The following is a 62,457-nucleotide window of genomic DNA, read 5'->3' on the forward strand; positions in this document are numbered from 1 at the left end:
TGATTAATTAAATATATTAGCATATCAAGTAGTTCGTTCAATTACCATTTTTAACAGACTGACATCCCTAATAAATAAAAAACTATAACAAAACAAAACAAAAAAATCCTAAACACAAGTTAAACTTTATAGATAGCATCATGGCATGCTGTTAACCACAGAAAATTATTTTCACTATGAAAAAACTAATTAGTTGAATGTTTTGCATTAGACTTCCATGGTACTGTAAGTGCAGACATGTTTAATTTCTGTACACTTTTTTATTTTTGGGTGAACTATCCCTTTAAAACTAAACTGATAAAGAAACAAAGTTTTTTTTAATAAATCCAGATATTTTATGATGTGACCTAGATAGTGTCTCCAAACCTAGAGTCTGGCCAGGAAAAGATCCATCTTGTTAAAGCAGTGTCAGTGAGCGGTCTCCCTTTTGTGTAACAGAGCTGTGTAGTTTCTGCTAGAAATCCCCCCCCAGTCCCCATGGGTGCACCTGATCTGCTTTCAGCCCACCTCAGAATAACTACCTGCCCACGTACCGCACTTCACCTGCTTGAGCTTTTGTTCTGGGATCCTGAAAAGAAACATGTGCATGTTAGTGTGTGAGGGCTGCAGGCACTGTTTTATACATTGCATATACTACAGTAATGGTGCCCTGTGATTCTTAATGATCACCAAGCCCATGGGGCGTGCGGCGTGCGGCACTCAAAACACAGTGTCTGTAATTATGTTACCTTACTTTCATGATGCGACTTTGAAACTGTTGTCTTTTTCTAAGGAATGCACTTTTTGTTTTGTTTTTAAGTAATGATTTGTTTTTACAGCAGCACCTAATATTTAATGTTATCAGAAGTTAACCACATGCAAAAGTAAATTAAATACTAGGGGTGTTTTAACGTGTAAATTTAAAAAAGTAAAGCAATTAATCAACAAATTCAACATGCCATATTGGCAAACTCAAATGCAAAGTTAATTGTTGTGGACTATGGGCCAGTGATAGGCTTGTATTTGATGATATGGAAATGACAAAGCACATGTCTATTAAATTAATCAGGACTTATTTTCATCAAAGAAATATGTGATTCATTCAGTTAATTAATATGGATAAAGCAATTCATGCAATTACTATTTTTAGTTGATTGACTGCCTTTTAATCTTTAAAACACACAACCAAACAAGATCCAAAACAAAACAAAAACCAAAAGCTAAACAGACAACACATAACCTGAACAAAAAACTATATAAACAAAAACCAACCACAAACAAAAGAAAACTAAACAAATATTTTCTCTATTTATCAGATGTCCCAAAATTGAATGTTTATCAAGACCAAATGTTTATCGAAGGTTTCAGAAAAGTGTAAGACTGGAGTTTTTTTTAAAAGCCAGCTTTCAAGAATAGCTTAAGGGGACATTTTCATGGAATATTTGAGTCTACAGTAATAGTTGCATAACTGTCAAAAATGTTATAAAACCCTGAAGGGTACTCTTTCTTCATTAATTGTTCAAAAGAAAATCAATGTATGCTTTGCTAGTGCAAATGATGCTAGTACATCACATCTGACAGCGTCTCACACACAATTTATTCTAGACAAGCTGAGCGATAAGAAGACAATTTCTTTCTATTTCAACCAGTAGATTTTATACAGCAAACACAGCCTGACAGGGAACAAAATCTAATAACTGTTAATGTTCACTCCATTAAAGCTTTAATTTTGTAATTTGCTTTATAATCAAATCAGTTCAAACATAATTTCATTCATAACCATTTACTGTCCCACACATAATATAATGAAGCAGCAGCTTTAGAAATGGAGGTTTATATGACACTGCCCTCTATTGACAACTTTAATATCTGTGAAAAGCAACTCAAACAAGTGAGGTGGATGAAGTGTTCTAAAATAGCCACAAAGTGCCATAAAGCAGAATCAAGCACCATTTAAGATTCTGTGCCTGCAAAACAGACTTGGCAAGTTGCACCAAGTAATACATATAGTGTTCTTCGAGTCATCCACACAAATGTTTAAAACATTTCTTCTCTTAAAAAGGATTTATAATATTTGTGGGGTAGCATACAACCCCCGAAAGCGGCAGATACTCAGGAAGTGGTGATTACTGCTTTTGGAAAAGGTCATGAGGCATTGGTTTATTTACTCCCTACTAATTCAGAGTCTGGGGGATGGAGTTTTAAATTCTCTCAAATGATTACGGGAGAAAGATTTAAACTTGGTATTGGAGGAGGGAGTGTGGGCTAGGATTCTAAAAACATCAAGTCTACATCTAGAGATGCAAGGGAGCATCTGATGCAATATAAGATTTTACATCGATTCTATTGGACCCCCTCTAGATTGTATAGGCTTGGTCTTAAAGACACACCCACCTGCTAGCAATGCCAGTCAGAAGATGGGGACACAACCCATGTATTTTCCCATCACACACAAAGCTCTGGACCCTCAACCAGCGTGATGATTGGCAGACAGCTAATCCTAAGGGGGTGGAAGTCAACTGATGTGCCCTCATTTCAAGAGAGGTGCACCAAGTTGGGTAAAGTGGCAGCTTTTGAGGAGATGACTTCCAGATTGATGGGTAATCTGGCAATTTTTGGCAGGAAATGGGGCAGTTATTCGTTTCATTTGGAAGTGTCCTAGCAAGGGGCAGCGGAGGGAGAAACATTTTTATTGGCGTGTCCTTTTTTTCTATTTGTTGAATTTTGTCTTCTTTATGTACTTATGTATTTCTACTTGTGTGTCTGTTTAAATGTGGGTTTGACATTTTTTGTATTTGTGCACTGGGATTGGGAGGGGAAGGGAAGGGGGGTTATAGATTGACTCCAAAATAAATCTGTGGTTAATAAATGTTGATAACAACAAATTATAAAAAATAAAATGTTAAAATCATGAAATGAAGCTTGATTAGATTTCCTTTCAATCTATTAATCATTTTAGAAGTAGTTTTAATCTATTAAAAGCACAAATATTTTAAAATCTTAATTTCAGTTTATAATAGGTTTAAAAAAAAAAAAAGCAAACAAAATTGGAAACTGATTTAGTGCACTGAAAGCAAGAATAGTGAGAAAGTGCTTTAGTCATGATCATGCATTATTCTTTATTGGAGCACAAAGAAACAAATGAACAAAGCACTTTACATTGTGACAAATTGTTTTATGCACTTTTCAACACTAGAGTACTGAGCTAGATGTTTTGAGAGAAAATTAAATATTGATGATATTTAAAGTAAGATTTGTACTTTCAGGATTTGTTCTGGGTAATATGTACGATTGAAGATCGACATAAAAATATTCAAGTTGGACATTATGGTTGAACGATTAAGCCATTATTATACCATAAATCATATCTGACAAGCAAACTATTGTTTGGTGACAGTTGACGGAGTTGAAAATAAGTATCTGGTAAAATGAAAAACAGCTAAACAGACCAAATAAAAAAAATATATAATATCTAACAAGTTAATTATTGCATGATGAATCAAAAGTCACTTTTGAGCACACATTTGGACATCCAATCCTGAAAAAATCCGATACACCGACAGATGAAGGTCAACTGATGATCATTCCTGATATTTCTCATGCGAACCATGACTTTGTCTTTTAGACATTGTTCTCCAATCTTGCAAAATATAACAAAGGGAAGAAAAAATAATAAAGATTTGTCAAAGAATTGGGCCAGACACATAAAAGACAGAGACAACTTGCTTCTCACCGGATTCTGAAGGAGAAATCTGAAATTGTGTTGCAGCAGTCTTAGCGCCTTACGAGGTTCGGCGGCAGCATCTTGATCCGAGATCTCTACAGAAAGAAACGTCTTGAGAAGCTCTTGAGCAATGAACTCCTTACACCTGCACATCTGAAAGAAAACAGGCCCAATTCTGCTTACAGAAGATTTCATAACAGTCTCAAAGTCTATTAGGATGTTCTAAACTCACCTCTCTGCTTTCAACATGCACATTCGGTATGTATATTGCGTTCACGTCCTAAACATGAGACACAAAAAACCAGTACAGCAAACTAAGACAGGTGACCATCACCAACAGCAAGACAAAATACTGATATTCATTGAAAGACCACTTCATGGACTTTTTTTTTTTTTTTATAGCACTGCAATGTTTATGCTCACAATGCCAAACTGTGTATTTCTAACTCAAAGAGCTTGTTACTTACAAATCTGAAGAGATAAGTGTAACCCAGAAGGTCTCTAAGGTGGTATAATGCTTCACGTATGGTGTCATCCCCTCTACATGTGTGCTGCAATGCTATATAGAGGAACACAATAAATGTATGCAATCTGAACAAGTTCTTATGCATTCATTCAAGTTACACCATTCACGTTTGAAAACGTTGGCAAAATAAGCACAACATTGCCTTTGAGTATGTCATGCTTTCGTTGTTTTTTAACAGTACTCACAGGTTTAAACTTCAACTGAACTATTTTTAGGTTTATATTTATGTAAATTATCTGTGCTCGCCTGGAATCGAATACAACACCTGTTAAAAAGACTGCTTCTTATGTCACGTCGTATTTGATCCGTTTTCAGCTACTCTATTTACAAAACTGCAACCTTGTTCAGATTTGTTTGTCCGAGTCTGCAGAACATCTCAGAAACAGCACCATCCAGTGGACACATGTGATATTAAAACGACAATTGACAATCAATTTTGAGAAAACAAACGTGTCATGAAACGAGCCTGTGAATATTAACAAAGAAACAGTAACATTTGCGCTCATATACCAAATGTATAATGCTTAGAAAACGATCTCATATAGTTTCAGGCAAAATATCAGACCGACATTTAACCGAGTTTTTGACTACTTACAGACCAGAAACAGCATGAGAGGGAAAGTTGAGCAGATCTGAGCGATTGTGGGTGGATGTTTGCAGTCTGAGCCTTTTAAACTCCCGATGAGTGAATATACTTGATGTCTCAATGGGGCAACAAATAACAATAACAAAAGGTGTGATGTTGCTTTTGGTGGATGCACATGATTGAAATGTGACGACTTGAAACGTTTCCTGAAGAAAACATTCACCTCATGTCATGCTCAGCATTTGTAGCTGGTTTAATAAGTTGAAAGTTTTGAACTAGTGACAACAATCGAAGTTTCTTGACATCAACCAGAGACTATTTATAATGAGAGACGGGCCACTTCTATTTAAATTGGTACGCCCAGCCAAGGAGCTCTGAGCACCTAATGGATGCAGACAGCAAGTCCCGCCTTACAGTTAAAACAGCCAATCACATTTTAGATAATGTCATTGCCTGTCAATCAACTCACTTGAGCGCATGCGCATTAGCTATACAAGCCAGGAAGTTTAAGCGTAAATTGAAGAAAAGTATCACAATTTATGAAACCGGTATTGTAAAATTGTATTGGTGATATGAAATATGTGTCTTTGTTTGTAATCCTGACCAGATGTTTTTGAGATTTTGATCTTTATCTATTTAAGCAGTTAGGAGCTGCACTGGCATGACTGGAAATAGCCTCTCGACAGCGTCGCAAAGATTTCCGACAGTGGACTGTCTTGCTAGAGAGTCTAGCAATGTTAAAACTTAACATTAAAGGTGCTGAAATTGACTTTAACTGTTCTAGAACTTCACATATATCAAAAAGCTGCGGTAGCCAAATAGCTTTCGAACCAAACCAGTTTTTTGTTTCCCAGAGACTAACGCAGTCAAATAGACCTATTTCATTCAATTAATATTTCATATTTGTACCGATTTTATTGATGTCTTTCGGGAAATATGTAAATTTTCTGCTTGTCATTTCATTAAAAAAAAATCACTCACAAAGGAATATTCTGGGTTAAATACAAGTTAATTTCAATCAACAGCATGTGTGGCAAAATATTGATTACCACAAAAATGAATTTCAACATTTCCCTCCTTTTCTTAAAAACAAAAGAAAGAAAAAAATCTGTTAAGTTGAGGCACTTACAATGGAATTGAATGGGGGTCAATAGTTGGATGGTACAATACTTACTGTTTCAAAAGTATAGCCACAAGACAAACAATGTGCATGTTAACATGACTTTAGTGTGACAAAATCACTTACTAACCTTTTTTCTGCAGAGTTATATCCAATTTTACAATGTCTATTTAATGCTGTAAACCATAAATGACTGATAAACAATTAAAACAACTTTACAGTTCAAAACATACATGCATTGTAACAGAATAATGAATATAAGTGCTTTTATAAAATTATAAGGGTCACATTTCTGCCTTTAAACCCACCCAAAATTTGCTCCTTTCACTTCCATTGTGCCTCTCTAACCTCGCTTTTTTAAAGAAAACAGAGGGATGAGTTGAAAAATGTATTTTGTGGTAATCAACATTATGCCACAAATGCTGTCGAATGAGCTTAAAGGTGCATTCAGTCATTTTTTTCCTATTAAATTAGTTTTACTCCTAAAGAAATTAATTGTCATTTTGAAACATATGTATATAATCATGATCTCTCACATGAGATGAAGACCCTAGTCATATCAGTATGGGGCAGGGTGCACTCATGGGGGCTGCCATTTTAGAATCACATGACCAGCTGCATCCTACTCACTTAATCTCAGTAACCATCTTGTTATTGGACACTTTCACTTTTGGTTAAAATGTATCATGGTTGATTGTGAATAGTGAATTTCTGCAATGATATCTGTAATTGAAAACTATTTAATTTTTGTTATGCAGCATCCACAACACTAGGCGTCACTGTAAGTCCAAGATGACATGAGCAAAAAGTTACTGAGTGTGCCTTTAACTTGTATTGAACCCAGAATATTCCTTTAAAGGAGATACCAGGGCATAAATGAGAGGCAGTGCCCTTTTGATTCTCTACAATAGTTTGCCATTCATATTCATTTTAAATGAATAATTAATGTCTTCTTGTATATAATACTTGCATGTTCCTTGGTTGACCCTTGTTTAATTTTTTTGTTAAATATACATATACATTTTTTGTAAAAAAATTCTGTTAAGTACATATCACTTTTGATATATAATGTACATTTGTACATATTGAATATTATATTGAGTAAATTGCGTAATCTCCATACATTATGAGTAAATGGGTAATGTCACAATGCACATTTTTAATTGTTTGTTTTTATGCTTATTTTTTGAATAATGTTAAGTTTCATTTTGATTTGGGTATGCTCCTGTAATACTGTACCACCCCTTCAAAATGATGTATCAAGATAGTTAAGTCACCTCTTCCACTGGCATTTACCTTTTCATTGCACTTTATTTATGAAATATAATTTCTGTATTTCTTTATCTCTGCACTTCTGTCATAATCATCTGGTTTGTGTAAACCCATGATCAAAGGACGTCGATGTGACGTCTGTGGTCATGAAGCCATTTGAGATACTGGTGTTGGCCCACCTGAAGAACATCACTGAACCATTTCTGGATCCCCTTCAATTTGCTTATGGAGCAAACAGGTCTGTGGATTATGCAGTCAATATGGGATTGCATCATATCCTGCAACAGACCAGGGACAAATGCAAGGATCCTTTTTGTGGATTTCAGTTCGGCTTTCAGCACCATCATCCCAGCTATTCTCTGCTAAATTAAACCAACTCTCTGTTCCCACCTCTATCTGTCAGTGGAACACCAGCTTTCTGACAGATAGGTAGTTGTTAGTGAGACTCTGGAAATTCACCTCCAGCACATGTACAATCAGCTCTGGTGCCCCCAGAGATGTGTGCGCTCCCCAATACTCTTCTCCCTGTACACAAATGACTGCACTGCCAAGGACCCCTCTGTCAAGCTCCTGAAGTTTGCAGATGACACTACTGTCATCAGCCTCATCCAGGTTGACGATGAGTCTGCATACAGAAGGGAGGTTGAACAGCTGCTGTCTGGTGCAGTCAAAACAACCTGGAGCTTAACCCACTCAAAACAGTGGAGATGGTAGTGGACTTCAGGAGGAACACCTCAACATTGACCCCGCTCACCATTCTGAACCATAGCCATTCAGGATACTGGGCTCTACCATCTCACAGGACCTGAAGTGGGACACGCACATTGATTCCATTGTGAAAAAGGCCCAGCAGAGGTTGTACTTCCTATACACTTCCAGAGTGAGGAAAAGGGCTGGAAAAATCACTCTGGACCCCACTCACCCAGACCACCACCATTTTGAAATGTTGCCTTCGGGCCAGCACTACAGACCACTGAGCACCAGAAACTGTCAGACACAGGAACAGTTTTTTTTCCCCTCAGGCTATCCGTCTCATGAGCAGTTAAAACTATTCTATATTTACATGCAATTCACAGCCTGGTCAATTATATTATTTAACATACCCTACCTCTTCTGCATTACATTCCCTTGTACTGTATATAACTGATTTGTATTTGTATAGTGTGTGTATACTTTTGTCTTATTGTGTATTTCTATATATACATATATTTATTAGCTTTTTATTTGTATTATATTATTTATTATTATTAACTCTGTCTTGTTGTTGTATTCTTTGCGCACTGGAAGCTTCTGTTACCAAGAAAAAATACGTTGTATGTGGAAGCATCCTTGCCAATAAAGCTCATTCTGATTCTTCTGATTCTTAAATCAGAACGCAGCATTTTATTTCATTGCATTGTGGGATATGTAGTTTCTATTTGTACGTGACGTTGACGTGTATGCGGAAGTACGTACCGTCGCTGCGGTCATCGCGGGAAACACACGTCTGAAGTGCACGAGCAGTCAAATGAAACTCGAACCGCTGTTTCCACGCGTAATTCACTGCATTATTTAGCCTGTGTGAGTTTTATCCTAATTTTCACTACTTTATATTTGTGTAAATTGTACTTGCTTAGCTCTGTTGCACTTAGAGCAATACAAATAAGACATACAAGTTTGCATGTATATGTAATAATTATAATAATTCAGAAAATGTGCCTTTTTCTTGGTACTTTCAGTAAAGGTACTGAAATATAATGGCTTTGTTGTCATTATAGTGTGAGAGTATTCATATTTATGCCACTTTCATGATTATAGCTTTCTCAATAGGGGTTCATTAGTATAGAAACAGATACGTGAATGCTATTTTTCGTGTGTTCTGTTTATTTTATACGTGAAGTTGTGGGCAGTGTTGTTATTTACTATGATATATTGTTATACACCATTATACTTTTATGTAATTTCCCAAGGTAGCACGTCACAACAGTGGTCCAAAATGTCAAAGATTGAGAAGATGAGTATCCTTGGAGTGAGAAGTTTTGGAGTTGAGGACAAAGACAAACAAGTAATATCGTTCTTCAGTCCTCTGACAGTTCTGGTGGGACCTAATGGAGCTGGAAAAACGGTTCGTAAAGTGCTTGTGTGGGTCCAATTTGAATGCAGTTTGAACAGAGGGGTGTGTGTGCAATCAATGGCTAAGTTTGATATAAGTTACAGCACTTGAGAAGAAATAGTTCACCCCCCAAAAAATGAAAATTCTCTCTTAATTTACTCAATCTCATGCCAACCCGCATGTGTAAGACTTTCTTTTTACAACTTTGTAGTTCAAAAAACCACAAAGGCAGCGTAAAAGTAACCCATATGACTCGAGCAGGTAAATCCTTTAAAAAAATTAAGACTAAAGAAGCTATATGATTGGTGTGGGTGAGAAACAGATACAATTTTAAGTTTGAGTTTACTGTAAATTCTCCTCCCTGCCCAGTAGGTGGCAGTATCCACGAAGAATGCACATTTTCAAACACAAAAGAAGAATGTAAAAGTGAAAGTGGAGATTTATAGTAAAAATTATTTAAATATTGATCTGTTTCTCATACAAACCTATAATATCACTCCAGAAGACATGAATTAAACCACTGGAGTCTTATGAATTACTTTTATGCTGCCTTTATATGCTTTTGGAGTTTCAAAAAGATGGCACCCATTCACTTGCTTTTCATGGACCTACAGTGCTGAAATATTCTTCTAAAAATCTTTGTTTGTGTTCTGCAGAAGAAAGAAAGTCATACACATCTGGGATGGCATTGGGTGAACTATCCCTTAAAAGAGGTCATTTGCTCACCCATGGCTTGAAAGTAACATCTAAATTTAAAGGCATAGTTCACTCAAAACTGAATTTATTTTGTCATTTACAAACACACTCTTGTTGATTCATACCCATATGGCTTTCTTTCTTCAGTGGAACAGAAAAGGAGATGGTAGACAAAATCAGTGTTAGAATTTAGCTTTTATGTAAATGGAGAAAAAATTGCCCACTGAATTTGGTTTTCAGGGGCATTTTTTTATTTGTATTTATTTCCTTTGTTTGTAAGGGCATGCTTTTCTAAACACATAAAGATATAATAATAAACAATGTCATCCTTTTATTCAAACACTTCAATTGGATAATTTAATTAATGTTCAAGACATCTGAAATCCCTTAATTTTTGTTTTATTGATTTCTCAGACCATCATTGAGTGTCTCAAGTACGTCACTTCAGGAGACTTTCCTCCAGGAAGTAAAGGAAACACATTTGTCCACGATCCCAAAGTAAGTCATTGTTAAAGCGGGAGCAGTAAAAGTAAACAAACAGAAACTGTTGTAGAAATGTTCTCTGTGATATTTTTATTTTTTTTTTTGTTTGTTTTTTGCATGTAATGTTTGCAGTCTGTCATGAATTACATGCCTGCTTCATATTGACCATGCAGTTTTTGTTTTTCATAGTGTTAATGATTTTGTTGTTCTGGTGTAGGATGCCCATGAGACAGATGTGCGAGCACAGATCAGACTGCAGTTTAGGGATGTCAACGGCGAAGCCGTGGCTGTCCAGAGATCAATGCAAAGTACACAAAAGGGCAAGAAAACTGAGTTCAAAACTCTTGAGGGTGTCATTACCAGAATCAAGTAGGTTTTTATATCATTTAACTACTGATTAACTTTTATGGATGTCATTATTGACATTCTAATTTTTTCAGTTGTGTTTAGTGATTTATACAAAATGTTCTTAAAAATGTTAAACTTTGCCACACTTACTGTACAAGTTCTTCTCAGGTTTTCAGTTAGGTCATTAACATAACTCAAAGATGTGGAATGAAAATATATTTTACATGCAAAACTGTAAGCTATTTTATGGCTTCTAAGGTCTTCAGTGCATCCATAGTATGAAAGCAGGGTCCAACATTTTCTTTCTTCAACACCAACCAGTGGCTATTGGATAACATTTAAAGGCTATTAATATTTCTTATATCCATAAAAATTTATTTTGCATGGGTTTATTAAAAGATTAAATGTTTTTTATTTAATATAAATGTAATTATTAGTAATTAATGTATTTATTGTAAATATAAGTTAACATAGTCAATGTATAAAATATAAGTTAAGTTAAAAATAAAATAGATTAATTAATAAAATATTATTATTATTTTACAATTTGTCCCCTATCATATGGGGGGAAATTACTAAACAAATTTAAATTGATAATAATAATACTATTATATTTTATTAATATATTTATTTAATATTTTGCCTAATTTATTTTATTCATATATTATTATTTTTTGCTACTTTTTTCTTGTATACAAAGCAGGTCATTGTGCCAATTAGACCATACTAGCCTGCCTCTCTCGTGAAAGTCACAGAGCTTTTCTTTAGTAGACATTTGTATTTCTTTTATGGGGCCCAAACCTGCATAAATAATAAATAAATAAATGTAATAATAAAAAAAAATAAAGGAATAAATGTCTTGTTAAAACAAATATAATTCGTTTTTAATTAAAGTTATTCCTGAATTTATTATTGTATGACTTTATTCCTTTATTATTTTCTATATTTATTTTAAACTTTTAATTTATTCATTTATTTTGCTTTTTTTTTTATTTATGTGTTAATTTATTTTTTATATTTATTTATTCCCACATATATTTATTTCCATATTTATATATTCCCATATATATTTATTTATTTAAATAAATTCATTTATTTATTTATACATGTATTTATTTTTACATGGAAATGAGGGAGGCGGTCCTTGCGGAGCTCCAGTGCATCATTGGTTGAGAGCTCAGTAGTACTTATCGGAAGCAGATGGACGTCCCACCTTAGCCTTGCACAGATTTTGAATATGCAGGGAACGATTTGCAGAGAGTTTAACAATCCAGGATGTGCTTCGACATTCATACCAGCATACAGCTCTCCTAAAACATCAATAAGCACCTCTGCTCTAAACGAAACAGTCATTTGATGCGTGGTTATCGATACTCTCTAGATATATGTGAAGAGTCCGCTATCCTTTTTTTTCTTTTCTTTTTTTTTATTGCAGAACTTATACATACATAAACAATCAGGGAAATGAAGCATGGTTGTATCGTTTACAATGAACAATCATAACAACAGAATTCAATAGTATGGATTTGCGGACATAAGGTTAAATCATATCATTTATGAAACTTGCTCATTTGGTGGATTTGTTGAAGAAACAGCTCCCCATTTATTTTGTGATTGTTGTATAAACAATACATCTTGGATTGACTTAAGCTCTTATGTTTTTAGCCCCACAAATAGCTTTAGTTTACACGCAATTTGGCTATGATATAACATTACATCAAAACAAGTCAAGAGTAATCGAGCACACGCTTCAATCTACAATAAGCCAATGGTAGGCAGGACCCGCCCACATAATTATCATACAAGAGACAGAATTGTAAGAATAAATACAAAATAAATAAATGTGGGAATATTTAAATATAGAAATAAATACATGAGAAAAAATAAATATAAAAATAATTGAATGCATAAATAAATAATAATAAAACAAAAACAAATGAAAGAATAAAAACGTTTTAAAGAATAAAAAGAGAAAATAATAAATAAAGGAAAACAAGTCATACGAAAATAAATTCAGGAATAACTTTCATTAAAAACTAATTATATTTGTTTTATCAAGACATTTATTATTTTATTTATTTTCTTATTATTACATTTATTTATTTATGTATTATTTTTGCATGTTTTGTCCTCCATACCCTTTAAGTTGATTTGCTCTCGTAAGTGATTGTCATTTTTACATTGTGATTTAAATCATGTTGCAATTCAAGAATTTGGCCAGTAATTCAGTTTTATTACTTTGCCAATGGCAGTTTTCACTCTCATTCGGCACTTGGCAAGTGTAAATTCTGGAACCTGTTTGAAGGGCATGATTTGTGCGTGTGTTTTTTAAATTTATTTATATACTGTAAATTAATATTTTTTTTATCTGTGTTGACTTCAGGCATGGTGAGAAAGTGAGCCTGAGCTCTAAATGTGCTGAAATAGACCGTGAAATGATCTCATCACTGGGCGTTTCCAAAGCTGTTCTCAACCATGTCATCTTCTGCCACCAAGAGGAGTCCAATTGGCCTCTGAGTGAAGGAAAAGCCCTTAAGCAGAAGTTTGATGAGATTTTCTCAGCCACAAGGTATTCTTATCTGGACAAATTATTTTCTTTTCTACCAGTGAGGTGTAATTAATTAATTAATAAAATCACTTCCAAACTGTCAGAGTTTCAAAAGAAATTATTGTTTGTTAGATTAAAATGGAATAACAATGTCTTCGCTATGATTAAACACAATTTTTATTGGGCAGTTTATGTCATTTAAATGTAATAATAACATGTAAAGTTCAGTCGTTCTGCTTACACCATGCTCAAAAAACTTTGATTACAGCTGATTAGCTGAAGATAACCAAATATATTTTGCTTAAAGGTACATCAAAGTGTTGGAAACCCTGCGTCAGTTGAGGCTGAAGCAGGCAAATACGGTGAAAACCTGCCAGATGGAGCTCAAGTACCTAAAACAAAACAAAGATAAGGCTCAGGAGATCAGAGAGCTTCTGTCCACTAAAGAGGCTCAGTTAGCTTCCTCCAAAGAGAGTGTCCAGCGCATTGAAAGCCAGATTGACCCACTGGAGGTGAGAAGCTTGTTTTAACAAACTGTACAAGAGCATGTCTTCTTTTTTGGCAGTTGATTGTTTCATGATGAATATAAAAGTAATTTAATACAGATGGTGTTCATACGGAACTAATTGATTGTTGCAGTCATTGTACATGTTTACTTGCCTCCATGTTTTCAGAATCGTCTAAATGACATAGATGATAGCATGAGGAAAGTGGTGAAGTTGGATAATGACATCAGAGCTCTGGACAGCAGGAAGAAACAGATGGAAGATGATAACCTGGAACTTGAAGAAAAGATGGAGCAGGTAGCCAAAATGTATAAAAAAGGGATGACAACAAAGTCATCAGTTATGTTACTTTCACTGTTTTCAGTATTAAGCCATAAATGTCAGATAACAATCCTCTGAAAGCAGGAAAGTGTTTTGCAATAAAAACATGTACAGTACAGGATGTTCATTGAGGCATGTTTTGGTATTTTATCTGATGGAATGAGGGATTAATATTGTCTTTGAAAGTCTGGGGTTTCATGAACTTTGTCTTACCATTGAAACTCATTTAATTCACTTTATTTACCCAAATGTTTTTGTAGCCCACTGGACATCCAAAAAACAGTTGATGTATTAATTTTTAACAAAGGATTCAAATGGAAATGCATATTAACTTAACATGTGACAGCCATGGTGCAGTGTTAGAGTGCATGCTCCTGACACATTTGAGCTGCAGGGCCCGCAGATTTCCTTTCTCGATACTTTCCTATCTAATAAAACAGGCAGACCTAGTTTATACTGTAAAATTTCATCTGGTATGGAGGAATATAGTGCTGGATGTCATCAGCATAACAATGGAAGCTATTGTTCTTGAAACAGGGAGAACAACAAAGGACCTATGACGGAGCCTTGCAGCACACCTTATTTTGCTACAGTTAGGTTAGACAGCTGTTTAAATAAATGTATAAATACAATAGCGTGAATATTTGCAAATCAGAGGATTATGTATTTGTGATCTGCTCCATCATTTTGAGTCACATTGACCCAGAATCACATTAGTAGAATGCACTAACATAAAAAGGAAGGTCTCTGCTTTGTAATGATATAATTTGTTTATATGAAGATATTTATATTCACCAACACTGGAGCTTTAAAAAACATTTAAATGAGTTGTATCCATTCCACATCTGTTTTTGCATCCCTGACAGTTTATAATTTAAATTTTAGCAATATGCTCTTCTCTACAGTTCTTTTTTTTTTCATTCTAGGATATATTTCCTGTTATGTGAAATTTGTTGATATCATTGACGCCTTCCTGTGATTGAAACCCTGATGTGTTGATTTCATTAGAGTTGATCAATCAATGCATTGTCTCCCTTCTGGTGCTCTTTTATGTTTTCTTGCAATAATTAGTAAAGACAAGATGAACTGATCAGAGGAGAGACGCCACATGCCTTCCGACTGAATTGACACCAGCTAATGTGATTTGACACACTGCATTAAAAGAGCATAAAAACAACATTTATATTTAATTAAAAACAATAGAAAACCAAAAATGTAAAAAAAAAAATAAAAACGAATTGACATTTTACGTATTTCTGGGCTATTGCGAATTCCAACTCATTTTAAAATTATGGTTTCTTTTTTCAGTGGAACACAAAAGGAGATGTTAGGCAGAATGTTAGACTTACGATTGACTTTATATGGAAAAAAGATGCAGTGAAAGTGAATGGTGACTGAGGCTAAGATGCGGCCTTCACTCCTTTTATCTGCTGTGTTCTTCAGGTGTTTCAGGGCTCAGATGATCAGCTGCAGGAAATGTATCAGAACCACCAGCAGACAGTGAAGGAGAAGGAGCGGAGGCTCACAGAGTGCCAGCGTGAGATGGACCGGGCCGGACGAGAGTGTCAGAGAACGAACCGAATCAAATCCGACCTGCTCGTTGAGCAAGGTAGATAAACCTCCCTCGCTGTCCATGTATGATTCAGTACTGATGCACATGTGTTTCCTATAAACCTCAAACAGAATTAAATGACACTGATGGATCAAGTGCTCTTATTTTGTTTGTCATATTCAAAAGGGTCTCTGACTTTTAACATTTTTGTGGTTTGTATATTCATACTTTGGGGGAGGCATGACAAATGTTATATCATGGTATTGGTGTATGGCCCAGCCATATTCATACCTTCAACATTTGCTCAGGGGATGTTGCTTAGTTTTGAAAATTGCCAAAACATAGAACAGAATAGCATTTTTGATCAAATTGCATCAAATATTTATTCCTCACAGAATTGCTCTTTATCATTTTATTGTTTGTTTGAAGGCCGTCTGCAGTTGGAGGCAGACAGACACACTCAGAACATTAAAAAGAGAGACACTCAGGTGAAGCATTTGGCATCTTTACTGGAGTTGGAGGGCTATGATCGGACCCCTCTCAGTGAGAGACAGCTACAAAGCTTCTACAGACAAGTCAAAGAGAGACAGGACCAGGACACAGATGCCCTCAACCAAACCATGGTAGATAAAAACTTTTGTTCATTCACAGTGATGCAGTGCTCACCTCCAAGCACATCAACAGCAACTTTGACTTTCAATGTTTTGATGATGTCATGTGTTGAGGTACAAAAGTATGGAATGATATTCATCTTATTATTATTAATGAATGCACACACAATTATGCATGTACTAGATACATTTTGTGAATGTATTTTACTAACCACAAACAAATGCCATTTGATTTGAATCTGTGGAATTCAGGATTGAATGATTGTGCAGCGATTTGTACAAATACAGACATATTTGCAAATAAACATGTTCAGTTCTACATTAATAAATCAAAAATTGCTCATGCAAAAATGAATCCGTGCATTTGTGGATCAGAAGACACGCGTGCATTTATTGACATCTTGTTCGGTTCATTTGTATTTTGAGACTTCCTTTTCGCAGTTTACAGCATTCCACCCACACATACACACATATATATACACACACACACACACACACACACACACACACACACACACACACACACACACACACACAACTAACGAACAAGCCAGTGCTCTTCATTAACGTGAACATGATTCGTAAATGGGTGTCACTATACAATGAAACAAATGCTTTTCAACCGGTGTCTGTAGAATTAAGAATTACATAAATGTGCAGCAATGTGTACACAAAGTCATGTTTGTGAGTATAAATGTTCTGCTTTGTATTAAAGTGTGACAATTTCCGCGTGCAAAAAGGAATCCGTGCATTTCTGGATCAGGCGACACGCGTGCGTTTATTGATTCCTTGTTCGATTCATTTGGATTTTGAGACTTGTTTTCCGCACTTTCAGCAGTGAGGACCCACACGCAACTGAAAGGCAAGGCAGGCAGCTACCACTAGATGGCAGTCGCAGAGAATTACCGAGTTGGCCTGCCCTGGTTTGAGAACAGGTGATAATGGACATTGTTCGCATTCTCCCAAAGAACCTTTAAAACATGGATAATACCATTTTAAACCAACAAGCTGGTTGGGTAAGTAACACTAATCTTTTTTTCTTTTTTTTCTTTTATTGCATACTGAAAAGAAGAAAAAAAAGTAACTTCCTATAGACTAGCAAGTTAAAAACAATGTACATTTGATATATTTGACATATTAATTACATTTTATAAATATTCATTTGATGAGATATTAACAAAAAAATGTTGGCTCTTCATTATGTATGTTAGATTATGGTTTAGAGTGCGAGCTGATCAGGGAGGAGAGAATGTTGGCGTGGCTCGTCTGATGTTTTCTGTACGTGGAGAAACTGCAAGAAAAACAAAACTAAGGACACTTGTGACAAATGTCAAAAGGTAGTGTGTGGGATCTACACATGGAAGGTAGAGAGTACATGTGTTGAGTAATCGATCCACAAGCGTCAGTGAATGATGTGCGGGGTTTGCCCCCAAAACAGCCAGATGCCTTGTTCAAGTGAGCCCACTTTTAGGAGAATTCGTTCATAATGATTTTACAGCATAATATTTTCATTATAGTTTTACAGCATGATATTTTTGCTCACAGTAAAACAAATATTGCTTTCTAAATCAGTTCGTCTTCCCACAGTTTAGCGAATGTTCATATTCTTTATTAACTGTTTTGGCCATTTTGGGTTTGGCCTATATGTGTTTCATACATGTCTAAGGTTTTTTAGTTTAGGTAGTTTTGTTTTTCTTGCAGTTTCTCCACGTACAGAAAACATCAGACGAGCCACGCCAACATTCTCTCCTCCCTGATCAGCTCGCACTCTAAACCATAATGTAACATACATAATGAAGAGCCAACATTTTTTTGTTACTATCTCATCAAATGAATATTTATAAAATGTAATTAATATGTCAAATATATCAAATGTACATTGTTTTTAACTTGCTAGTCTATAGGAAGTTACTTTTTTTTCTTCTTTTCAGTATGCAATAAAAGAAAAAAAAGAAAAAATGATTAGTGTTACTTACCCAACCAGCTTGTTGGTTTAAAATGGTATTATCAGCTGTTCTCAAACCAGGGCAGGCCAACTCGGTAATTCTCTGCGACTGCCATCTAGTGGTAGCTGCCTGCCTTGCCTTTCAGTTGCGTGTGGATCCTCACTGCTGAAAGTGCGGAAAACAAGTCTCAAAATCCAAATGAATCGAACAAGGAATCAATAAATGCACGCGTGTCGCCTGATCCAGAAATGCACGGATTCCTTTTTGCACGCGGAAATTGTCACACTTTAATACAAAGCAGAACATTTATACTCACAAACATGACTTTGTGTACACATTGCTGCACATTTATGTAATTCTTAATTCTACAGACACCGGTTGAAAAGCATTTGTTTCATTGTATAGTGACACCCATTTACGAATCATGTTCACCTTAATGAAGAGCACTGGCTTGTTCGTTAGTTGTGTGTGTGTGTGTGTGTGTGTGTATATGTGTGTATGTGTGGGTGGAATGCTGTAAACTGCGAAAAGGAAGTCTCAAAATACAAATGAACCGAACAAGATGTCAATAAATGCACGCGTGTCTTCTGATCCACAAATGCACGGATTCATTTTTGCATGAGCAATTTTTGATTTATTAATGTAGAACTGAACATGTTTATTTGCAAATATGTCTGTATTTGTACAAATCGCTGCACAATCATTCAATCCTGAATTCCACAGATTCAAATCAAATGGCATTTGTTTGTGGTTAGTAAAATACATTCACAAAATGTATCTAGTACATGCATAATTGTGTGTGCATTCATTAATAATAATGAGATGAATATCATTCCATACAAAAGATATAATGCTAATCATTGCACTTTTCAAAACTTGAGGCTTATTCTTGCCAAGAGCGATGCAACATAATACCTGAAAAGTGTTTTTTGCATCAAAACTTTTCACACAACGTGTGTGTGTGTGTGTGTGTGTGTGTGTGTGTGTGTGTGTGTGTGTGTGTGTGTGTGTGTGTGTGTGTGTATATATATATATATATATATATTATTATTATAAAAAAAAGATTTATTAGGAGAAAAGTGTGTATTCAAAAACATGTGAAATTCACTCTGGTTATTCACATGCTTTTTTGCTGTTTATAATTTTTATTGATTATAATATGATGAAAGGCCATGATAGGAATCAAAACACAAATAAAAACATCAAACACAAGAAAACAAAAGATCAAACACATACATCTGCAGGAAGTTGATATGTCCATCTTACGTAAAATCGCTGTTAAATATCCATTGTGGTGACAACCAAATACAGCAGGCTGAACCATTAACCAATATTATACATGACAGGGCCCCCTCTTTTAAGGAATTATAATATCATAATTATTTAGCTTGTATATCAGTTCTTCTTGCAAAGTTATATTGTCAGTTCACCCAGCCATTCTTCAAAAAGTATCATTTTAACAGATTTCCAATGTCTAAATATTATTCTACAACCTGTACACAATTGAATTGTGTGCTTATTCACATCCACTGTCACATGAATATTGTATTATGTTTTGGTATAATTATAATAGTGGTCATAAATGTTGTATAAGCATAAGGTGCTTATTGCGATAAAATTTGAAGAAAATTAACAGATATTCTGTATATTAATTTCATTATTTACATGAATACATTTATGACATGCAATTGGAACCTGTTTGAAACATGCTATTTTTAATCATTTATAAAAATCAGTATAGGTGTTGTTATTACACTAAAAAAAATTGTTGTGTAAATAGACATCTATTGTTTTGAGAACACTGTAAGAACTTTCATTACTAACATTAACTTATTATTAACACATTAGTGGTCACACTTTAAAATAAGGTTTTAAGTTGTTTAGTTAACAATGTTGAACAAACTTGAACTAACAATAAACAATACTTTTACAGTATTTGTTAATCTTAATATTAATTTCAAAATATACTAACACATTTTTTAAATCAAAAGTTGTGTTTTTTAACATTTAAATAATGCACCATGAATTAACAATTACTTTTGTATTTTTATTAATTAACATTAATAAATACTGCAAAAAAATTTTTAAATACTGTTCATGATACCTAATGTTAACAAATGGATCCTTTCTATAAAGTGTTACCACATTAGAAAATTTACATCTCAAATAGCTGTGACAGTGACACTTTGATTGACACTTTGGCACTCTCATAAAGGGTTTCTTTACTGATTTAATCTGTATATTTTTCTGCTTTCAGCATGATATGCAAGAGAAGGAGGTGCAGAAGCAGCAATGCATCGATGATCTCCGCGATAAGAAGACTGGACTTGAGAGAACCATTGAGCTTAAGAGGGACATTCAGACCAAGAAACAGCAGGAACTGAAGAACATAAAGTCTGACCTGCAGAGACTGGAGGGCTCGTCAGACAGACTTCAGGAGCTGGAGACTGAGCTTCAGAAAGCGGTTAGACCCGCAGACCCCTGTTACCTATCACACTCATGTATTAAACCACGCTCTGAGCTTCAGATGTCAAATCATATTGATATTGATCAGCAAGACGTTTAATATGCAGCACAAACAGCCTGACATTTCGAGCCAAAGAAACATGCATGGTATTGCACACCCATTCCAATTTCCTCTATATTCACCGTCAAGGCCATAACCCCCCGCCCCCAAATAATTTTGGCTGACAACATACTTATTTTCAATAAGTGTGTGTGTGTGTGTGTGTGTGTGTGTGTGTGTGTGTGTGTGTGTGTGTGTGTGTGTGTGTGTGTGTGTGTGTGTGTGTGTTCCTGTATCTGGGTGTGAACTGTTGAACTATAACCTATAGGTAGTTGTGGCTTCTTGTGCAACCTCTGAAATGGTGGAGGTCCATTTGTAGTGTATGCATCCTCTGAAATGGTGGAGGTCCATTTGTAGTGTATGCATCCTCTGAAATGGTGGAGGTCCATTTGTAGTGTATACATCCTCTGAAATGGTGGAGGTCCATTTGTAGTGTATGCATCCTCTGAAATGGACTTGGGTTCTCACCACTAACTGTAATTGATAGAAAAATATTTCCATTATAAGTTCAGTTGACTCAACTGTTAGTTGATACAACACCTGTATTGCAACGCAGACATACAATACATAAAATAATAAAGAATACATTTAGCGTTTTTCCAGTCCCTAAATCCATCCCTCTGGAATGTGGTGTTTGACCCTTTCTGACTGTTGAACAGTACACACACACAACAGTATGCTGCATCCTCAGATGGAGAGTACCGTAGCCAGGGGTATTTATTTTCCCACTCCACACTATACCTCAACAGCCTTTTCCCAAATTGCCTTTGGGGATATATATATACTGGTCCCTGTTCCATTTGTTTTGAAGGATGCTCTGCCTCTCCTCATCAGAGTAGTGGCTTCTGCATTTATATATTGCAGGGTCATTGGCTGCAAAGCTTGAACCTTCTGACACAGTGAGTGTCACATCTTGACTGTCTTGGGAGGGCCCTTCACCTATTATTTCCATCTTTTCTCCTTCTAACTCTTTCTCCTCCTCAACTGCCTGACTTCTCTCTCCTGTCTCCTCTGTTGAATTTAACATAATAATAATAATACAACAAGTCTAAATAACTGACCAATAAGTTATTGGTCAGTTATTTAGACTTGTTTTATTATTATTATTATTATTATTATAATACTGGTAATAACTGACCATAATATCATTCAACAATAGGTTATGTTTGGGCCATGCTTATTAAAATTATCAAAAATGATTAATTATCCATATAATATTTAGCTTAATTGTCAGTGCAGATTAACTAGCTGCAACTCTACTGGATTTCAGCATTTCAGTAGGATATAGGTTTGAATCTTATTGGTAGCCCTATTGCATCTCATATTGTAGGCTATTTGGTTCATAACCATTAACATTCTCACCTTCCCTCCTTCTCTTTGTCTGCTTATCTTCTGCTGGCTTTCCAAATGATAATTTAGTTTGTTGCAGCCTTTTCATTTTTGGTCATTTGAATGAAAATCCCAGGCAGAAATTAACATGGCGTCAAGTTTATTTTGAACAATGGATTTGTGGGTATTGAAGTTTATGTGAGCTGTGCGAGACACTGCATTGCGTTCTTTAATTGGTTTAGGAAACACTCCACTACAGCCGACTACTTTCGTTTTGACATGACAGCGGTATCTGCAAGTACGTGTCACGTGACAGTCCGTTGATGCAAGGATAATTGTCTCGTCGGCTATTTTCACTTCACAATGAAACGACACTTCAAGAAAAAAATACAGAGGATATGAACTCTGTGTCCTCAATGGTAGTTACGGCCACGTTCACCGTGTAGATATACAACACACCAATACCTATGTAACAGAGGCTGTTTAAAAACTACTTTAGGGGGCTTGGGTAGCTCAGCAAGTAAAGACACTGACTACTACACCTGGAGTCGCAAGTTTGAATCCAGGGTCTGCTGAGTGACTCCAGTCAGGCTTCCTAAGCAACCAATTGGCCCGGTTGCTAGGGTGGGTAGAGTCACGTTGGGTTAACCTCCTCGAAGTCACTATAATGTGTTTCTCTCTTTCGGTGGGGTGCATGGTGAGTTGTATGTGGATCCACGGAGAATAGCGTTAGCCGCCACACACGCTATGTCTCCATGGTAACTCGCTCAACGGGCCACGTTATAAGATGCATGGATTGACGGTCTCGGACGTGGAGGCAACTTAGATTCTTCATCCGCCACCCGGATTGAGGCGAGCCACTACGCCACCACAAGGACTTGGAGCGCATTTGGAATTGGGCATTCTAAATTGGGGTGAAAAGGGGGGGGGGTGAAAAAACTGCTTTGATCTGCTTTAAGTCAGTCACATGAGCTACATTTTCCTGCATGCTTATATATAATACAGTGCAAAAGTTTTACACTTGTGAAAAATTTTCCAACCTCACGAATATGGTATAACAAATACTTTTTGAAAACCAACTTATGTGACACTAGTTGCCCTCTATTTGAAAGGCCTATAAATCAGGCAAATCAGGTTTTGCTTTAAATCTACTGATTTAAACTGGTTTATACAGGATAAGGGTTAGGTTTAGGGCTAAGGTTAGAGTTAGAGTTTAGCAAATGCATGTATAATATATTGAAACCTGTGTGTGTGCGCTGACAGGAGCGTGAGCTTGATAATGCCATGCAAGCGTGTACAGTGGACAGTCTGAAGGCAGAGGTGATTGAACTACAGAGTGAGAAAACAGAACTGGATCAAGCCCAGCGTAAACTGGACCAGGAGATGGCAGTGCTGAACACACACACCACAGCACGCACGCAGATGGACATGCTCAAGAAGGACAAGGTGAGATTACATGATGCCAGCACTTGCATATCCGTGAGCACCATCCATTGTGATACTGATAGACTTAATGCTGAAATAGTTCAACTCTGCTCTGTATTCCAGATGGATAAAGAGGAGCAAGTGAGGAAGATCAAGTCGAGACATAATGAAGAGCTGGTGGCATTGTTAGGACACTTTCCTAACAAGCGAGAGCTTGAAGACTGGATCTACACCAAATCCAGAGAGATTAACTCCACCAGAGAGCGCCTCAGCAAACTCAAGTGAGTCACATGCTTTACAGATTCATTCTTCAATCTTTGATAGTCTAGACCAGCGATTCATGTAGTACATTTACATATAAAGACAGTAGACAAAGATTTTTGCAACAGTGCTCTTTACTCACATTTTCCCACAACAATATATGTCTTGTCCAATCAAATCACAGAAGCCACAATCAAACTGAATGATGGGACCACTTAAAACAAAAATAATCTACAGTACGTGATGAGTAACATGCACACATCACTAACCCTGACATTACAGAAAACACCGGCCTTTATACAAACACCTACATACTTAATACATATTCAGTTTCATATCTGGCTTCCTGAAGATTGGGTCATCTTCAGGGCAGGGGAACATGCAGTTTAATATTGAGCTGGTGATGTTTAGTCTAGACAGACTGGTTAGGAAGGTCTGGTAGGAGTGTCTAGACAAATTACAACGAAAGTTCATAATAAAGAATTGCACCCCACAATTCTGTTATCATTCATCACACACACATACACATCCATATAGTATTTAATGGTAATGTTGATGTGTTAAAACCTTAAAAGATTTTTGTATCCTGGGGGATACAAATATTTAAGTGGCTGGGGAGAGGAGCACTCAGTTGACCCATTGAGTCAGTCAAATTTGAGCAAATACTTTGTATATAGTCTTCCGTCATCTCACAGTCTATCTAAAAGCTCCTATCTTTTCAGTTATTTTCATGATTTCTGCAAGCTATAAATATGTAAATAAAAGCATTATTTTAGGGGAAAAAAAGAACATGGAAATGTATTATGTAGGCCCTAATGTGTTGTCCCAGAATAAACCATCTCTCAAATGTTTTAATGCCAACATAAAAGCAATATATTCAAAAGGATGAATAAATTCCTAATAAAATCAGTATCAGCAATATCACTCTCCTGAGTTTATATATACAGTAGCTGTATAATTTCTAGATATTATTGTAAATTAATTATTTGTGTAAAGATAATGCATTCAATTAAAATATATATAAAAAGTGAAAATCTAAACTAGACATGGGCCAGCTGAAAATAAAATCCTTATTATTTAGGCCTGTTTGGGTGAAACTCTTAAATTGTTTTGTGTCGTAGTAAAGAGCTTGCATCTGGTGAACAGAAGAAGAGCCACTTCACAGCAGAGATAAAGCGTAAGGAAGAGCAGCTGGCCAGATACGAGGAGAGACTCTTTAATGTGTGTGGAAGTCAGGACTTTGAGTCAGACCTGAGCAAACTACAGGATGAGCTGGATAAGAGCTCCAAACAGAGAGGTAAAGACTTGTTAATTGTGCTCATGCATTCACACATCAGCAGAATATGGTTATCAGTTCTCTTTTGAGCCGCAGTCACACTTCACGCTCCATTCACTTTGATTTGTTCGCATTAGAATGCGGGAGATTGGAAACTAGGGTTGAGCAGTTAATTAAAAAAAATAACAGAGATTGCAATTACGGCTGCTGCAGTTAACTAACTATGAAAAGTGAAAGTCAGTTACGGAATTCCTTTTAGGTCTACTTCCGTCACATACATTTTCAATTTACAACATGTTTTTTTGTTGCTGCGTTGAGCATTGTGACCAATCACAGACATGTACGTGGTGCACATAAATGCAATGTTTAGATTCTATATGTAGGCCAAGATGGTATAGTTTCCGTTGAAGGGACACTAGAGTAAATGCACACCTTCAATTTATAAGGGCCATCCTGTAACAGCATTCAAATTATTCGCTGATTTTACTGACTGTTACACTCATATGACTTGTGCAATGTTGAAATACTTTTTTTATTATTAATATTGTAAGCATGTTTCATTTGTATTTCTGTCTTTCCGACTTCAAACCTTATTTTGAGTAGCTGTTGTTTTCATCTGCTCTTAGATATCAAAGGTTGCTGTTTCTAAAATGTACCTAAAAGTTTTTTTACCATGTGAAACTTGTACTATCATACTGGAGTTTCCTCATATTTTTAAAGGGCGAGTGCATACTATATTTTTCTATCAACCATAACCATGGGAAGGATAGTTCAGTGAGTTTGATGCTAGAGCTTTTTTGTTGAGCTAACTTTTTCAGCCATTTATATATTTTTCTCCGAAAAGAGAAAATAGTTATTTGATAGTAATTACACCTGATAACTTTAGTGTAAGTAAACAAAACTGCTCATAATGTCTTATAACTCACTGACTATGGGACTGTGAACTCTTAATTTAATAGGACGTGAAGCAATACATAAATTAATTCATGTTAAGTTATTAGCTTTATTATATTTTCATTGCAGCAAATGTATGTGTGCTGGCTGATGTTATCAATGTTCAGTTGGGATTGGGGTGGCTGTGGCTCAGTTGGTAGAGCGGGTCGGCAACTAATTGCAGGGTTGGTGGTTCCCGGCCCACACGACTCCACATGCCGAAGTGTCCTTGGACAAGACACAAGACAAAGTATTCAGAACCCCAAGTTGCTCCCAATGGCAGGCTTTGGGGTATGAATGGGTGAATGAGACGCAGTGTAATGCGCTTTGTATACCGTTAAGGCTTAAAAAGGTGCTATATAAGTGCAGACCATTTACCATTGAGGGCTGACATCCATAGGCTTGATGGGTTTAATCCATAGCATGCTCTTCTGAAGTTTTATTTAACGGTTAAAAACAAGAAAAAATACCACATGTATCCTTTTGAGTGCCTTGTGTCACTATTACAAGTGACCCAGCAACAGCATTTGTTTCCCCCATATTTTATGATCATTTCTATAAAATTCAACTCAAAATTAATCAACACACATGACACCAAATGCCTCTAAAACAAAAGCAAACGCTTGTCAGATGAACAAGGCAGTCCACAGCAGTTGCTACAATAGGAGTGGTCAGTAAAACTTAACAAAAGGTCAGTTGACCAAGTAGGCATAGACATTGGCTAATGCCAATAATCTTTAAATGGCAAATATCAGCAAACTAATTGGCTTAGCCGATATATCTGTATTACCATGTACTTTCTGTAATTCTCACTTTCTCTCTGTCTTCCTCCATTAACAGCCATGTTGGCGGGGGCCACAGCCGTGTACAGTCAGTTCATTAGTCAGTTGACAGAAGAGGGCGAGCCTTGCTGTCCTGTATGTCAGCGTGTGTTCCCGTCAGAAGCTGAGCTCCAGGATGTAATTAATGATATGCAATCCAAATTGAGGCTTGTTCCTGACAAACTGAAGAACACAGAGCAGGATCTTGAGAGAAAGGGACGCAGGCGTGATGAAATGATTGCACTAAAACCCGTCAGGCAAGAGTCTCTGTCTTCATTTACTTTTGTAATGGATGCCATGAGTTATCAGTTATAAACCAATTGACCTATTGAAACCTAATAATGTTCTTTATTTTGACCGCAATCCTTTTGTTCTGTTGGAAAATGTAACATGTAATATGTCAGATTTAATGTCCATCCATCTGTCTATCCACCCATCCATCTTTCCATCCATCAACTGAGCAATCTGTCCATCCATTCATCTGCCTATCCATCACTCTATTCTCCGTCCATTCATACAACTGTCTTCTATCCATACCTCTAGCCATCTATCATCTGTCCATTACACCATCTATTGGTCCATCACTCCATCCATCTGTCCATCCACCCATACATCCATCCATTTTTCCATCCACCCATTCATCTGTCCATCATCCATTCATCTTTATTTTCCTCCGTCCATCCATCCAACTCTCCATCCATGCCTCTCTATATGTCATTTGTCCACATCACTCCATCTTTCCATCCAACTGTCCTCCATCCACCCATCCATCTGTCATCTGTCCATTTGCTCTGTCTATCTTTACATCACTCTATTCATCCATCTATCAATCACTCTTAACATCCATTCATCCAACTCTCTTCCATCCATGCATCTATCCATCTGTCCATCTCTCTATCTATAGTGCATTCATAAAGTATTCAGACCCCTTCATGTTTTCACATTTTGATGCGTTGCAGCCTTGTGCTAAAATGCTTTTTCACATCTATCTATTCTCCATACCCCATAATGACAAGGCAAAAACCAGATATGAACTTTGCAAATTTTTTAAAAAGAAAAAAATGAAATAATCACATTGCCATAAGTATTCAGACCCTTAGCTCAATACTTAAAGCACCTTTGGCAACGATTACAGCTTCAGGTGTTTTTGGGTATGATGTAGAGCCCAACCGATATGGAATTTTTTAATACCGATTTTAGAGGGTGGAAATTCACAGATTATCGATATGGTGGCCTATATAGTTAATTTTTGAGCTGTAATGAAAACAGACCTTTTCTATGTGGATTGTGCACCGATATGCAAAGGTACTCCGAAGGCTGCTTTCTTAAACAAATATTTTTATTTAGGGCCACTGTTCTAGTAATTATTGATCTCAGAATGGGTATAATACAACAAAACAATAATCCAAATAACGTCAGTCCTATAACTATTATTATACCTATTTTCATTAGCCCCATCTTCCATGAACCAAAAAGATCATCAAACCATTGCCCAAACAGCTGATCTCTCCCTGCATTAGATTTAACTTCCTTTCGCAGGTCATGCAGTTTCTTCATTGCCTGGGTAAAAGCTCCATCTGGAGATGTATTATTTGGTATGTATGTACAGCAATCTGCTCCGAACATATCACATACTCCTCCTTTATCTGCTAATAACCAATTCAGTGCTTGACAATTTTGCCATGCCATTTTACTAGTGGCTGCTAATTGGTCTCCTAATGCCTCCAGTGCCACGTCAGTATAGTTTATAAATCTCTGTTGGTTATAGAAAATATAATTAATCCATTCTAAATTTTTGTTGGGCATTACCCATACGAACACTGACTCAAAGCCTGATTTAATCTCATCTCTAGCTTTAAGCTTTTGAGGTTTTCCACTTGGTTGGCCAATTGCATCCAGGTAGACATCAGGATCTGGGGTGTACGCTCTTTTCACCCTTGCTTTGTTGTGTACTAAAGGTTTTGGTGCAGTTTAGATTTCAGAGGGGTCCCATTCTACCATAGTTACTTCTTGTATTAGCCTGACTCTTGCGCACAGTCCTTTCCAGCCTTTAGGTAGTGCGATTTTCAATTGATCTCCCCCACATAACCAAAAATAGTCCGCTATAGTTTCCGTTTGTTCCTCATGGATTTTTATCGCAGGCAATACTGGAGTCTGATTTCCACATCCTGTAAGGCAATGACCGACAACTACACCTAGACATCCTGGAGTCATGTTCGCAGTAAAATTCTGCCCTAATGTCGCTGTTGCATATTGCGGTCCACTAAACCTAATCACATTATCATTAAAAAACATTTCATAATCTAAATGCCATATTACTGCGCAATTGCCCTTAAATTGTCCTACATTCATTTTTCCTTTAGTTTTGTTAAAACATTCATACTCCAGTTGTCGATTTATTGTATATGATAATGGGTTTTCTTTTTTCTCATTATCCACACGTACGTCTAATTTTCTGCATTCATCTCCCCACCCTATCATCTTATACTATTTGTCATATTCCGGATGACCCAAGAATGCCAAATATTCTGCTGGGCAGAACTGTTCTTCCTGTTTTACCACAATTTTTGGCATAATACTCAGCGCAATGCTTATAATCATACTGATTCGGGACTACTACCAGTTTTTTTTCAATGGAGAGGGTGAGCACATTACACAGTTTGTCATTTTTGATTTCTTTGCTGTATATCTGGCCCATTTATACCAGTCATTTTGATTTGTGTGTTCTAATAATTCCTCTGTTCCTGCTGACTCTATGGGTTCCATATCATTTTCTACATTTATTGGCTTTTTCAGTCTTTGAGTGATTATTTTGTCAGGTGTCTTTTTAGGCTGATTATTCGGTTTGTTCTGCTTAGCCAAATTGCTTATCCAGATTCTTTGCTTTTCGGTTCACCTTTGTTTAATGATCCAGGCGTTCGCTTCTTTCTGATTTCTCGTGCTATGTTATCTAGTCTCTGCTCATTCGGGGAAATAAAATTGAAGGTCTGAGATGTCAATTGTAGGAAATTCATCATACCATGGTCGTTGTAACGGTCCTTCACCTGGAGAGTCTGTGCCTTCCTGGATCTCCTCTCCGGTAGGCCCTGTATGGGAGGCAATACCTGTCCCAAATATGTTAGTAATAGCATCATCCACACTAATACCTCCTTGAGCTTCCATTCTTTCCTCCATGTGCCACAATGCTTCATCGAACGACTGCGCTTGTTGACCTGTTTCATTTCCTTCAGTTTGCTTCTGTATCTGTTTCATCAGGACGATCACTTTCTTCTTGTCTTTCTCCTTCTTCACCTTCCTGGTCCTGTTCCTCTGTGACATGTACTTCTGTCTCACTTTCTATACTTTCCTGCTCTACTGCGGCACTTACTTCAATCCCTCTTTCTGCCGCAGCGTGCTCTTCCCCTACGTGCGTTTGTCCTTCTTCTACTTCCTCTTCTCTTTCCTCAGATTATATTATATATACAATATATTAAATGATTTCCCTTATTACAGTCATTTGCTACACACTTTCTTGTAAGCTAGTAAATGTGTGCACACTCACATACGTTTGTTGCATCTCATTTCTAGCACTAAATAACACATGGGTCCTCTGCCTCCTCCAGGTGTTCCTTATCTTAAAACTCCCTATTCATTCACTTATCACATACATTTAATTTCCTCCTGTTTCCCAAGGTCTCTCAACATCTGTATCACATTAATTAATTTTCCCTGCAAGCTAAGCTGTTTTTCATAGTTTCATAGTAATTCAGAATATTAAATCAATAAAAGAATGATCAAATATATAACATATCATTGGAGGAATCAATTTTCTCCCAGTTTGGTCTTTCTGTTGCATTGGACCATTTACATTGATCAGTACTTCATCTGTTTTTTTTTTTTATTTAATCAATGTTACCACACAATATAATATTATTCCCCTCTCAAGAATGGTGGTTTCAATTATTATACCAATTGTAGCCAGCCCTGCACCCTATTTCTTAATTAATTCAATTTATATTTTTACAAACAAACAGGACAAGCAATCTTAATCTTTAGTCACCACCATGTATCTTTTCCATTCTTCATTACTTTTACAATGTACATGAGTTCAATTAAAGCACAAGTAAAATTAATAAATCATCTTCCAGTCTAAATTCATTATCATACAAACATTCCCATGTTTGTTTAATACTTCTATAAATAGTCAAGCACTCCTTTGTCTGCAATGGTTCTCAAAACTTTACCCCAAAACCAATCTATAAATAATCCTCTACACAGGGTATGATCCCCTGACAACACAGTGAAATGCTTGGTATTTAACACTGTGATAAGTTATTTTAGTAAAGCGGTTATTAAAATGCAGTCGGGTTCAGTGGAACTTTACATTTTTGGGCAGGTCTCTTCTAGACCTCCCTTTTGATACTTCTGATCTAAGAGCATTCATCCACTTCCTTAAACCCCTTTCAAACCTTCATGGTCAGGTCTCCAGGGCGGTGACGCCCCTGCCTTAGGTTGCTTAACCTTTTATGCCATTGTCAAGTCTTACCCGTTATTGGGTCGTCACCTCTTGCCACTGGTCTTGATACTGCTCAGTCCTCAATCCTTAATAATTTGGTATCCGTAAACAGATATTTTCTTTTTCAGGGAGTATTACCAGAGAACCGACACAGCCAATGGAACATCTACAAATGCTTAAATATGGAGACAATTCAAAACATGGTTAAATTCAAAAAAGCATTATTAAAAATTCATCAATCTATTAAAATTGTCCAAAGTAAAATATGCTAAAATTGGACTCATTTATAGATCATTAATTTCCATTCAGATTTTATTTCTGCTACTTAAGCAAATGTTACGCAAAACTATGTATCATGGTGGGGACTAACATCAGAACAAAGCCCTGTCAAGCTTCTAGGAAGCTTAATTTAAAAACATTACCTTAATTCAAAAATGGTCTCTAGATAATTTTTGAACCTACATTTATTCTTTCAGATGAATTTTCAACTTAATCTGTTTTCTTTAGTATAGACTCTTAACTTTAGATTGCCCTCAGAATATTTACAATCTTTAATCATTGATGTGGAGAGCTGTTCAAACATCTCCTTCATATCACTCTATCTAACATTATTGTCAAAGCACATCATTTTACATATACAAATCAAATCAAAATAAGATAAAATAAAACAACTTATGGATATTTCTTCAAAATCTGCTCTTGTACTTCTGTTTCAAGCAGATACTTATCAATTTTAAACCGAGAGTGAGGGGTATTCCATTCACTGTTTCTAATCTCATTACAGCTATTTCTTCTTTCATTTTAGAATCTCACAATGATGATTTAATTTATTATCCAATCATTAACAATAGTGATATTTATAATAATTTATTATATTAACTGCTTTCAAACTATCTCATCTCACCATTTAAAAACAAAAAACTACTCTCAACTTACTTTCTTCTGTCCATTCAAACAACATACATAGAACCTTCTAATCTTTAATAAAACAGAACACAATGTCTTTTTCGACGTTCTCTATATAATCAATTCAACTTATTTTTACATTTACAACACCTATCTTATTATTAACATATTATAATCCCTTTTTTATTGTTAAGTAATAATTTATTATTACTACTTTCTCCATTTCTTACACTTTCTCAGGTGAAGGAACTTCCATTCTATCTAATAAAATAATATAAATCAAGTTTTTAAACTAACAGAAAAGTAAAAGTTTAATCAGAATAAAGTCATAAAGAGGCACAATGGAAATTCAAACAAATCTCTTTTCTTGTGTTTTGAAATAATTGCTCAGTAAAATACACTACGTACTTTTAATTTCTCATGACTCTTACATTTTTTTTTATCCAAATGTTTCATCATCATTTAACAGTTATCATTATTATACCTCTAAAATGATACTTTCTTGTATTAACTATGGCAAATGGAAATAGTAGTAATAGAAATAGACACTCAATAAACACTTTGTAGCACCCACTAACCTCCCTTTTTTTCCCTTTTTTTTATTATGAGGGTACTCTCTGGAAAATTTGGGGGAGTAACCAGTCCAATAGGTAACTCTATAACTTTGCCATACGTTTGTAATATTTACTCTTCAAATCAATAAATCAGTGGTTAGCTGCTGGATTTAAATTTAGACCCTCAGAACAATTTAGACACAGGCATTGAACCCATTGATGGCATTCTGGAAAATCATAAAGTGATCGTATAAGACTGAAATCAACTTTTCCAGAGAAATTTTAATCCACATTATAAATGGCAAATCAGTAATGATTACCAGCAGTAATGAGGGCAGGAGGATCAATCAGATAATAGCCCACATCATTTTCAGTCTTCTTTGTCTCCGGATTTCCTCCTGTGGTATTAGTAACTTATAAAAAATCATCTTTCTCAGCTGTCTGCAATGGTGAGAAACTAGTTCCAGAATGAGTTAGTGGAACAACATACACATGATGATGATGACAAAAGAAACACAGAATAGACACATGAATATGAACTTATTAACATTCATATTTGAGGAAGTTATGATGTTCAATTTAATCTTAACCTTTCTCCATGGGCTTCACCTGCCCCCAAGATCAATTTCTAAATGATCCAAATCATTCTTAAATTTATTTTCCTTTAATTTTAGTCTCAAATGCAGCTTCTCAGTGTATCCACGATCAACCAAGACCTATTCTGTGTATATCAAACAAAAAATAAAAATAAAATATCTATCTATCTGCTATCTATCTTTTTCTAATGTCGTGGCCCCTTTCTGTCTGTCTGAAGACATCAAGAGAGGCCTGTTTCCCCTCAAAGTCATCCTCAATGCCTTCATCAGACAGTTCCTTACAAAAAATCTCTGCCTATCTTTTGTTGGTTGATCAAGTTTACACCGACAACGCTGCACTCTTTGTGTTGTCTCTTAAATTGTTCTCCAGACATTTTTAAAATCATAGAAAAATCAAAAAACACTTTCTAGTGTTTAATTTAATAATGTTAAAATAGCATTCTCTCATAAACTGGACCAGACAGAACATAATACGGACACATTAATGTGAAGTTTTCACATTTAAGATTTAACTGCATAAGATACAAAATATAATTTTCTTATTAGTTATTTTATCATATCATTGGCCCTCTTTTGCCATTTGCTTGAATATAACAAAACTTATCTTAAATACAACCTTTGTTTAAAATCAAATTACTTATTTGACTTTAGTTTAATGCAATACACTAGATTCAAAGCTTTATTGTTTGTCCAGATAATGTGATTTCCCAAATGCAATTCAATCGCTTTAAAGTTATCACTTTTTTATAATCTAAATATTCTTACTCATCACTTTGATATAAAAGGAGTTATGATCTGACACATGTCCATTCAACAGCTGCACCCTCTCAGTTAATCTTACATCAGTCTTCCTTCATGACATGAAAAGAACAGCCCAAGAATAAACATTGTCCAGTTCGCTAAGAGTTAACCTTTTGATTTCGTGCATATTTTTGTTTTACAGCTATTTGTTTGTTTATACTGTATTATATTTATCCTTATACATATATACACACACATTTATACAGACATACAAATATATTTTTTATCATTGGTTTTAATTCTACAACCAGAATATTTATTAAGTGCCCTCTTTGTTTTTAATCATCAGATCTCTTCTGCCTCTTATATTATGAAAATAGCCTAAATAGATTTTCTTTTATGTAAATTGCATACATCTCATTAGTTACGCAGCAAAGGATTAACCTCTCTATCTGGATGGATATTTATAGGGCTCATATAACATACACTCTGTGTCCTTTTATTTATAGGGCTCATATACACTTCCATACGCAATCACACTTCAGTCATACTTCCCATACTTTCAAACACAGACACAGATACTCTCACAAATACAGAACCTTTCACACTTTTTACAAACACAAGGCCTTTATAAACACAGATCTCTCAAAAAATACTATACTAAAACAAACCTATTACTTCTGCCCTTCCTTTTGCTCTCCTCTTTTTATCCCTCTCTCTCCTTTATTTCCATAAAAAACACTCATTATTTACAGTGGATGATTGCTATATCTGTTAATTCTTTTTATATTAAAACTCATGTACTTCCACCCACAGCTGTCACATCCATTTTGAGTCTCTGTTCAAGACAATTTCTACATTGGTGCTAATTCTCCTTTACTCTCCCTTTTAAAAATCACCTTAACATTTTTGACTGTATCTAATTTGTTCTTAACTCCAGAAATTATCACTAATTCCCTGTGTTTCTATTATTAATCTTTTTAATTATATTTATTTTCTCCTCTCAGCCTGCCACCACATTAGGTTTTTTTTGTTTCAGGAGACAAGAAAAAAAGTCTTTCTTTTACTGTGCATGCTCACAGCCCTCCCTTTACAGCTCCTCCTTTCTGCTCAGCCAGCCGCTCTTCACAGCACTCAGTCTCTAGCGTACTGTATGAGAGAGAGAAATGTTACCTGCTGCAATTTCTTTCTAGTCAACAAACGGCCATTCTTGTTAGGTCTCCGCTAAGTTTACTACTTTAATCAGACCCTTCACCAGTTCCTTTTTTCTTTTTTTAGTTAACTTCCTCCTCTGCCCTGTATAATCTATATACTCTGATTCTTTCCAAAAATGATCACTGATCCCCTTTGACTCTCAGTGTTTTCTCCAATTCTCTCTGCCACTCTTCAGATCTGCGAGTTTTGTGAACTTTACAAAACTCGCTTGTCTCTGCATTTTTCTCTAGTCTTGTTCACTGCAATGGAAAACATTTTGCCTTTTCTTTATCTTTTTCCCAATTATTCTATTTTTTCTCTTCTGAATCTCCCCTTCCCCTCACTCACAGAGCTGTCCGTTCAGTGGACCAGTGAGCGAGAGCAAGGCAAGGAGATGTCAGAGAAGCAGGGGCCGTTTTGCGTCTTTATACTTTTTTAACAATTGTTTTATTCAATTCACTGTTCCAATTCATTTTCCACTTTTTCTCTCATTTAGCATTTCCTTATTGCACCTGATTCTCTGTATTATTCTGCCTTTGCACACAATACATCATCAACACTGTAATCATGCATTTGAATAAACACAAAAACAGTGCAATTAGTACTGTAAGCACACATGCACCAACGACATAGTTAGTCATGCACATTATTCATTATCTCAAACATGCACATAGTTCAACAATTTCCCGTTTTCTGCACAGTCCGGGTTCCGTCAAACACTTCAATAAATAACTTAATCTAACACCTGGAGGACTTTTACGCAAATTTTCACTTCTCCACCCGTGCTAGGATTTTCACATGTACAGGATTTTCAGCCACTCTTCTGGCACAACCTTGAATAAATGCACCTAACCGGGAATTTCCACGTGCCATCGCTTCTCGACTCACCCCCAGGCTTTTTCTACCTTCTTTAAATAACCTTTCTTAAACAATCCCACCCCCAATTTTTTAAATCTGGAACTCGCCTCTATCTTAGCCAATTAGTTCAAATTATTCTATGTCCGGACCGGCAAAAGTCTCAGGGAAGTCACTTACTGGGACTTGCTATCACAGATCACCCAAGATCACCTTAAGCAAAACGCTTACCTCGATTTTGTGGCACCGGTGATCTAATTAACAGAAACACATTTTGTTTTTAAAGAAATACACCTGTTTTTCAAGGTTATACACCATAATATCAACACTCAACAGACACAATCCACCGTTGTCTGCTGAGCTGCAAAATGATGCTCTGATGCTTCCCTTTCAATTTGTTACATTACTGACTGCATTGACAAACTATAGCTGGATAACACAGCAAACAGATGTGATAAACATAAGTGACATGGTTGTCAGGGACAGGGTTAATGTTATATTAGTTATATTGAAAGGGCAAATGATGGGGTCATTATATATATGAACTTTCTAGTATGTATTTCACAATCTAGTTAGCAACTTACTGTGAGGCCACTGCTTAACTCCACACTGTCTGCAGAACCACATCAGTTCAGCTCTGTAAAAAATTGAGTCAGAGTGATCTCTGCTGGACAAATTACGTTATGACACCAATTCTAAATCACCCCAAGCATTGTTTTCTGCATTATATGTTCTGAAAAAAAGTTTCATATCTGCACGTATCGGAAAACATATACGCCATCTTCGCATATCTGTGAAAGGCTAATATCGGTCGATAATATCATCCGACCGATAAATCACTGATAAAAGCTTTGCACACGTGGATTTGGTGATTTTTCTGCCATTCTTCTCTGCAGATCCTTTCAAGCTCTGTCAGGTTGGATAGGGACTGTCGGTGGACATCCATTTGCAGGTCTCTCCAGAGATCTTCAATTGGGTTCAATTCCAGGCTCTGGCTTGGCCACTCAAGGACGTTCACAGAGTTGTCCATAAGCCACTCTTGCGTTGCTTGGCTGTGTGCTTAGCGTCATTGTCCTGTTGGAATGTGAACTTTCAGCCCAGTCTGAGGTCCTGAGTGCTCTGGAGCAGGTTTTCATTAAGGATATCTCTGTATTTTATTGTGTTCAACATGCTTCACCGATGGGATGGTATTGCGAGGGGCTGAGCTGTGGTTTCTTCCAGACATGCACTTGGAATTGAGGCCAAACAGTTTAATCTTTGTTTCATCAGACCAGAGAGTCAAGTTTCTCACAAACTTAAGTTCAAATTCCAAGCAGACTTTCATATGTCTTGCACTGAGGAGAGGCTTCCATCTGGCCACTCTGCCATAAAGTCTAGATCGGTGGAGTGTTGCAATGATGGTTGTCCTTCTGCAAGGACAAATTAAAATCATAACACAATCTCTGGAGCTCAACCAGAGTGACCATCATGTTCTTGGTCACCTCTCTTACCAAGGCCTTTCTCCCCCGATTGCTCAGTTTGGCCAGGCGACCAGCTCTAGGAAGAGTCCTGCTTGTTCCAGTCTTCTTCCATTTAAGAATTTTGGAGGCCACTTTGCTCTTGGGAACCTTCAATGCTGCCAACACATTTGTTTTGTAGCTTTTCCCAGCTTTGCCTTGACACAATCCTGTCTCTGAGCTCTGCAGGCATTTCCTTTGACCTCATGATTTGCTCTATGCATTTTCATCTGTGAGACCTTATGTAGACAGGTGTGTGCCTTTCAAAAATCAAGTCCAATCAATTGAATTTGCTACAGGTGGTCTTTAATCAAAGTGTAGAAACATCTAAAAAATGATCCAGAGAAATGGGATGCACCTGTGCTAAATTTCAAGTGTCATAGCAAAGGGTATAAATAATATGTCAATGTGATTTTTTTTTTTTTCAGTAATTTATTTTTCATAAATTCTTAAAGTTATCAAAAATCTGGTTTTTGCTTTGTCATTATGGGTTATGGAGTATGATTGATGTGAATAAAATAAATAATTTAAAGCATTTTAGCATAAGGCTGCAACATAAAATGTGAAAAAGGGGTCTGATTATATAAAATGTTTTGAAACATGTGTATCATCTCCTGCACTGGCAGACAGTCCATCATGGAGCTTCAGGAGAAAGAGCTGCCAGAGCTGAGGAATAAACTCCAGAGTGTGAATCGTGACATTGAGAGACTGAAGGGAGTAATTGAGGAGCAGGAGACATTGCTGTCCACACTGATGTCTGAGGAGGACACAGCCAAGGCCTGTCTACAGGACATCTCCCTCATGGACCGCTATCAGGTCTGAGATTAGCTCCGCTCATTCAAAAGACTATAGAAAAATAATGGAATACAGTTAAAAACAGCACATCAATAGAATACATATTACAAATACAGTTTAATGTAGTGATGCATTACAGGGTATTTGTTTTATGATGCTTCATTGCTTAGGCTTTACTTTTATATGCATATACAATATCTACAATCTGTTTTTGTCCACTTATGTGTAATCAAAATGTATCTTATCTCAGCTTGATCTGAAGGACGTAGACCGAAAGATCGCTCAGCATGCAGGCAGACTGCAGGGAGTTGATCTCAGCCGCACCATGCAGCAGGTCAACCAGGAGAAACAAGAGACCCAACACCGCCTGGACACCAGTATGTTGAAAAGCTTATTGCTGCCTTAGTCAAATAAATAGTGTATGGCACTATAAGTAGAAAATTGACCTTTTTTTCTGCTGTACCTGTAAATCTTCCGTTTTAAAATAAACCAAAAACCTCTTTGCATTTCCGATGTGCAATAGTGTAATAATTACCTCATACTTGTTTTCTTCTACTTGTGTGGTATGTATTTCATCATTGTGTGTCCATGTGATGCTGCTTGTGTTTAGCCTGCAGTAAGATCGAGCTGAAGAGGAAGCTGATCCAGGATCAGCAGGAGCAGATCCAAGCCTTGAAGAGCAGTGTGAATGAGATCCGTGGAGAGAAGCTCCAAATTTCCAGCAACATGCAGAAACGTCAGCAGCTGGAGGAGCAGTGTGTGGAGTTCTCCACTGAGATCCAAACCCTCCACCGAGACATCCGGGTGAGGAATGCCCACTGTCTGGATACCATGTGTTTTTGATTCATTTAGAAAAGAGCTTTCTTTTCTGTTAAACTGCTCAAAGGGATAGTTCACTCAAAATTAAAATGATTTCATTCAATCATCATTTACTCACCCCAAAACCCTTCTGTGGAACACTGAAGGGGATGTTAGGACATTATGCTAGCTTAAAGCATTTGTCATCACTGCATGTCCGTTCAAAATTAATTAGTCAAGGCAAAAAGGTGGTCACCTTTTTTTTACAGTACCTAAAGTATACATTATTTATTCCCTTAAGCATACATACAGCATACATTTTAACCTAAATTTGATGTTAATAAAAAATGTCTCATTGATCCGTTATGCAACCAAAGATGCTATGAATGCTGAAATGTGGCTACAAAACACTTTGTGTTACATTCATCAATTTGAAATTGTTGGACATCTATTTAGATGTAACAGCTTATTTTGTAAATGTGAACTCTATAAACAGATGATATTACTACTTTTTAAAATATATTTAATTAGAAGGATAAGCAAATTGTAACTGACATAATCACATACTGTTGTGTCATCATGTTTTCTGTGTTTTTCAGGAAGCAAAAGAGCAGGTGTCTCCACTGGTTGCTACTCTAGAAAAACTCCAGCAGGACAAACAGGACCTGGCAGAGCGCAGGAGGCAGAAACAGGAGGAAGGGCAGGAAAAGGTGTTTGGTTCTGTGCTTTTACATTGGTGTTTTACTTATTTACGAAGGATAGGCCTGTCGCGATTTATTAAATAACTGTTTAAATAATTTGATTATTGGGGATTCAAATTCCAATCACATTGTAATAATGCCCAAATAAGGGAATTTTAAGTGAATATACTGTATAAATGCCATGAACGGCGCATTTGTGTGTCATTCAGTTGAACTACGAGACCAAGCGTCACTGAGCCACACCGCAGACATCAACCAGCTCCCTTTTTTCTTTTTTTTTTTTCGAATGATGAAACAAAATCTCAAAGGTTTTGCTTTGTGAAAAAAGGGCTCGTGGGTTTAATCGGACCATTAAAATAACATGTGAAAGTGAAGAAATTAGGACAGAAATATTTACTATTGCATAATAAAATATAATTGATATATATATATATATATATCATATATATATATATATATATCAATTTTATTTTATTTTATTTGACTGAAAAAATATATGAGTTCAGAAAAACAAATGTAAATGTAAAATTTACCAAAACTAAAGTTTTGACCAAAAAGAGACAAATTTTAAGTATTTAGAAATATTTTGATATTTTAAAAATGTGATAAGCCTTAAAAGGAATTCATACAGTTTATCCCAATTTTTATAAGTTAAATATGTAAAAATGATTTCTTAAGGTGTATGAAGCATACAACACCCTTAACGAGACAATTAATCATCATAATCGCAATTATTTGTTTGACAATTCATCGTCAGCCAAATTTCATAATTGTGACAGCCTTATCGAAGGACATAATATTCTAATATTTTTGAAAAGTTTAATTACGGTATGGTGTAGAATGGCATTATTCAAGGCATCGTAGATGAAGGGTTAAATTTAACATCAACCATGACATTAGACTTCTGTACTGTGTTTTAGATAAATGCCATCAAGGAAAAGGTTAAAAACCTAACTCTCCTTGAAAGGGAGATCTCAAAGTACATTGAAGAGGGCAAAGACAGCTACAAAGAGGTACTAGAAAAACATTCCTTTTCTCTTTTTGTTTTGCTTTTCTGCTTGTGATTTATGAAATCTCCACTTTTTCAGCAAAAAGAAACTGAGCTACAGGAGGTGGAAAAACAGCTACACGAGGCTGAAAAACAGCGAGAGAAGATCAATAAAGACATGGGCAACATCCGACAGGACATAGACACTCAGAAGGTGCAGAGAGATGCTTGTCATCATTTGTAATGGTTCTTCTTGTTGCAAAGATCTACACTTTGAGAAGTTCATTGGAATACCATTATAAATGGAGTATAGGCCTTTGAAACAGCTTGTCTGAAATCTTATCTTTATTTTATTTGTATTTTTGCACTAACCACACTGTTGTCTTAACTGGAAGTCCACTGATTCAAGGATGGACTGAGCATAGGGAGCACCTGGACTCTCCCTGGTGGGGCGGTCGACTTGTAGGTCAGCTGTCGGAAACTAAATTTAAATATAATTTTGTACATTTACTAAAATGTAAAGGAAGAAAGATTTTTGACAACTTCAAGCCGGCCCATATAAACCTTAAGTTTCCATGATCATCATTGCAAGACACTTATCTTTGACTGCTGTGATATTTATCATCGCCTGGGTTGATAAATCGGCCTCCCACTAGTCTGAAGGCACATCTGTTACTGTAACCTAATGAAAAATTTGGTTTGTCTGGTTTTGCATTGCGGTATTTGGGGATATATGATTGCAGAATTTTGTCTGACAGATTCAAGAGCGCTGGCTCCAGGATAATCTGACTTTAAGGAAGCGTGTGGAAGAACTGAAGGATGTGACCAGGAAACGGGAAGTCTTACTAAAGGAAATGGGCAACATGCAAGTCCAAGAGCTGCGCAAGTACAAGATCACTTATTACAACCACTTATATTCAGTTACTTGGGCAGTGTCCTCACTATGTAATGTCTAGGACTGGGTAAAATATATATATATTTTATGATGCATTGCGCAATCTTCATTTGAATGATCTCAATACAGGTTCTTAAATCCCAAAATCGATCTTTTACACTGTGACAACCCTCTACTACAAGGAAAGTAAATCACTGGCATTTGCTACCAAATTCCACGCAATGTGACTTAAAAACTCTACGATTAGCCACTGGCTGATAAATGTTCAGATTTCACTCAGTGATTGAGTAGTATAGTGGGGAAGAAGTTCAGCAGCACCGTGTTGAGGATGTTTTGACTCGTTCCGTGTGTGTCCAAAGACCAGATCCTTGCAATCCATTTGTCATTAAATAATGTTACTTTTAATACTCATTCTGTTCTTTACAGACAGTTGTTGATAAAAAAATAAAAAATAAACATTTATTTTACTCATGCATAGCACCGATGAGGTAAAGCCATTCAAATCTCTCTCGTTAACATGCACTCCTTTACTGACTCTCTTTATAGAACTGCCGGTTTTCTTAAAGAGACAGTACCTGTTTTAGCACGTGTCACTAAATACTTGTAATAGTACAAATTATGCAATTAAACAATAAACATGTAACAAAATGTATTATATGCAATATCATATCATATTTATTGATGGAACACATGGATTTGTGGCTAAATAGTGTCTAAAATGATGAAAAACAAATAAAATATCATTAGTAACATTTATATTTTCATAATGTACCTAGTTAGAAGGTTTCATGTATAATTTACAGCATTACTTGGGAGAGAATTGTATTCATATTTAAGGGAAATGTACTATATACCCATATGAATCGAATCGAGAGCTTGTGAATCAGATTCAAATCAGGAAATCCGTATCAGTACCCAGCCCTAGTGATATCCATTTAGTAGATTTTCATAGAATACAAATACGAAATAGATAAATTACAAATAACAAAAATCTCCCTTCTTTGTTTGTCCAGAATGCCCATACATTTTTGACCCTTGATTTATTATGTATTCTTTTTTTAAATAAAATACAAGTAGGTTGATTGAAAAGGGAAGAGAAGTATAGCAAAATAATATATTCTTTATGCTCCTTCATTTAAACATTTGGCTTCACAAAACTCCAACTGATTTTATGTCATTTTTACCATGTGGTGTTTACTAGAGCCAGCACCGATTTGCCTACAATCTGATCGTTTCTGTTGCAGACCTCAAAAAAAATCTGTGACAGAAAAATTTTGTGTTGCGAGGGCCTAGTCCCAATTAGAAATTCCTGATAATGACCTCAGAGGTTCAGATGACTTTCTACGCAGAGTATGCTCTTAGGTTACCATAACCCATTTATTCTACTTCTTAATGAAACTATTTTAACGTCAGCTGTTCACGTAGACCTATAAGAAGTGTGAAACGTGACTTAAAATGTAAGCGTGTCTTTAAGATGGTGTCGTCTTCTGTCAGTGAGCGTCGAGAATTGGAGCGAAAGTTGGAGGACCTGAAGAAGAACCGCAGCGTAGCTCTTGGCCGGCAGAAAGGCTACGAAGACGAGATCCTCCGTTTCCGAAAGGAGCTCAGTGAGGACCAGTACTGCCGGGCCGAAGATCTATACAGAGACAAGATGATTGTCATGAGAACAACAGAGCTGGCCAATAAGGACCTGGATGTCTACTATAAAGCTCTAGACCAGTAAGTAGGTCTTTATTAGGGGTTTTATGCAGTGTAGTTTCAGGTTAGCGCTTATCAGAGGTTTGCATTTGATGTGGTTCAGCAGACAATCTGATGTAACAAACAGCATCACTTGGGTAGAAACACACTTGCACTTTTATCCTTGACTCAAGAAAATCTGACTCGGCTGAATCATCACTAGCTGGTGGGCTTGTCATCGAGACCTCACAGAGACTCCCAAAAAGACACTTGAAAGCTTGAAACCTTAGCGGCAGTTATCTTGAAGTGTAGGTGGGCGATATAAGTTAAAAGAAATTGGATCATGATCGTTTTAAAATTTCGGTGAAAAGTGATTTTCTCTCAAAAACTGGTCCTTTTGGCTTCCTTCATGAAACACTAGCAGAATAATAAAACTACCTGCTCTTGCTCGAACACCAGCTCATGCTCAAAAATATCTGCTCATTTAAACTTACTGATTTTCTCAGGATAAAAAAATAGTTCAGTAAATGCACAGATATGCTGCATAAATGCTCATACAGAAATGGACTGTTAATCCAGATGTTAGATACTGTAATAATTCCCTAATTAATTTACTCAAATTTCTACTTGTTCAACATTTCAACCATATTTAGACCCTAACATTGTGTATTACTAAGATTGATTGTGTTATTTTTACATTTTAATTTATTTACAGGCACAGTGTGAGATATGACATTGATAGGGAAGAAGGCAGGACATGACGTCAAACAATCTCATGCAGCACAATCACCACGGCTCAATATGTTTGAACACTAACTGCTTATGACTCTTATGTCCCAGATTGAAGGAGTGAAATGATGTGCCTTATCTTTAGTGTTATCTGTTAATCACATTTTTTGTTTGCATTGGTCTTTATTCTGCACATATGCACATCTCATCAATATTAATTATGTAGTCAGCATTAATATTAATGATGGCAGTTGAAGTTATGTGGCTCATTTCCTGTGTGGGATATACAAAGGAAGTCCCAGGTCATGGTGTAGATCGGTATCGTCCAGAGCATTCACAGAAGTTACATCAGCATGCCTTCGGATGTCTAAATAGCTCTGCCGTCATGCCTCTTAACATCTTTACAGCTGAAATGCAGAGACATTATACTGGTTTTTCACCACCTATGCCATTAATTGCCTTTTATTTTATGTTTCACATGGTTTTGAGGTGTGAAGGTAAATCAAGATTTGCCAGTGTTTTTTAACCTATTAAATATTAGGGGTGAAAATCAGCGGGGACATGGTGATATTATATTATAATTATTATGCAATCACATCATATCTTGTTAATCTTCAATGGACTTCCTGCTTTACTTAAGTGTAGAGTCATAGAAGTGCCCCCAAATTAAGAAAACGTGAAAATAACGATATGAGGGAATAGTGTACCTTGGTTCCAGCATATCATTACACGGAAACCCTTCCAGTCTAACTGTATGGACAATCTTATGGACATCATGTAATAACAAACTTATGTACTTTTTAGCTTGTTCAGAGTTTGCATGTTGATCGTATCTCTTTTTATTTGTGTTTCTTTTTAATCAATGAGAGAAATGTAACTTAAAAATATAGATTCTTGGCATTAGAATATAGTTTGTATATATTAGTATATATTATGTTTGTTATTTTTATATTTTTACATTCACCGATCACTTTTATTCATGCGATTGTCTAATCAGGCAATCGTGAGACAGCATTGTAATTAGGGCTGAAACGATTCATCGACATTATCGACAATAAAAAAAGTCATTGTCGAATAGTCGTTTGATCTCATTTAACGTAACATGAGATAACATTAAACTCTAATGATGATGATGGTGATGATAACGACGACGACGTGCGAGAGCAGTGCAGTCAGCACCTCTTCTATGAGTTGCACGAATGTCCCGATCTAAGGGAGAGAGATTGAAACTGCACCCGACTGGGGCACACTCTGTTGTGCTGATGCTCATCCCTCGAGCATGCATGCTTAATGCAGCTAGATTATAACGTGATGGCTCACGACTTATTGAATCATTATATATGTTTCACTGTCCTTTTCTTGTTGTGAAGAAAACTGGCAATACACAGCTATATTAATAAGAGTGAGTTTGTTTTTTTGTGAGTTAAAGATGGATTGACGTGAACTGAAAGGTTAGAGAGGGTCTTCGCCCGTTTATACACTGCAACAAAATATGTTTTTGTTTTGGCTTGTTTTCCAGTATAAGTATCTAAAAATATTTTTAAAAAATTTACATTTACTTAAGCAGCTATACTGCAGAAGAAAATTGTTATCTGAGAATGTTGAATATAATATTAAAAATACAAATATATTAAAATATCTAAAAATCCTTTCAAAAAAAGATGCATTCACCTGTGAAGCAGCATATAAGGTATTTAGACTTGCTTTTAGTGAATAGATCTTGAATATATGTATATTTTGTCTTTACTGCATATGCAGAAGTATAACCAAGTGAAAATATACACTTATATACAAAATACATTTACTATATATTTAAGATACATTCTCTTAAAGCAAATCTAAATATCTTATATGCTGCTTCAGAGGTGAATGCATCTTTTCTTTTATCTAAAAGTATTTTGTTTAGTCCCCTTAGATAGTAAACAATTAGAGGAACATTATTTCTACCCAGTGGTCATGGCCATTTACAAATATAGACCAACAATGCCCAAGTTAAAATAGATATATATAATCATGCCATAGTTTCCTATGTACACTTAGCTATAAAAATATTCCAATAACCAGAGGTTTAGACTTCACCGTATTTAGGAATGGGACGACAACTTAATGTTGAGCCTGTACACTCAAAGTACACTTGAACTAATGCCAGTCTTGAACTGTAATTAACTTGAACTAACTAACCTGGTCGTAGATTTGCTAGAAACATGGATTTAACGTAATCTACTAAAGACAATAATTTCAGAATTAATCAGAATAAACTCAAATGTAACAATTTATATACCAGGTAATTAATACATTCATCAATTCCAATTAGACAATAACAAGTCAAATTTAAACATTTATCAAAACATAAGAAATAAGTATTGCATACCTGGTAGAGAAAACTACACACAGTAATTGTGTGGGATATCTGACTACAGACTCCCTGATTACTTTGTCATCACTCCTTAAATACCAAGTTATTCTATTGTTATTTCAGATGTGTGTGTTTGATGTTATTCAGAATTTGGTTCACAATTTAGGGGTTTGAAGGTAGACCTTTGAAACTTGTGATTGAGGAGGTTGTTTGATGTTTATAAAGAATGTACCTAATCTGAATACAGCATCTGGTCCCTGTAAGAGATTTGGGAGAGGCATGTCCCTGATAGAATACAGTATTTTATTAAGTTCTTAAACAGGATAAGTCATAACTCAACCGAACGTGATCTGATGTGAGTGAGATTTGCGTTTTATGGTCCTTAATAAGTAGGGTGTGTTGTGGAGATGATCTTCTGTGTGAGAGTTTTATGACATTGACTCTCACACAGCCTTTTGGGAGTAGACAACCTGGTGCCAGCCTTATATACTGGAAAATGTTAGCGGATTCAGCATTTTAATAGCATGACAAAATTATTGCCAACATGTTTTCTAGACATGCATGTTGATATATGTTCAGCTTTACATTACTGTAAAGATTTATATGAATACCCCTAATGGTAGTATTTTCTATTTCAGAACAATTATGAAGTTTCACAGCATGAAGATGGAGGAGATAAATAAAATCATCAGAGATTTGTGGCGGAGCACATACAGAGGACAAGGTTTGTGACCAACACATTGATGAAATACTGTATATCTTCTATAATGTACCCAACCCAAGCATGTTCTTAGCAGGGTTCGTACAAGGTACATGAATTTGGCTTTTTCAAATTTAAAGTCCTGGGAAACCCTTGAAAATAGCCATTTTCTACCAAGAGGTGCTTAAGTTCTTGAATTATAGAAAATCTTAAAAGACGTTGCTTAAATCATTTAATAAATGAAATGTATTTATTTATTTTCGGAAAAACAGGACGACAGACCACTAGACCACTGCTGAAGCCGGCAGTGCATAGACGGTGCTGTCATGTGGCACCTGTTACTTTTAGCAGCACTGTTCAGAATGAAAAATTGTGGTGGATTTAACAAGTATGAATCCTTGCAACTATCAGTTTTAATTACAATTTACTCTCCAGAGTGAAAAAATTATATTAGATGTAAAAGGTTCTGAATGATTTGAATGCAGATCAATGGAGGATTCCGTTTTGTGAGCTGTCTAGTGTAAAGAAAGCTTTGTGTCTCGCAAAATAGGGTATTTCTGACAACATTTGGGTCAATAGCAAAATATGTTGACAAACATGTCTCTTGACTTTTTTAGCCAAGAAAAAGCTTTCAAATAGCGGGTTTTTTTAATATATATATAGAAAATGTTATAACCTAAATTTTAATGATATGAAATGGCTTGACTCTGTTTTGCAAACTTTTTAGAAAATAGATTTGAAATTGTTAATTGCCTGAAAACAATCCTTGTTCCCTTCAACTGGTACACCACTTCTATGACATGTTAAGTTATTTGTGTATTTATTTTGTACTTTTTTTTTTATAAAAGCATTAGTGCAAGGCCAAACGTGTGCAAAAAAGCAAAACAAAATTATTATTAATAATTTTTATTATTTAGAAAGAATGTTTGTCCCTTAATTTCATGTTATTGGTTTTATCAATGTTAAAACCTTTATTTATATATATATATAATTGTTTTTTTTTATTAAATACAAAAGGTTATTCACATTTTAACTAATATTTTCACACCAAAATATTTGGTGTTGTACCCCAGTGAACCCTAAAAATGTGGTGTTTGTAACCCATTTAACCCTCGTTAGTGTTAACTTGCTTCGTTCATGAAACAAAATTAAATAAAAGAAAGAACAACAGCCAAGTTATAAAAATGAATGTCAACATGTTACAAAATATTTACCCTCAGCATTTATAGGCAAAAACTGAACTAAATGGAAAATTTTGTAATTTGGAAAGTCAAACATTTTTGAGAATGACCCATTTGCAGTTTGGGTCAGTTCCTCACATAAATCTGTTGTGTCATGAGTCATATGGACTGCTGTTTACGGACCCAGTTATTCACTTTTGTTGGAAAGCGAAGTGCGTTTTCTGGGAGCACACTACAATTGCACATCAGTTTCATCATGAATGAACCAAGAATTGTTACTATGAGAATATGTAGGTAAAGATGCTCATTGTTGTACGTGTAATAAGTGGAGTTTTATAAAATAAATGAACTGAATGGTTAAAATATTTTTATTTAAAATTAACAAAAAAGTGTCTTGTCAGCTTTACTTATACCATTATACCATTGGGACACTTGTTAAATGTTTAATGTTTTGTTATGATGAGATTTAGAAGTATTTCTGTCATGTTGTATTTGTGGGAGTTACTGTCATGTTGAAGAGTGGAGTTTGTGCCAAGGGTGAGGGCCAATACGTTTTGAATATTCTACATATTACTTTACCCACTGAGCAATAGCTGTGCTTACCACAGCATAATGGCCAAGTTGCACTCAGTACTGCTTCCCACCAGCATGTATTTAGCATGCTAAAAATTTTGTCACTAGCTAGCATATAACTAAAAGGGTTTCATTTGAGTTATTTTGACAAGTAAAATTTTGTTTACTTGATTCAGTTAGGTTCCCTCTACTTGGAGTATTGAAGTTGACATCACATGGTTATTTTAATTTTAAAAAAATTATTTCAAACAAGTGGAACCACATCAAGATCAGCCAAAGAGTTATTTTTTGAGTGTGGTTTAATCCATGTCTTCCAAAGCGATATGATCGGCTCAAAATGTAAGTTCTTATTCACACTTTAACAAGTAATTGCAAACAACCGAATAGGTCCTGGAAATGTCAAGGGTCAAATAGTGTTGAAACCTTGTAAAGTGTGTCTCCTGATGTCTGTGATCTCTCTCTCAGACATAGAGTATGTGGAGATCCGCTCTGATGTGGATGAGAACGCCTCTGCTGGTGTGAAAAGAAGGACGTACAACTATAGAGTGGTAATGGTGAAGGGAGACACGGCCTTGGACATGCGAGGACGGTGCAGTGCTGGACAAAAGGTCAAACAGCATTTATCCTGTTGATATAATAGGTGTCTTATGATTTTACCAATATTTTATATGATGAATGGTTTCCCCAATCATGTATCCACAAGCACAGTTTTCTACTCAAGATACAGTGGGAAAAATTACATTTGAAAATCTGGAATTCAATATCAAATTTAAAGTGATATGGACCATGGCATGATTGTTGGTGCCAGGTGGGCTGGTTTGAGTATTTCTGTAACTGCTGATCTCCTGGGATTTTCATGCATAACAGTCTCACTGAGATAAAACATTTTCCCCATTCTGACTGTTGATGTGAACATCAACTGAAGCTCCTGACCCGTATCTGTATGATTTTATATATTGCACTGCTGCCAGACGATTGGTTGATTAGATAATCACATGAATAAGTAGGTGTACAAAAGAGAGGGGTCACTGAGTGTAGGTATTATGTAATGTTTGAAAATCTGTGGCTTTTCTGCATGTGTCTTTAGGTGCTTGCCTCCCTCATAATACGACTGGCTTTGGCTGAAACGTTCTGTCTGAACTGTGGAATTCTGGCACTGGATGAGCCGACCACCAACCTAGACAGAGAGAACATCGAGTCATTAGCACACGCCCTTGTGGAGTGAGTCTTCATTAAAATGATAATTCAGCCAAAAATTTCAATTCTGCCATTTACTCACTCATGTTGTTCCAAACCTGTATGAGCTTCTTTCTTCTGTGAAACACAAAAGGAAATGTTAGGCAGAATGTTGGTCTCTCTCTCCCATACACCTGACTCTAAAAGATCTGCCGCTGGTTTCTTTGCAGGATAATCAAGAGTCGCTCTCGCCAGCGCAACTTCCAGCTGCTTGTAATCACCCATGACGAGGACTTTGTGGAGCTCCTGGGACGATCCAACTATATAGAGCTTTTCTACCGGATCCGGAAAAACCAGGACCAGTGCTCAGAGATCGCAAAATGCAACATCTCCTCTCTTAACTCCTACCTGCACTGAAGCATCATTTCATGCAAGCAGCAGTCTTTACCTTTGAGTTAGACCAGAGAAGGTTCAATAAAAGTTAAGATCAGTCAACAGCCTTTGTGGTATAACATTGATTACTACAAAAATATTTATGACCCATCGTTTGTTTAAAAAACAAAAGTCACAGTTATAGAAATGCACTTACAATGGGGCCAGTCTATAAACGTAAACGGTTTCAAAAGTATAGGTGCAAGAAGTGAGCATTATATGTGTTAACATGATTTTAGTGTGATAAAATCACTTGGTAACCATTTCTTTGTTGTCATGACGATATAACTTCTGTAAACCCTGCAATCTGGTAAAAATCTTAATGCTGGTAAATCCCTAATTTTTTCACACTAAAGTCATGTCAACATGTGGTATGTTTACTCATGGTGGCTATACTTTTGAATGTGCCGAGTGTATCTTAATGTTTACGGACAAGCCCCATTCACTTCCATTGTAAGTGCCTCACTTGAACTGTTATTTTTGCCTTTCATAATTAAATAAAGGGGCCACTCGAAATTATTGCAATATTATTGATATTAATTCATACTATTAATTATTTATTATGCCACAAATGCTGTTGATTGAGCTTAAATTGAAATACATTTCTTTAATCCTCCATTTCTGTGCAGTTTTGGACAATTCCTGTGTTTATCAGGCAACTAGCAAAGCAGTGTGTAGCCAAATATAATTCATCCATGAAATGCAAGGGGAATGAATTTGTGTAAACCTTTTGTAAAACCATTCTTATGTAAATGTTGTTTTCAATTGAATGCAAAAGTTTCCTCAAGTATGGTTTTTCAAAAAATGTACACTAATTGGTTTTGCTTGTGTTCCATGAATGAGGCCTAATGTGATTAAACTTGCCACAAGTTAGCTCATTTGTGTACGTTGCCGTTCCTGCTGTATTGTTTGTACCCACTTTGTTGTGTTTTCTAAAATGTTAATAAAAAAAATTACTTGATCTCACCATGCCTTTTCTGAAACCATCTCTTTTCTATTTATGATCCATTCATAAACAGAACATTTTTGATCCATACAGCTCACTAAGGTGTGTCATTATTATTGTGGTCTTAAACACATTAATGACATACACACTTTTTGCCATATTATAAAATAGTTTTCTACATTCCGTTTAATCATCAATGCAACTGTAGGTGCTTTCGCATTTTAGATGGTTTGATAATACGAGCACATGCAAATTTGCAAAAGCTATCTGTGTTCATTCCAGTTTGCAATAATGAAACTTATTTGCACAACCAAACATGGCCAAGATGTGGCCTGCAGTACCCCAGCTATTCAAAATCATCTTTCCTTTCTTCAAAGAAATCTTTAAATTATGACAGATGAGAGCCACAAGTACAACCACATCTCAATCAAGATATCTACTGAGTGCGCACTAATCAGCCAATGAAAATCTCTTAGTTGCATACGCTGCGAAAAGGAAGTTTCAAAGGCTGGAACATAGCACGTCTTGCTCTCTTAAGAGTATATATATACGCAGCCTACAGCAGAAGTGAAATCAGTCACCTCTGCCATTCAAACAGCTAAAGTCCTGAGAAAGTAGATTGACAAAATGATGACCACTGCTCTACTGTTGGCCTGTGCAGCTTTGTGCACCTTTGTTAATCCATTTGTAAACCATGATGAGTTTTCATGGAAAGAGCTTCTTAATGAAATCAGTGTCACCACAAAAGATCTTCAAAATCATACGGTAAGATTGAACTTTATCACAGCTTAATGACCAGAACTGGACTTGACTGGATATCTTCAGTGTATCTGTTTGTTTTTTTTTTTAGGTGAACATCTTTGTGAAAAATCTGAAAGTGAATGGGCAACTGAAATGTGAGGTGAAGTGAATTTTCGACTAATTTTGTATTGTAACAACTATACATTGTATTACTCCCCAGATTTTGCATATGAATAAGTCATTTTTAGGGCTAGTTGTCACACTTTCAACTCATGTGAATGTTTCTCAGGGTAGGTTTATTTTTTAAACTTCGCTTAAAATACCTTAAACATTTCCACTGTTTTGGCCTGAAAAAAGATACAGTTCATTGAACACACATTGATTTAATAGTGCTGCATGTTGTCACAAAGGGAACCTGCCTTGAATAACTTATAATTATACCAAAATATAAATCAAAATAATTATGAAGCACAGAAATAAATACATTTAAATAAACAGAAAAATCAATAACGCAACATAGAAAATTAAACCATTGCTTTAGCCCCTTAGAAATGGTCCTTATTGCAAGATGTAAAACACACTCAGCCACTCGACATGTATGAAAAAGACTTGTTCTGAGAATGACATTTTAGTTTAGATGATCGAATTCACAAATGATTCTCATTTAAGAGGGTTTGAACTAGGTGTTTGATACAAACATACAAAACCATTGACTGAAAAAAAAGAATTTGTATAATTTGCCTTTTGTCTCAAAAACTTTTTGGTCTATCCAATTTGGTAACATTTGTGAGGCTGAAGCACAAAAATATTGTTAATTCTGTGATTTCAGTACATTCACCTCTGTCAGACTCAAAAGATTAAAATCCTGGTCTTAACTTTTATCTCAATATCTTTGCAGGATGACTTTTTCTGCCAAGCTGAGCAAGAACTGCGAGAGAAGGTGTCTAGACTGTCTGGGAAGAAGTTTAACCATTTCCATAATCTAATAAGGAATTTACATAGAATTAACAAGCCTCGTGTGGTATGTAATATTTTCTCCACAACTCTATCTTTCTGGAACAGATTGTTTGATTGTGTTGTTTTTTGGTCTAACCATGTCATGTTTGCTTTCTTTTAGAAAACTTGCAAACCTTTTGACAAAAATTCTGATGAAATCCTTCTGCATGAATTCATGGACAATCTTAAAAGATGTGTCCAAAAAAAATATGGAAGAACTCCTAAATGAGCTTGTTGTTTTCTCAGTGAAGTTACCTTATTGCCAAACCAACCAGTGTTAATTTATTAAGGATCATATTTATATTTAGCATTTTTATGGAAGTAACATTTTATTTTCATTGTGTTTCTGAAATTGTATCTTTATTTTTTAACTGGGGGTAAAAATAACAAAACAAAAAAAATATATAATTTATTCACACTCAAATATTGACTCTGATGTTTCCTTTATTCTATAGATTTTGTGTATATCTGTCTGTGGTTAAAAATACTAAAAATGTTGTGCTATTTACAGTGCACTTTAATTGTATTGCAATTTTTGCTTTTTTAGATAAACAACGCACGAGGACATTTTTGTGCATGGGTTTTTTGTTATTAATTTTTTTGTTATACCTTTTGTGACCTTTTCAGTTCATCTTGTTATTGACGTATACACTCACCTGCCACTGTATTAGGTACACCTTTACTCACCTACACTATAAAAAAAAAAAAACTGGCAGCTGTTGTTGCCAGAATAATTATCTAAAAACTTTAAAACTGTTGTTTTATGGTATATTTTATATTATTAAATGATAAACTTAATATATGAACCTTTTGAAACTGTAAAAATCCGATTTTCACTTTATAATGTATTGTTAATCACCATAGTAATTACTGAAGGGCACATGATGAAATGAAGTTCATAAGTAGTAGCCCATTCCAGGAGCAATGACCAATAAACATTTAGAGACGTTTGTGTGAGTCAGTGTCACTCACACAAACACATCATCAAGGTAACACATGTGAAATTAAAATAATGTAATAAACATGAACTAAACTACATCAAAGATGTACACAGAACATCCCAAAGTACATAACTGATATTAAAAATAAGAAGAAACATGTAATGTGTTGTAATGTTCACGCAGTGAATTCTGGGAATGCCCAATTACTGTTACCGTAAAAAAGTACATATACTCTCTTGTTAATCATAGTATAAATTGTACCTTTATATAGGAAAATCATACTTTTTAGATCTAAAAAATGTAATTTCTACAACATTTTACTGTAAAACTACATATATTGTCTTATTATATTATATTTTATTAACGTATATTTTATGGTAACTACTCGTTAACCAATTTACTTTTCTTACTGTAGCATTTTTACTGTCTTTTACCATTAAAATTATGGACATTTTTTACAGTGTAATTATTCATGCTATTATCTAATCCAATCGTGTGGCTGCAGTGAATAAAATCATGCAGATATGGATCAGGATCTTCAGTTAATGTTCACATCAACCATCAGAATGGGAAAACAGTTTGACAGTGGCATGATTGTTGGTGCCAGATGGGCTGGTTTGAGTATTTCTGTGGACGGTCTACAACAGCAGGAGACCACGTCGGGTTCCACTTCTGTCAGCCAAGAAAACATAAGTGAGGCTGCAGTGGGCCAGCCATTTGTGTATTTGGAAACGTGTGTTTATTTGGGTTACTGTCACCTTACTTTCAGCTTGGTCCAGTCTGGTCATTCTCTCTTGACCTTTGTCATTAACAAGCCATTTCCGTCTGCAGAACTGCTGCTCACTGGATTTGTTTTTGTGCTTTTGGCACCATTCTGTGTAAATTCTAGGGACTGTTGTACTTGAAAATCCCAGGAGATCAGCAGTTACAGAAATACTCCAACCCTTCTGTCTGGCACCAACAATCATGTCACATTTTTTCCCCATTCTGATTGGTGATGTGAAAATGAACTCTAGCTCCTGACCCATATCTGCATGATTTTATACATCACACTGCTGCCACATGATTGGCTGATTAGACGAATAAGTAGATTACAGGTGTACCTAATAAAGTGGCTATTATAAGTAATATTTGATCAAATCTAGACAGGCCGTTTTCAGCAGTCATCACTCCAACACCTTATCCTTGAGTAATCATGCTAAATTGCTAATTTAGTACTAGAAAATCACTTGCCGTTATATCAAACACAGCTGAAAGCTATTTGGACTGTTAAATAAAGCTTAACATTGTCTTAGTGTTTGTTTTTGAGTTGCCACAGTATGCAATAGACTGGCATGTGTTAAGGTCAATATTAGGTCAAAAATGCCTCTTTGGTGAATTAAAGATCTAATTTCCTTCAGAAACAGCAAAATCTGAACATTATTCTAAACTTTTGGCCACCAGTGTTTGTGCACAAATATGTACACAACTGTGCACACTGAATAATTGTGTTATCACAGTTGGATTAACAAAAGTGATTTTATTATTTTGTATAAGCATGTATTAATTAATCCCCATCCCAGACACCCCACTTACTCTCTAGTCTTCATAAAACGCCTTAAGACAGAAGATGGCTATTTTTGGTTGTTGACTCACTGATTAACAATCGTGCATTGAGCTAATGATCACTTGTTTAATCATACCATTTATAATGTATGCACACTGAATATTTTGCTATATGATCACTGTTAATAAGAGATTGGTGTTATTTTTCTAGAGGGTGTTGTCTGTGATCCAGTGAGCAAACATCAAGTAAACTGTCATACACCTTGATCAAATGTGAAAAGAATTCAGTGGTATAGTTCACCCAAACATGAAAATTCAGCCACCATTTACTCACCCTCATGTCGTTCAAAACCTGTAAGACTGTCTTATGCATAACACAAATAGAGATGTTTTAATTAATATTGCGATCCATCTTTTCAATGCAATTGCAGTGGATAGTGCCTCACTTTAATGCTTAAAAAAGGAACCAAAAGTATCATAAATGTGACTTGTGTGTCATATTTCGAATCTTCTGAAGGCAAAGGTTTTGGATGAAAAAAATTATAATAAGTCATTTTGCATTGAAAATCTGAAAACATCTGTTGCGTGTTCATGATGGCCACGAGAGAAGCTCGCTTACAGTGGCATTCGAGCGTTGTTCATTTAGCACTTTATATGGTCACTCCAAATTTACATTTACATTTATGCATTTGGCAGATGCTTTTATCCAAAGCGACTTACAGTGCACTTATTACAGGGACAATCCCCCCGGAGCAACCTGGAGTTAAGTGCCTTGCTCAAGGACACAATGGTGCTGGATGTGGGGATCGAACCAGTGACCTTCTGATTACCAGTTATGTGCTTTAGCCCACTACGCCACCACCACTCATTGCAAAATTACTTCCGTTGAAGACTTGGAATCTGAAAGAAAATAATGTTAGCTTGTAACAACATGAGGGTGAGTAACATGTGACAATTTACTTTTTTGGGGTGGGGGGCATTCAGTTACTTGAAAGCTGTAATTGTGGCAGTTTGTGCACCTCCTATGTAGTTGTGGACTATATTTTATTAAACGCTGAATTTTGGATCTGGGCTTCTTGGAAGCACTATGTGCTTTCTGCTTGCATAACATTTTCTTGCATTTCTCTCTTCAAAAGCTATAATCTCATTTGTCGATCAGAGAATTGTGCTGCAAGATTCCATTTACCTTCAAAATCGAGGTTATGAGCTATGCTATGAGTTTGAGTGGGCAGGAGCTCAGACAGATGATTCATATGGTTATGAGCTTTGTTTGAACTTGCGATGGAGCACATTTACTTAATATAATTAGTTTGCCTACTAAATGATCCCAGGCTGGCATTAAATTCACTACACAAATATGCTCTGCATTCAGACATATTGTTGAAAATTTCCATAGTTAAAGATTGCTTAAAATTCTGCTGCTCAGTACATAATAGACTGTATGCACCTTGCTTTCAGCTGTGCCAATAGCACTGAAATGTAGACCAGTGCGCCACACTGGAAGCTAATGTAGAGTGATATAACCACACTTCATGCATTATGCAGAGGCAATTCTAGAGCCAAGTGTGCACACATCCCACAATCCTATACGCATTTAAAAGGACGTAAATGATCAGATATCCATGCCTGTCAGCCACAAGGTCAACTCTATTACAATTTTCTGGTGTCAGATTGCCTTGGCCTACTCTTCTTTGATGCCTGTGTTCAGGGGTGTAGATTCCATTGGGGACCAAGCAAGTACAACCCTCACCCCCAATATTTATACAATGATCAATGGAAACATGTAAATACTTCACGTTGCAACCCCCTGAAAGTTCAAACCAAATCTACACCCTTTCCTGTGTTGAAAACCAGTGAATTTGCCCATAGTTGATATATGTTAAGAAAAGGCCATTTTGAATCTATGCTCCTTACCACTCGCCAGTGCAGTATAAAGACATAAATTCAGTAAGATTAAAGATGTTGAGATTAAGAATCAGTATACAGTACTGGGCAAAAGTCTTGGGCATTAGATGTTTTACAAAAAGCATTTCTCTTAAGATGGTTCTTTTATATCTTCTGCCGTAGAGGTCCAATAGGAGACATCAGTTTTAAATTTCCAAACATTCCTTTTGCAAATATAATTGAATAGAAATTGAAAAAGAGTCCTGGAACAGATGGTATGGCCCCCACAGAGCCCGAATCTCATCATCATTGAGTCAGTCTGAGATCACATGAAGAGACAGAAGTGATTGTGACAGCCTAAATAGATAAAAGAACTGTGGCATAACTGTGCAATTGAACCAAATAGAACTGGTGCTGTTTTGAAAATCATAGGATGGTCGCACAAATATTTATTACGTTTTTTTTGTTTGTTTACTTTTTATGAAGTTGATTTATAAATAAATATTATTCATGGCATTGTTTTTGATAAGATCCTAAGTATACAAAATGTTTCACAACAGCCTAAAACGTTCCCACAGTACTGTATGTAAAAATCTCTGGATCTCTTTCAACAATAATGGTTCCACTTATAACAAAATGGTTTAAAATTGCTAAATGAAGATGCTCATATTACTAAGGTTGTGTTTAGGGTTAGATTTAGTGGGAAGGTTAAGCTTAGGCGTAGGTGTAGGTGTAGAGACTCTGTTGGACTTCAAGCAAACACAAGGTGAGTCCCAAAGCGGCACACTTCTGCACTATTCCACATCTTTTGTAGTGTAAGTAGTGCAAGCAGTATGTTAACACTGAAAATGCAAAACAAAGTAGTGTACTACGAGGAACTGAATGACGCACTTCAACTGTCAAAGTGAAGTGTGGAATGTTAGACAAGGGATTGTTCATCCAAACATTTTAATTAAGTTATATTTTACTCACTTTTGTGTTATAACCACATATGACTTTCTTTTTCTTAACACAAAGGGAGAAATTGTGAAAACAATTTGTGCCCAGTGATGTCATACAATGGCAGCTTATGGTGACCCCCTCTTCAAGCTTCAAAAGGATGCAAAACTATTACTCAGTCTATAATAATTCTAATACATTATTACATGAGAATCAAGATTGTTCTGAATGCATATAAGGTTTGGTGAGAAACAAACCAAAAATGTATGTATTATTTAGTAAAACACTTGACCGACTGCTGCTGTCCTGTGTGCATTCATGAGACTTCACAAGAGCACACTGACCCCATTCGCAAAATGTGGCATTCAAGCGAAAACTCATTTTGTTTTTCTAAAAACAGGTCCGTCTATTTGTCTACCTGTTGATAGTGACAACAGAACGATTTTGGATCGGTGCCAGTTTACAGCTGACAGGGTTACCTGGCATGAAGTCGAAAAAAGAAACCAAATGATCGACAAAATGTCACGTTTGATTAGGTCAAAAACTTGGATTAACATAGAAACTATACCTTTAATTGCATGACGTTTTCTGTCAGGATAGGATAAGGTGTGACTGTGGCTTCCACAGCCTCTTCAATCCCTCTTAGTTTGATTTCAGAGTACTCTGTTTAAAAAACAAACAAACCTGAAGGCTGGGCATAGAAATGCATTTACTCTCCGATTACAAACTCATCAGGTATGTTTAGTAAGTTTCGGTTCTCTTGTTTGTGTGCAGCTGTGTTGTGTTGTTTCTCTCACTGTGGTGGACCTGTCTTTAGATAAATAAAAAAAAATATATAGTTTTTATTTGAACACTCCATCTTGCGAGTGGGGGGCTCCGTGAACTACTGCTCTTGCGTGCTGTCATGAAAGTGCACAACAGTTTCAGTCAACAGTATCGCTAAATAATACATTCGATTTCACTTTGTTTCTCACCAAATCTTGTCATATGCTTTCAGAACTCAGAGTCTCATGGAATCATTTATTAGACTTATGAATTATACTTTTGTGTCCTTTTGAAGCTTAAATTAGTGGTCACCATAAACTGCCATTACATGACATCACTGAGGAAAACGTTTTTCACAATTTGAGGACATAGTATATTATATTATTATACCAAAAAGAAGTCGTGTTTGTGTTGAAAAGACGTGTGAGGATCATGACAACGGCACAGCGGCAATGATGCTGCATTTAATTTATACTAAACCAAACCCTAAATCATATGCTTAACAAGCAAAACTAGGAGTGTTCTCCAAATTCATAAAACCATTTTAATGATAATGTATAAAATACTATAGGAAGGTGACATTCAAATCAGTCTACAAAGAGTGACAAACATAAAGGAGTCCAGAGTAGACACGCCCAAATTTCACCTTTGAAGGACAGCCTCAAGTTTCCCGGTAACCATATCCCCTCGGATAACCCTGCGAGTTATCGCTTTGAGACACCACGGGTAAGTGCCTAAGGTGGTTTGGCATGTGATGATGATAGGAAAGGACTAATAAAGCACAACGGGCTGACTCTCTGCCTCCGCATTGGCTACATTCCCATGTGTTGCTGCTGGCACTGTATGAATAATTGAAGCGTCTGTGTCTTAACTCTGCCAGTCTCATTTGCAGTGCCAGAGTGTCAGTGCAAGAACAAGCGCTTGTCCCACAGAGGGAGAGGGGGGTGTGCCGTGTCCTCCCAGAGATAGTCGGTGGCTGTATGGCCTTCACCCTCATTCTCTCAGATCTTCTTTGCTCTGAAATAAAAACATGAATTCACTCTCTTTCTTTCTTCCAGAAATGCATACCTCAAGCTGCCTCAAATAGTCAAGTTCAGCAAGTAAGTAAACTTTTCAAGAGCCATTTTTGCTTGCATAGATTTCAAGTAGGGGCGGACTGGCCATAGTGAGCACCGGGCATTTTCCTGGTGGGCCGCTAGGTAATTTGGGCCGGCCTGCTGCTGCACAAGGACTGGCCCATCCTACAGGCAATATAAGTGAACTCTGACCTCATAACAAAGCGAAAATGTAATAAACTCTGCAAGATGAGCCAATCCATTGGATTTTTTTAAAAAAACAATTATTATTATTTTACATACAAATTACAATAATGGTGATAACCAAGCACAACATTAAGTATAAGATGAGTAGAGATAAGATTATGAGAATGTTAAGTAGCGTATATAAAATCTGCAAACAGTAAAGCTAGCAGTACATGGTCATTTCCATCATTAATTCATACCACAAAGCATTTCTGGGAGCTGAATAATGCTCACGCCTGATAAAAATGCAGAAAATAAGTCATGAAAAATATTACTTTGTAGCTATTTGAGACTTATTTTGTTTAAAGGATAACAGAAACAGCACATGTGAAAGCACAGGGCTTTTCACTTTTTCTCAAGAATAATCTGGATAAGGAATTAAAACACTGCAAATATAAAGATGCAACAAACTCACATAGAGTGAAAGTATCAGCAAATAATCTGCAAAATATCTGCAAATATCTACTCTTTAAAAGATATGTTTATTTATTTTCACATACATTTATATTTGTTTATATTTATATATGTACATACAGGTGAAACTCGAAAAATTAGAATATCGTGCAAAAGTTCATTAATTTCAGTAATTCAACTTAAAAGGTGAAACTAATATATTATATAGACTCATTACAAGCAAAGTAAGATATTTCAAGCCTTTATTTTATAGCTATATACACTAACCTAAAGGATTATTAGGAACACCTGTTCAATTTCTCATTAATGCAATTATCTAATCAACCAATCACATGGCAGTTGCTTCAATGCATTTAGGGGTGTGGTCCTGGTCAAGACAATCTCCTGAACTCCAAAATGAATGTCAGAATGGGAAAGAAAGGTGATTTAAGCAATTTTGAGCGTGGCATGGTTGTTGGTGCCAGACGGGCCGGTCTGAGTATTTCACAATCTGCTCAGTTACTGGGATTTTCACGCACAACCATTTCTAGGGTTTACAAAGAATGGTGTGAAAAGGGAAAAACATCCAGTATGCGGCAGTCATGTGGGCAAAATGCCTTGTTGATGCTAGAGGTCAGAGGAGAATGGGCCGACTGATTCAAGCTGATAGAAGAGCAACTTTGCCTGAAATAACCACTCGTTACAACCGAGGTATGCAGCAAAGCATTTGTGAAGCCACAACATGCACAACCTTGAGGCGGATGGGCTACAATAACAGAAGACCCCACCGGGTACCACTCATCTCCACTACAAATAGGAAAAAGAGGCTACAATTTGCAAGAGCTCACCAAAATTGGACAGTTGAAGACTGGAAAAATGTTGCCTGGTCTGATGAGTCTCGATTTCTGTTGAGACATTCAGATGGTAGAGTCAGAATTTGGCATAAACAGAATGAGAACATGGATCCATCATGCCTTGTTACCACTGTGCAGGCTGGTGGTGGTGGTGTAATGGTGTGGGGGATGTTTTCTTGGCACACTTTAGGCCCCTTAGTGCCAATTGGGCATCGTTTAAATGCCACGGCCTACCTGAGCATTGTTTCTGACCATGTCCATCCCTTTATGGCCACCATGTACCCATCCTCTGATGGCTACTTCCAGCAGGATAATGCACCATGTCACAAAGCTCGAATCATTTCAAATTGGTTTCTTGACCATGACAATGAGTTCACTGTACTAAAATGGCCC

The 62,457-nt window shown here is 36.0% G+C and overlaps 2 protein-coding genes across 3 annotated transcripts; both read left to right on the plus strand.

Annotated features, from left to right (window-relative positions):
* The first annotated feature begins 8,671 nt into the window (after positions 1-8,671).
* Positions 8,672-51,722, plus strand: rad50 (RAD50 homolog, double strand break repair protein). 2 transcript variants are annotated; one of them, XM_052099532.1, is made up of 26 exons: positions 8,672-8,767; positions 9,161-9,311; positions 10,410-10,493; positions 10,696-10,847; positions 13,210-13,395; positions 13,682-13,886; positions 14,049-14,177; positions 15,645-15,810; positions 16,183-16,376; positions 20,568-20,774; positions 23,469-23,651; positions 23,754-23,911; positions 25,013-25,188; positions 26,941-27,178; positions 38,385-38,574; positions 38,804-38,930; positions 39,164-39,357; positions 39,951-40,061; positions 40,973-41,065; positions 41,141-41,254; positions 41,799-41,926; positions 43,430-43,654; positions 47,336-47,421; positions 49,617-49,759; positions 50,239-50,372; positions 50,558-51,722. In XM_052099532.1, the coding sequence occupies exons 2-26, from the start codon at positions 9,183-9,185 to the stop codon at positions 50,742-50,744; spliced, it is 3,939 nt and encodes a 1,312-aa protein (XP_051955492.1). In that variant the 5' UTR covers positions 8,672-8,767; positions 9,161-9,182; the 3' UTR covers positions 50,745-51,722. The 2 variants fall into 2 exon arrangements, with proteins under 2 accessions (XP_051955492.1, XP_051955493.1); XM_052099533.1 differs by having other exon boundaries at positions 8,689-8,767; positions 9,157-9,311.
* A 577-nt stretch (positions 51,723-52,299) lies between these two features.
* Positions 52,300-53,812, plus strand: il13 (interleukin 13). Its single transcript, XM_052099537.1, has 4 exons — positions 52,300-52,470; positions 52,556-52,606; positions 53,345-53,467; positions 53,564-53,812. Exons 1-4 carry the CDS (start codon positions 52,333-52,335, stop codon positions 53,669-53,671), a joined length of 420 nt encoding a protein of 139 aa, XP_051955497.1. The 5' UTR covers positions 52,300-52,332; the 3' UTR covers positions 53,672-53,812.
* The last annotated feature ends 8,645 nt before the right edge of the window (positions 53,813-62,457 follow it).

The sequence above is a fragment of the Xyrauchen texanus genome, chromosome 31 (assembly GCF_025860055.1).
Source record: "Xyrauchen texanus isolate HMW12.3.18 chromosome 31, RBS_HiC_50CHRs, whole genome shotgun sequence".
Taxonomy (NCBI): domain Eukaryota; kingdom Metazoa; phylum Chordata; class Actinopteri; order Cypriniformes; family Catostomidae; genus Xyrauchen; species Xyrauchen texanus.

Excerpts from the sequence above, each read along its gene's own strand:
- il13 (XM_052099537.1), top strand. The coding sequence starts at position 52,333 with ATGATGACCACTGCTCTACTGTTGGCCTGTGCAGCTTTGTGCACCTTT. Across the intron at positions 52,471-52,555 it reads AAGATCTTCAAAATCATACG|GTGAACATCTTTGTGAAAAA; the intron begins GTAAGATTGAAC and ends TTTTTTTTTTAG. Across the intron at positions 52,607-53,344 it reads ATGGGCAACTGAAATGTGAG|GATGACTTTTTCTGCCAAGC; the intron begins GTGAAGTGAATT and ends ATATCTTTGCAG.
- rad50 (XM_052099532.1), top strand. The coding sequence starts at position 9,183 with ATGTCAAAGATTGAGAAGATGAGTATCCTTGGAGTGAGAAGTTTTGGA. Across the intron at positions 10,848-13,209 it reads GGTGTCATTACCAGAATCAA|GCATGGTGAGAAAGTGAGCC; the intron begins GTAGGTTTTTAT and ends TGTTGACTTCAG. Across the intron at positions 23,912-25,012 it reads GAGCGCCTCAGCAAACTCAA|TAAAGAGCTTGCATCTGGTG; the intron begins GTGAGTCACATG and ends TTTGTGTCGTAG.